Below are 60,108 nucleotides of genomic sequence, written 5' to 3' on the forward strand. Positions count from 1 at the left end.
TTCTATAATGGGTGCATGTCATGCATGTCTCCTCATTCATCTCAAGGTCTCTAGGTACTAATAACTTTCTTATCTTACGGTGACACACGTAAAATATAGGATAGTATTACATTTTTACCCCCACGAAATCAATTTGTCTAACCACTAAATAACTTTGGATGTCCATATAACATCATTTGATTCCTAAATGCAGATTTGGCCGAACAGGAGCCTACAAGGCCTTCATGTTCGGAAGCCCGACAGTCATAGTTACAACACCCGAAACATGCAAGCAAGTTATGATGGATGACAAACAATTTCGACCTGGTTGGCCAAAATCCACTTTAGAATTGATGGGAAGGAAGTCGTTTGCATTCATATCTTACGAAGAACACAAGCGGCTCCGCAAGCTAACAGCTGCCCCATTAAATGGTCATGAAGCGTTATCTGTGTACACTAAGTACATCGAAGACAATGTGGTATCAACATTGGAGAAATGGAGCAATATGGGTGAAATCGAATTCTTAACACAGCTCAGAAAGCTCACATTTAGGATAATTACGTACATTTTTATTGGCTCGGATGGTGACCCTGTAATGGACCCTCTAGAGAGGGAATATTCAATTTTGAATTATGGAATTAGAGCCATGGCTATCAATATTCCTGGTTTTGCTTACTACAAAGCACTCAAGGTGAAGTCTTACTATTATGGTGCCATCTCTTTATTTGATTCTTGATGTTTTTTCGCCAGAATTGAGATGGGTTCTCTTGGTTTTTTAGGCTCGAAAAAAAGTGGTAGCGATTCTTCAATCAGTTCTGAATCAAAGAAGGGAGAGGAGAGCAGGTAATGGATTTCCTGCAAAGAAAGACATGATGGATGCTTTACAGGATGTCAAAGATGAGAATGGTAGAAAGTTAGACGATGAGGAGATCATCGATATTCTAATCATGTATTTGAATGCTGGCCATGAATCTTCTGCCCACATTACCGTGTGGGCGACTGTCTTCTTGCAAGAACACCCTGAATTCTTCCAAAAAGCCAAGGTGAGTACTAAAATCCCTCCACGATCCATTATTGTTTGATCTTGAATTTTAAATTTTGGTAGCTTTCTAGTGAAGATCATAACAAATTCGTTCAAATTGAGTACTAAAATCAAATTTTGTAAAGAAATTGAGCAAATTTTCAATCTTACATTATTAGTTAAGGCCCTTTCTAATGAGTCATTTAACACAAGTCAATGTTTTAGGCCGAGCAAGAGGAGATCGTAAAGAACAGACCTCCAACTCAGAAGGGCTTGACACTCCAGGAAATTAGGCAAATGGACTATCTTTCCAAGGTGTGTATATACCATAAACCTCTAGTTTCAATTGATTCAGTACTTAAGAGATGACAATAAGAGGCCTAGTTTTGGTTTTGAAGGTTATCGATGAAACGCTACGTGTGGTTAATATATCATTTATGGTTTTCCGGGAAGCAACCACCGATGTCAATGTCAATGGTCAGTCTCTATTCTACATTCCTCTCCCTGGCCTCTATTTTGGCGATAAGATGATTTTATTGAAGGAAGATAGAAAATGGTCTGTTTCTCACAGGTTATACCATACCCAAAGGCTGGAAGGTTCAGGTCTGGTTCAGGAATGTTCACTTGGATCCTCAAGTTTACCCAAATCCAAAAGAATTCAATCCATCTAGATGGGATGTAAGATGATATATTTGTTTTTTGTTTGTACTTGTTTTCACAACTTTTTTTTTTTTTTCTTTTGCTTATTGTGGGTAACTCCACCCCTCGGGTGAGACTAATCCCACGGTCACACACACCGCCCCCTTGGGAAGTCCTATGTGCAACTGGTTGACTCGAGAGTCAACCAGACCTTGGAGGGTGGCCTCAAGGAATTCATTACTTCGTGGGGTTTCGAACACTTGACCCATCCTTCCTGAGGAGCTTATCAAGGCTCGGCAGCTTGCCACTAGGAATGTATTTATTTTGGTATGTTGTATGTATTTATGTAGGAATGTATGTATGTATGTATTATCATACATACCATAATATCATCATCATCATAATCATCATCAAAGCCTTACCCCAAAAAGTTGGAAACAATTGAATGAATCTTGTTTCTTCATTCAATTTGGTCAAGCTTGCTACCTCAAACCACATTCTCTTGATTTTTCTCAGTTCTTTAGAACCTTCAACTTGCACATTCTTTCTAGGGTTGTAATCAGCCTTCATTGCACATGACAACCATCTCAATGGACTTTCCGTTAGTTCATCGCTTATGGGCTACTCCTATGTTTTCTCGAATGTATTTCATTTATGATTTTATCTTCCGTGGTTTTCAATCTATGCATAGGTTTCTTGATCACTCAACATTCTGCTCCACAAATTTTAAATGCTTATGTTGTGTCCAGGGATATACACCAAAAGCAGGAACATACCTTCCTTTTGGAGTTGGAAGCAGGTTGTGCCCAGGAAAAGATCTTACAAAGCTAGAGATTTCTATTTTCCTTCACTACTTTCTCCTTAATTATAGGTGAGTTCCATTGCTGCTATTTTCTGTTCTTTTTTCTAATTTCCTCTGGACTAGTCTAGGAAAAACAAAATACCATGAGGTGGTTATGGAACTTTCCTATGAAAGAACTCTTGCATGCTTTTGAGTAAAATAAAATTTTAAAATTTTAAAATTAAAAATTAAAAAAAAAAAAAAAAAAGAAAAAAAAAAAAAAAAAGAATAGAATGAAAACATGATTGAAAAATTCAAATGTTAAGTTATAAACTTTGTACTTAAATCTATCACTTGAAAAAAAACACAATTATTTTTTTAAATTTAAATGAATGTGGTTTTCTTCATTATTACTAGCGAGGGACACAATTGCAAGTGATGTTCAAGTAATAGTATTGTGTATGTTTAAAACAACTACATACAATTTTGTACCTTACTGTAGCTGTAATAAATAAAAACTGGAGTCACACAAATTTAAAATTTTGAAAATGCACATATTTGATAGATAGATAGATAGGTGCAGTTATAATGGGAAAGCTCCCTATTAAGAAATTTGTAATGGGTCCATTTTGTTTCTGCTAACCAACTTACAAACTACAATTGCAGAGCTTTTGTAAAAATATCAGGGGAAAAGATTTTCTTGAATAGATGCCAATGTAGTTTTCAAAAGAAAGTAATAAGAAGCGCCACATGAACTACATTACCCTTTAATATGTTATATAAATCAGTGTCACACATGGTTTATTTGGAAGGTAAAAGTCTCTGACTAACAACAGAACTTCTCTTTTCTGTTTACGTATTAGTATAAAGTACTTATTCTAATATGCTATCTGCAGGCTTGAACGGCTTAATCCAGAATGCTCGACAAGTTACTTGCCCCATCCAAGGCCTAAAGACAAGTGCCTAGCAAGAATCAGAAAAAACAAAGCTCCACCCATGTAAACACCAAAATATTCTTCTTCTTTACAAGCATGAGTTTTAATTCTGCCTTTGATGCCAGTGCTTGCAGTGGAAGGTTATATAAAGGCTGGTTACACAGAAATTCGATTTTCGGTCTTGTATAAATCTGTGACACATATGTACACACCAATATATAGGAATGCAAGTGTTTGATTTGATCCGATCCATGCACTATGTGCGTAGATATCCATGCATGAAGTGGTGACGTTTCTCCTTATAATGTCAAAATAAGAGAGGCCTAAAAGCAGTTAGCCAAATAAAAATTCCAATTCTAATGGGCAGCATCTTCTTCGTCACAGAATTTCCTGTACTCTTTGGGACCCATTAAAGATTCTAATTCCCTTGGGCTACTAGGTTTCACCTTTATCATCCATCCCTCTTCGAACGGGCTTGACTTGATCTAAATTACAGAATGTGAACATTATAGCAATGAGGGGAAAAAAAGATGGGAATTTAAATTTAATCCGATTGGGAGAATTACCAAGCTGGGCGATTCACAAGCTTCAAATTGACCTCGATTATTGTGCCAAGTTGCCGATATGATTGACTTAGACTAAAACCTTGATCCGGTGAAGAATTTTTACAACAAAAAAAAAGAACAAAAATGAAAAGAGATACTTAAGCAAGCCTGAAAATAAAAAATTATGAGTGAGTAAATAGCACAGATCAGGAATATTCAACTAAGATCCATCACACTTTATTTTTCTTTGGTTAATTTCGTTGAATTCATAGACATCAGAACCAAAACCAAACAAATGGCCGAGATGGAGAATACTCCTAGAGATTCTTAAGAAAAAAACATATCGTAGAAAATTTGTATCAATCCTTAGAAAGTTATTACTGATCTCTAGAAAATCCATGTTTAGATGGAGAACCTTAAACATGATCTGGAGTTAGAAAAGTCCACTGGTCTTACTTGGCACAGATGTGCCTGTGATCAAATTTATTACAATAGTTTTGATAGTGATAATAGAACTGTTGGACCTAAAATAGGAATAATTGATTCCAATTCTAATATCAGATATCCTAAGTTGAAAAAAAAAAATGAATAATGATGGTGGCTGATGTGGCAAGGGCACAGAACCGCATACATTTTTCCCGTGTATCCTGGTAAAAAAGATTTATGATTATGTGATCTTGTCACATCAGCCGTGTACCCAACAGAGTTCCAAAACTGTGTGCATTCATCACGACTCAAAAAAAAAAAAGGAAAATAACATTTTCAAAGCAAGTTGATACACTTAGAATTGGTGTGGTTGGCATATCAAACTATCCAAATGTTGTGTAAAATATATTGTATTTTTGTTTGGGTTTGGGTTACAAGAGGCAAAATCAAAGGACGTTTCCAAAGCAATCAATTCGATGATTTAAATTGTCGAGATTGTCAATTAAAATCATTGAGATCAATTAACGTTTGAACCAATCAATCTCAGTTTTACAACCAACAAGATCTACAATTATAAATCATCGACCACAATGTTTAAACATGGATCATTGGTCTCAGTCATTTAATTGTTGAAATTGACCTTTTTACAATCTGTCGATTTCAATGATTTGAACTGTTAATGTCAAGAATTTGAGATCAAGTGAGGAGGCATCAAGAGTGAAATATTTTATTAGTTGTTAAGATGCGGTCCTAGTACTTAGGCTGGATTTAGAAAGACATCCCTATCGCAGGGTCTATTAAATAATTTTTTCTTTCTCAATCTCAATTACAAAATACAAAGAAAACTTGGGTTTGATCTCGATTTTAGGCAACAACAACAAAAAAAAAATGCTCAACTCAAATTGGGTTAGGTTCGGGCATCAGCATCAAGCAACCCGATTTTCTCGAACCTATAATTTAAAATAGTTCTTATATCTCGGTTTCTTTCATATTTATTCATTAAGTGTGTTTTGCATTAAGTACACAATTATTTTTTATTAATGCATTTGTTTTTACAATCCTATACTATCATACAATAATTATATTATAACTTGAAATGTTTATTTTGTTGAAAATTACGATTAATAATAAATAAAGATGGTTACTTTAGTTAATTATCATTTTCTTTAACTTTTTTAAATTTGTATATAATATTATTATATATGTAAATTTTGAAATATATTTTTTAGGTGAATAATTGCAAATTTAAGTTTTTTACATATCACTTAGAGCAACTCCAACCGATCTCTAAAATTCAGACAAACCCTCTAAATCACTATTCACGTCTCTAGATTTGAAGATGAAGTGAAAAAAATAAAATAGAGATGATCTCTATTTCACTACATCTCATACAAATATCAATTTCATCCCAATCATTTTATATAAATGTCATTATTGAATTCTCAATTTTCAATAAAAATATATTATAAATATAATTTTTGTCTCTTATTTATTTTCAATTATTATTAGTATTCAATATTTTAAATTCATTTTATTAAATAGTTATAAAAATATTTTAAAACTCATATTTAATCAATTGTTCAACAAATGTTTGAAGAAAAAAAAAAGTTTGATCTTGAATTAGAACAACCATGAAAACATTATAAAAATTGGGTTACAAATTATTTCTTCAACAAAACAAAGCATTAAACTCCTTCACACAACTTCAATGGTTGTTTCCTAGTGATTAGAATCATAAAAAATATTATATTCAATCAATAAAAATCTAAACAAAATAATAATAATAATTTCTAATTATTTTCATTGGTGGATTATATATATATATATATATGGGGCATGGTCGGCACCCTACTATTTACCTACGTGTTTTGTCCTTATATGGGTTAGAAGTGTTAGAAGTTTTGTAATGAACTATTTTTTTATGGTAAAGAGATCATCCTCACCAAAAATCAGCCTATTCCAAAACTTCGAACACCATAAAAAATGATTTACAAAAGATTGAATGATCCACGATTCTTCAACTTGTAAACATGGAGTTAAAAATTTTGAAATAAGCTGATTTTTGGTGAGGATAATGAAGATAGAAATCATCCTCACAAAAAATCAGCCCATTCCAAACATTTTAATTCATGTAAGACAAAACACGTAAGACAAAATATAGGGTAAATAGTACGGTGCCGAACATTTTCCAATATATATATAATTTGGAGTAATAAACTTTATTATTTATTTTATATTTGACTTGGGGTGTAATAAGTAAAATTGGGTTGTCAATAACAATTTTATTATTTTTAATTATGTGAATAACAAATTAAAGAACGGGAACAATCCGACTTGGCTTGGGTTCGAGTTGAGCATTTCACGTCCGATGTTAGGTTGGATTCGGGTTGATTTCTAACCCGATCGAGCTGCAGCCATAACCAGAATCGGATCTGAGTCGGGTAATTATCTAGCAATTGGGTCAAATTCGTAGGAATCCGCTTGAGCTTTTTCGAGTTGAGTAGGGTTTCTATCAGTGTTCCTTCGTGATCAGGTATACTTTGCGTTACGGTCAAGTTCACAAGAAACGGATTTGGGATTTGGGCTTGGTCCAACACCGTAACCAATCCCAATTATACACTTTCTCCGTCTCCTCTCTTCTCCTGCCTTCTTTTCGAAGAAAAATAGAAGAAAAGAGAAGAACAACAGCAGAGAGAGAGAGAGAGACAGAGAGATTTACTAAGATCTGATTTTAGGCAAAGAAAAAGTTTGTTTTGCTTTAGATTTATTTTTAAAATCAAGTTGAAGAGGTGACAAAATCAAATGGGCTCTAAACCTAACAAGAAAGAAGAAGAAGGGGAAGTGGAGATAAGTCTGAAAACCATAGGACCTGGTCGTCCCTCTCGCCTCAAAGTTCCCTCTTCAATCAAAGTAAGAGTTTTTTATTTTTTTCTATAATTTTAATTATTTGCTTACTTTCTTAAGGCCACATCGATTTTAACTCGTAATTGAGTTTCACAAAGTTTATGATTTTATTTATCTTTTCTGAGACAGCTTTATTTGTGAGAAAAATTAAGAAAAAAAAAAAAAGAATCTGGGATTACTCCGCTATTGCATTAGATAATAAAAATTGCTCCTTTTTCTTTATTTTGAAATTAATGTCTTAATGTATGTTTGATGGGATGGAGAACTCAGCGCATTATGTTATCCTCAGTTCCAAAATGCCCATTTTCTTCTTGCCAAAACTCTTTAAAGGGTGTATTTTTTTTTTTTTTTTTTTATGGTGTCTTGTATAAGCCTTTTCCCTTATTGATAGTCACCGAGGGTCCTGGAATATGTAGGCGGCGACAGGGAATTCGGCAAGTTTGAAAAACTTGAGAGACTATCGAGAAAAAACAGAAAAGGTCGAGCTAAGTTTAGGGCTACGTAATTGTTCCTATTAAGTTGCATTCTCATATTATATCATCAAATCCCATATTAAAATCATCCCTACATCCACAAAAAGAAACTACAGCTCCACAACACATTCAAGGTTTATATTGTTCAAAATATAAAAAATAACAATATTCATGTCTGATCAACAATCATCAGATTCAATGTCATCCTCATTCTCTGACACTTCATTGGTAAAATAGTCACCATCATCTTATCTATGTCATCACTTCCTTCTAGTGCATCTAGGGTTGCAACCTGGCCGGGTTGGAGGGTAGACCAGGCTCAACAAGTGGCAGAGTCCTTAGCCTGAGCTCAACGCAAACCGAGCATCAAGCCTAAGCTTATTAACCCAAGCTTAGCCCGAGCTTCTAAACTTGGGTTGAGCTCAGGTTAGCCCAAACTAGGTAGTTTTGGGTGGGTTGGGCTCATTGTACAAACCTAATGTAGTATAGCAATCGTCTCATAGGCAACAAATAGAAAGATAGGTGATGCTAAAGAAAGATTTTTTTCTCACAGTAAATATACATAACAAGAAATAACTAAAAGAACACTTTAAAAAATAAATAAATATAAAATATTTATATATTATTATATAGCCTCGAGTTCGGGTTGAGCTGGGTTGCTCTAGCTCTCAACCCGATCTAAGGTTGGGTTTACTTATTCTAACCCAGGCTCAACTCATGTTGTACATAACTCCTCCAAGGCTCACCCATCAGTCGGGTTGAAGCCAGGCTATCCCGCTTACATTGGAGGCCAAAGTGCATGGTATGGGAATGCTGAAATTTTATCCAGGCCGACATACCCCAGGTTACTATAAAAAAAATGCAACCTTTTCATTTTTCTTGATTTAATCACAAACTTCGTAAAGTTACTGAATTTGATGACTATGCCATTATCACAAACTTCCGGAAGTGATTACAACATCCTAGGCTTTTTTGGGGGGGTGTAAGTTCTTTAAGGGGTTTGAGGAGGTTTTCTTCTAAGATTTCATGTTTAGGTGGGATTTGATGTCTAAGGTGAGAGGGTTTTGTATTTGGCAGGTCAGCTGACCTCCCTTTTTCTCTTTCTTAATAAAATTTGTAGTTATCAATATATGTACACACATACCTGCAGTTAATTTAGTTGTCTAAATGAATCACATTTTGGAAAAATGTTGGCACATTGTGGATGGTGTAAAGGAACTCTAATCCTTGTAGCTACCTATAGTGTTCTGGATCAAGGGATTCACAGTTAGAACTAGTCTGCAGGAACGTGGATGGTTCAGCTACTTCCTCATTAATTTTGTTCGGAATATCTTCTATGAAGTGCTAACTAGAGATAGGATTAAAGATCATTATCTGGGATTTTATCCTCAAGGAGTTCAAATGGGTCTGTTCTAGAGATCTCATGCGTCAGTGGACAGCAATCCTCGCATAACGCTGGGTTGTAGGGAGGGAAGTCGGCGAGAAAGGTATCCATCCATTTCTCACTAATTAAAGGGTCAATGTAATTGAGAGTAGCTGGGTTTGTTGGAAAGAAGGGGACGAAGGAGTTGATGAGGCGGAATAGGGTAAGAATCACCTGACCATGAAGGCAAGAAGCTTTGTTTCCAGTACCACCTACCTAGCAAAGCTAGAGCGGGAGGGTTAGCAAGAAAGGAGAAGGAAGAGAGTAAAAGCACGAGGGAACAGGGCAGTGCATAACAGAATGATTTGAATTGATCTCAAACAAAATACCCTTAGTCATGATATCAGCAACTTGATCTTGAGAAACAATATATCACAGACATAGATAGCAGCTTACAAATTTTCTTCTTCAATTCCACTGGAAATGGAGTCAATAAGCGCACAATGAGCTCTTTGCGCCATACCACTACTGTGCCGCTTTGGGGGAAGGTTGCCCGAAAGATGCTGCTTTGTTTGTGGTTTCGACCAGAGTTTTTTATCTGCATGATACTTAAAGCCTCTCATTGGGTTTGTGTTTAGTTTGAAGGAAAAATTAAGCTCAATTTTGGCGGTCGCCTACTTGGAAATCCCAAAACTTACTATGAATTTCGGTGGTTGTCCCAAAGGTGCTTCATTTGTGGTTTTGCTAGCTTTTTTAATGATTTGGCTTTATTTTCAATATATGTCATCCTCTTAAAGTAGGAGGTGACTATTCAAATGTGTTGTTATCTTGGGCTACATGATTCACCTTAGTTTCTTCGAGGGTTGCCTACATTCTTGATCACATGAGGGACATAGCAGCAAACTTGAACATTTGGAGTAGACAAACCCTTAACAGCTCAGATGGGCAAGCAGATGCTCTTGGTAAAGAGGAAGCTTTTAGAAAAGCTTTGTGCATTTATAATTACTTAATAAAAAATAAAATAAAAATCAGTCTTCCTTTACATTGTGTTCACTAAATTTCTTTTAGTCACATAAAATAAGTGCAATGACTGTAGTTCAACTTACTAACAGCAAAAAAAATGGAGAAAAGAAAGAAGCAAATGTTGTGCATAATTTATTCACTACCTTCTTTGAATAGAGTATGACTGTTAGATGATTGGCCATTGCAAAACCTTATAATGCACTATGTTTGTTTATGCCATAATCAGGTTCTTGAGTTGAGAGGTTTGATTGCCAAGGATGGCCATTTGCCAATTGAACAGTTGAAGCTTATTTTGCGAGGACAAATATTGCAAGATAGAAAAAATGGAGATGATGTGGACCTTACACTCAGGGATGGAGGTACTTGTACCTTTCATTCCAAAATTTATTTAATTGTTCCAGCCTTGTATATCAGTATTTTCCTTTTGTGGGGTCATTCTTGTTTTGGTTATCATTGTGTAGCTCCAATAAATATCAATTACTGATCTTTGTTACGTGATTAAGAGCATACTTTCGATATGCGTTACTTTCAGTGAAGATCCTTTGAGAAGGATAATCTTGATTAAAAGTGTTTTGAAAGATGTTTGAGGCTTACACATCGAGTTTCACCATGGGGTGTTTTTTTTAAAAAAAATGCCCAACTCCTTGTTTAAAAGTGAAAAATCTCATGTGGCATGCATCTCATCCACCATGGTTTTGATGCTTTTTAAAGGTCAGAGGAGTGAAACTTACGAGAGCATATATTGTTGATGGCTTAAATATTTCAATTTTATTATTTGTAGAGCATATTCTACAACATGGTAATGCACTGTACCATATTAGTGTTGTATCTGGGTAGCATGCATTGTAGTTTCTGTAGATACTTCATATTTGTGTTTTGTTCATCTTTTGAAGAAGGAATGCAAATTTTAGAAATTGGGAATCAGATAATGTAAAATTCATTCCAGATTCTTTAAAAAAGAAGTCCTGGTCTGGTTGTGTCTAATGTTTGGCCTTCGATTTGTAAGCATTCTTGTTGTATTTTCCAGATTCCCTTATAGTAGCTGTGAAACCAAAGCCACCAGCTAAACATATTCGGGATGTCTTTGATGAAGAAGACGATGACAAGGAATTGGTAAGGATAGACTCAGTATTGCCTTGCAATGATTAAAATGCCATTTTGATCGATTGAAGTAATGTTGTTAAATCCTAGGTTTTATGATTCAAATTATAGGATTGAAATCAAATCATATAGAAAAGGAACTCAATCAAGTGCATGAATCAAATTTTACTTGAACTTTTCTTATGTCCTTAATGGAACAGTGCTCTGTCCTTCTACTCCAAAGAAACTCTTCAAAGTTTTACTTTTGTGTTGATTCCCCCCTTCCCTCTAATCTCATCAACTAATACCATGTTATCTGCAAATTACACACACCAAGGGACTTGCTCTTGAACATGAGTAATTATTTCGCTTATAAGTAGAGCAAATAAATATGACAAAAAGCCAATCATTGATGTAAGCCAATTTTTAATTGGGACTTCGTTTGGCTCGATACCATTTTATTCTCACTTCAGTGACAATGCTCTCGTACATATCCTTAATCATGTCAATATATGTTCAGTTAAGATTTATTCTTTCCCAATACCTACTTGTCCATGGCATAAAACAATGCAAAGATCTTTCTTTATTTTTCTAAACTTCCCCGTCATTTTCCTAAGTAAGAATATTAACTTGATGGCTGACCTCCATGGCAAAAACCAAATTGCTTATCCAATATCTTTGTTTTTCTTAATTTTTATGGCATTACCTTTTCCATAATTTCATTGTGTAACACAAAAGTTTGATGCCTTTACACTTGGTGCAGCTTTGTACATATATATAGACATGTACGATACTTTTTTCTCCATTTATCTGACATCTCCTTAGTCTTTTAACATATTATTAAAAACTTTAGGTAGGAAAATCCAATTTTTTCATGTTTTTTCTTTACTTCTATAGGAAATTTCATCTAGTCCTAAAGTCATACGTGTCTTCATCTTTTTTGGAACTACTTTCACTTTTGATACCCTAATTCTATGCAAATATTTATGATGTTTAATCTCCCCTAGGTTTACAAAAATGTTTGTCATGCCTGATCTCCCATGTGTCTTCTCCTAATCCTAAGCCTCCAATGTGGACTAAATAATTTATAGATTTAACCCCTCATCTTAATTCTCATCTCTAATCAAGACACCCTCACATTCATTTTTAATGCATCTAACATGATAAATTTCTCTTCAATCATGAGGGAAATCATTTTCAATCCAACGATGGGAATCCAATCCACTCACTCACGATTTTACAATCCAATTTGATTTTGACAATAGTGAATTTAAGGGAAAAGATTGTTTATCTAGGATTTATATATTCACTTTTTAAATGTTTGTGAGTTGTCCAGTTTCAGATTCCACAATTGACAAGTCAGTGGAAGAGGAGGCTTTTCTCTTTCCTTCATGAAAAATTGAAGTTACCTCGTAAGCATTCACTTGAACTGTAGTTGTTTTGTTATAATTTTTTCTTTTGCAGATCAGATAACAATTTTCTTTTGATCAATATTGATAGATATCCTGTTGATGGCGATTTTCTCTCTCAGTCTAAAGGCTTGGGCTGTTATCATTTTATGGTTTGCATTGGCACCTGTTGCATACAGATGGGACCTAGGACCTTTATATGTGAGTCAACGAATTTCTCTTGATTTTCTGCATTATGAACATAATACCAGTTTATGTTGTAACTGCTTTAGTTTACCATCTTCTTGAAGCGTGGTTTAAATCTCGTTTGAGATGAGATGACTTGCCCGCACCAATGAGCCAGATTTACATGGCTTCTCAGAATTCACATATCTCAAGAGATAAACAATATGACGCAGACAATATTCTGAAAATCTTGCTAAGTCAACTGGGATTTTGCATATTTTAGTTTAAATAATTATTTTTTTAGAATTTTCATATTTAGTATCTAAATAAAATATGAATTTATGACTAGACATCTTCTATAATCTTCCTAATTTCATAAAAATATTTATAATTATTTTTATAGAAATATAGTCAACAGGAGGATATTTGGACCTAGGTAAGCAACTCTAACAGGCTCTTTAGTGTGAAATCTTTCTACTCCCTTCTTGACATAGTTGAGGAGATTCCCTTCCTCGTTGCTTCAGTCTGGTCTCCGATTATCCCTTCAAAATTTGTTTTGTTCTTATGGCTAGTGGGCTTGGATACGATTCTTATGATCAATCATCTCAAAACGAGGGGTGTGGTCATTGCGGAGTTTTGTGTTCTCTGCAAATCTAATGGTGAGTCGGTCAACCATCTTCTTTTCCATTGTAGGGTGGCTCATCATGTTTGGTCTTTCTTTGTTTGTTTGTTTAATCTATCTTGGTGTGCTCCTTGTTCGGTCCGTAGCATACTTGATTGTTGGAGGTTCACAGACTTTGTTGGCAATGAGAAGACTCTTTGGAACGTCATTCCCTCGGCTATCTGTTGGGGTTTGTGGAAAGAAAGGAATGGGTTTATCTTCGAAGGGAATGAGCACTCTACGGAGATCTTTTTTAGCATTGTGGGTCTGGTTTTTTACTGGTGTAAGCAGTTTCAAGAATTTAGGGTTATTGATTTGAGGATTTTTTGTTTAGATGGGAGCTTATTAGTAGAGTATGATTTTATTTGGGTGTGGGGTGTTCCATGTTGTTTTTGTTCTTTTTTGGTTGTTGGCTTTTGTTGTTTCTCTTTTCCTTGTTTGTCCTTCCTAGAGGACGACTTGTCCTCTTTTATAAAAAAATTATGATACAACATTGACTGTGTTTTGTAGTACATAATAATACATGAGGGACTTAATCAGTATTGCCCATTCACTTGTAGAAAAGTGTCTTAAGGTCTGTTACTCATTGTTTGTGACTTTTGATATTTCATACAGATACTTGGGACTGGGTTCGCTATTATTCTCCTAAATCTTGGACAGCGGCAACATGGTGATGTCAGGTATGTGTATTGTTCTGTACCCTATAGTCCATATGGTCATTGAAATATCATTTTGGTTCATATGCCTTTGATTTAATAAAGGACAGCAATTCTACTCCATCACCAAATACTCTACTGTCCATATCTTACCTTCTACAGTTTTTTTCTTCTTCTCTCTTTGTATATATGAATGATCTGAAGGCCTCTTATTCTTCTTGTATTATACAGTGCATATTCGATCTTCAACGAAGATTTTAGAGAACTCCCCGGAACACTTAATGCTGATCGTCTTGACAGAGACATACGGGCAGGCCAGTTTTGAGTCTCCTGCACCACCATTTCAAATAGCCTCTTGAGTTCTAAAATCCTAAATATGGAGCTAATCGGTAACTTCTTCCAAATCAGTTTGCAACGATAAGATGTTGAATGTTCCAAAATCTTTTATTTTTTTTCTTGTTAATAAAATTTCTTAATACTCTTTTTTTTTAAATGTATGTATTTACATGTCCAAATGGATCATAATGGTACTAACGTGTGGAAAGGTTGGAATGATTCAAATCCCATTTTGTCCAGATCGACATCTTTAACCTTTTGTTATTAAAAGAGTGGCATTATCTTACATGCTATATAATAAGGATCTGGCCCGATCTAAAGGCCAGATGAAGACCTGATCAATAAAATTTGGAACCGAATCTAAACCAAATCCATGGTGGGTTAGACCTTTAAAATCTGTACTTCTTGTTTTATAGTGGAATTTACTTCAAGGATTAATCAGGTCTTGGTCTGACCTTAGATCAAGGATCTATTGTTAGGTACGGGTATGGATCTGATGAATTGTCAGGTTAAATCCGCTCCATATCATGACCCATTTGTTGCTGCAACATCATATTTCCTTAGTAAAGATTTTAAGCCTTACTTAGGGTAGTTTTGCTCAAATGGATCACCATATCACCAATCCACCACCACAGCCTTCTAAAGTTCCATCGAAAAAACTTATCCAAAATAAATAAATAAAAAGTTTTAATGTGATCCAAGGTTTTGAAAATGGACGGTTATTAAATTCCCAAACTTCAAATTGAAATTCAACAGTGAAAAATAACAATTTTTTGGAAATTTTTTTCCAAATTTCATAGAATTATGTCCTCTACAACCCTGAAGCATGGTGAGCCAAAGGACCCTTAGTAAGGGTGAAATTCTTACAAACTTATAATGCTGGTTGGACAGTCTTTCTTGGGGTGTAAACAGGCCTGAATTTGAGTTTGTGACTGGATTTTGGGCTTGGGCCTATTCAAAAATTTCAAAAAAACCATTACACTTGTATATTTTCTTATCTTCATTTATGGATATGTACGTACTGGAAATGTGGACTGGACAAGAGATGTGGCCAACCATGGTTGACCTTGTCAGATGTCACGAGTATCAAAGAAGTACTAGCTTCCTTGTGAACCGGGGTATAATCAGTGTACATATGTGGGCCCTCTCTATTTAATGGTTATTTTAGCATATTTGATGGAATAATGCGGAGGGGACCTCAAGTTCGGACCTCACATACCACACCCATTCGTGAAAGTGTATGGGAGTCATAGGTGATTTTTCTCGAGATGAAAAATATAAAAGTATCTAGTGGTGCCTATCCACTTTCACATCAGGGTGTATGATGTGATATCCAATCTTTGGGTCACGGTAGCACGACTCTATTTGATGTCCTTAGTAGGGCCCACTCTGATGGACGAAGCTTAGATCATAAAATGAAAAAGATAGGTCCCACTAATTAAAGACAAATTTAATAGAAGATTATTTACAAGAAAATCTGATTAATCAGACGGTAGGGTTACGATAATTATGTCTTATGTCAATAAATTAAGTGCAATAGAGATGAGGACTTTTGAGATAAAATTAGAAAGGAAGGCACAAAAAAAAACACTCCCGTAGATGAACCAAGATGATCTAGACACGTACAACAAAAGTCGATTGTAGTCCCAATTAGAAGGAATATTTAAGTTGAAGATGTTCGAGAAATTTTTGGATGGATTTAATTTGTACGAAGGTTATTGCATCCAAACACTTACAAATTGTGTTCCATTCCCATTAACACGGCTTTTATCAGGTGATCCCGTATTCTAAAAAAATAATGATTTTCCATCGCCCCTTTAACATATGCCCTCCGATGTGGCATGTGCTAGAATCATAGATTTTCCCTCAAGATACATAATTGCACATATTTGAGTATGCATAATTGTACATCCCGAGAAAATCTATGATTCTCACCCTTGTTAGGGAGCGCATGTTAGAGGGGGTGTAAAAAAATCATGACTCATTCTAAAATCTTCAAATTTGTGAAATTTGAGTTAAGTCAAGTGGGTTTTTTTCTTTTATAAAAAAAAATTAATAATATTTAATATTTTAAAATTTTCTGATCTACATAAAAGTAAGACTTTGCATTTTAAAGAGATTCTATTGCCACACCAACTTTTGCTCTCACCACCCTAGTTCATATGTAAAATCACCAAAGAATTAACCCACATCTTAGGCCGTGTTGGTGTGGCAATAGAAACTCTATTTTTTCAATATCATAATATAGGAAAAAATAAACCTATTTTAAATATTTGACTCACGAGGAATCATCGGCATGGGATGCACTCATGTCACTGTGTACTATAGAAAATATATATATATATATATATATATATATATATATATATATATATATGGGAAATGTTCAGCACCCTAAGTTTTACCACACACTTTAACAAACGTTTTTTGTCCTACATGGGTTAGAAGTTTTGGAATGAGCTGATTTTTGGTGAGGATGATCTCTATGATTAGAAGATCATCCTCCCCAAAAATCAGCCCATTCCGAAATGTTTAGCCCCATGTTTACACGTTGAAAAATCGTGGACCGTCCATTTTTTGTAAATCAATTTTGATGGGGTTAGAAGTTTTGGAATGAGCTGATTTTTGGTGAAGATGATCTCCTCACCATAGAGATCATCCTCACCAAAAATCAGCTCATTCCGAAACTTCTAACCCATGTAAGACAAAACGCGTTTGTTAAAGTGTGTGGTAAAACTTAGGGTGCCGAACGGGACCCTATATATATACATAGTGGGTCCCGTTCGCCACCTTAGTTTTACCACACACTTTAACAAACGCGTTTTGTCTTACATGGGTTAGAAGTTTCGGAATGAGCTGATTTTTGGTGAGGATGATCTCTATGGTGAGGAGATCATCCTCACCAAAAATCAGCTCATTCCAAAACTTCTAACCCCATCAAAATTGATTTACAAAAAATGGACGGTCCACGATTTTTCAACGTGTAAACATGGGGCTAAACATTTCGGAATGGGCTGATTTTTGGGGAGGATGATCTTATAATCATAGAGATCATCCTCACCAAAAATCAGCCCATTCCAACACTTCTAACCCATGTAGGACAAAAAACGTTTGTTAAAGTGTGTGGTAAAACTTAGGGTGCTGAACATTTCCCATACATAGTTAAGACTTAGGGTCTATTCTTTATTTCCAAACAGGCCCTTCCTAGACTATATGATATACGCGTTTTGGTCGTTCCCTCGGGTGGTTCTCCGTACTCTTACACCCTACATAGAATAATCTGTGCTGACTTATACAATATTTTTTTTGGGTGGTGAATTAGTTTGTTTCACTACAGTTTACTGTACGTACCCAACCACTGTGTGCCATGTGGCAGTTAAAAAGGCTTTCTATTAGGTAAACTACCACTCTCACCTGCCTCAGCAGCGGCGTCAATGATACCCATTTACCCGGAATCGAATCCGATTCCGATTTTTTTTTATTGGAATCAATTAGAGTAGATCTAGAATGGAACTGAACCAATAAGAATCGGAACCGCTAAGATCTATCCGATGATGAAACCGATTTCTTTTTCATATTATACATGACTTAAGATTTTTGACATTTTAAAATTAATACATTTTACATAATTTTTTTTTTAATTTTTCATATAAATTATGTATTGGAGCTTAATGTATGTCATCTATTCTAAACGTTAATTAATTGTAGAAATTTTAAATTTAAATTTTTGAAAAAAAAATCATTAACTCATATCGATACATAGAATAAATTTGTAATTAAGTAGATATTTAAAAAATTATATGTTAATTTTATGAAAGAATTTTCTTTTACAATAATTTCAAAATAGTTTTTTTTTTTTATTCTTCATAATTGAAACCGATGGGTACCCATATTTTTTTAAGGTTCCGATTCCAGATCCACTTATTTTATAATCGAATCGGAATCATAAAAAATATAGTGATTCCGATTCTAAATACCTTAGAAACCATTGACACCCGTATACCTCGCCATTGCAAACTTGCATGTCTGAAATCTCAATAATAATCCATCACGTGGAAATTACCCAAGTTTCCAAATGGCGGCCGAGTAGCTAACAACAAAAGTATTTATCAAATCATTATTTTTACTGCTTTGGTAAATATTTATTTATTTTTAAATACTACACCTTTTATACTAAAATATCTAAATACCCTTACCTTAAATTCTCGTCCTCTCTTTAGCTGTTTAAAAAAACAACTTATTTACTAAAATCATTTATTTTTTGGGACATTGTAAATAGTTTGGAAGGTTGTTGTCCCTGTAAATAAGATGATTTCATGACACGAGTAGGTAACTAGCCCAAAAATAAATCTTGATTTATAACCCATATGTATATAATTTATCCCATCTAGAGGCTCATCAATAATCTTGATTCATTACATTTGGCATTTTATTTTATCAAGCCACGTTTGTTCATATCTATTTTCAAGATTTTTTTTTTCTTTTAAATTTGAATGACATTTGAAAGGCTCACCATCACATGTAAGATAAGAGGAAAAACTCAAGTTTCTTAATTTAACATAATTAGTTTTTTTATGGATGACGGTTCAAACTCTTTTAAGAGTCATAATTTTTTCTTTTTATTATTTTCACCCATGTCATTTTCGAGCTTCATTGTTTTTAATGCTGTATTTGGATTGGGAGAAGAGAAAATAAATGAATTTTTATCCATGTCTCCTGTTTGGATTATTAAATTGAAAGAAGAGAAGATAGGAGGAAAAAAAAAAAAAGAAAGATAAATTTTCTTTCTCTCTAAAAATAGAGAGGAGGAGAAAAGGAGAGAAATCATTTTAAAATATTTTATAATGTTAATTCTGCCCTTATATCTATTTTAAGGTATTTTAAAATTTAAAAATTATTTCAAATTCTCTCTATCAACCTAAACATGATGAAGAGAAATTGAATTTCTCTTCTCTTCTCTTCCCTTCCCTTCCCTTCATTTCTCCTTTTTTTTATTGAACTTAAAAAAAAAAAAAAGTTTTCATGTTGACTTGGTGTTATTAATTTTCCTCGCCCATATTCAAACCAATCCAACGTTTTTTCCTTACTTTTCTCTTATTGAAATGATGTCTAAATCTTCTTGGATGTAATAGTATCTAGAAAACTTAGGAAGCCTATATTTGCTGATCCTTGAAAAGGACTTGTGTTCTTCCTTCCATCTTCATAATATGTGTGATGTTCTGCCTCAAACATGATTTAAATTTAGAAAAGTCAAAGTTGATAAGGTGGAAGACTTTTTTGCTCCGATTTCTCAATAATTTACTATCATTTGTCAAACCATACCATAAATTGGGTCACATCAATTGTGATGGAAAAGCTATTAGCTGCCTCAGTTTAAAATTTAAATTTGAATAGTTATTTGGTAGCTATGGCTCCTTATGATGACACACATGCAAGGAGTTGGGCCCACCATTTTATTATCCTTCCTATGATGACACACATGCAATGGCTTGGACCCACCATTGTAATCGAACTCCTTCTGATGGCACACGTGCAACTTTATATTTGGAAAAGCTACACATATGGCCCACTAATTGAATAGATTGATTGATCATGTTTGTGCTGCAGGTTACATATGGATACCACCTTATGTATAGTAGCAAAGGGAGTCCCTATTTTATCTTTTATATGCAAGCATATTGAAAATTGATTATCTCTAACCTCCCAATAAAATAATTTTGTCCGATTTTATTACTTAATGTTAAAGTCCTATTTGAATTGATATAGTTTTGACTATTAGATTGATTCTAATCTTATTTAAAAGGAATATATAAATTGAAGATTCTAAAAGAGAAAAGAACAATCTAAAAGAATAGGGTTGTCAATGGATTGGACCTAGATTGAATCTTATGATCAATAAGGGATCACTCTAATAAAAACCACATCAAACCAAAGAGAATCTGATAAGAATTAGAATGAATATTGTAGATGCAAAAATTTACACTACCTCATAATTCTCACTGATAAAAGAATTTTTGCCTTTCTGTACTCTTGGGTGTGTGTGCAACACCACCTCTCCAATGCTCAAATCATGATTTTTAGCATAAGAAGTATAATATGATCTTTTCAGAGAGAAATTATATATTTTTCAGTACCTTGCATCTCTCTATTTATGGAGGTTTCCTCCCTTAGATTTTCCTAGATTTTCTCCTTAATTTTTGTTTGAACGATTACACCTATTCAGAGATTTGCCTTAATTTCCACGAATATAGTTATGCTTCTTATTTTATGAAATTTTTAACTCTCGTACTTCAAATATATTCTCTCGAAGTTCGATTAAAGGCAAATCCGGCATTTCTTCTCCCTCTTTGTTATTTTGAACGTTCGGCTAATTCTGTTATATCTTCCTATAATTCGGGTGTTCGACTAAGTTTCCTCGAGATTACCATGTATTGTTTTTTTCAAAAATTATCCTCCACAAATTTCCTTTTGGCCAAGATCTTTAAAAAATGTTACATATAAAATCAATCAAATATAAGGAATTAACCACTATTGATATCTCAAGCTGTCTCCCTCAACTCTGTTCACTCGGTCCTTGGTCTTTGGGTTCAAACGCATCATAACAAAGATCAAATTTTTATTTGATCTTAGTATTAGGATCCAAATCTGATTTTATATACCAAAAACAAGCAAACTTCATATATATTTAAACAAGAATTGGAGTATTATTTACATACTTTCTCACATTTTGTCGAATCATGACCCTATTAGATAGGGACATAATTATTATGATAATTTATCAAATCAAATTTTTATTGGAATCTAAATCTTCAATCCACATCCAAAGTTATTAGATAAAAATACAAGTTGGATTTCGTGTTGATCCGATCCATTGACAACCCTACAAAAGAACATAGATCCATGAGACTGAAAATGATTATAAATTTACTTTCGATTCCAGAGATGGATACACGTGAGTTCGGATGGAGCAATAAGGTTGTGTAGGAGACCAAAAATCTATGGGATGAAGCTAGAATGATGATGATTGGATACACAGAAATTGGTTGTCTTAGACGTACATACTGCAAAATTTAATAATTTGGTGGCTTTTTGCAATTATTTTGAATGGTAAATTTTCAGTGTTACCATTAAGTACCTGACAAAGGTGTGCAGTAATTTACCGATGGGCAACCTAAGCTGTTAAGTGTGATTTGCAGTAATTCTAAATGTTTAAATTTGTTACGACGAGAATTTCTCAAAGAAAGAGAGAAAAATTGGAAGTGAGCAATTAACTGATGGATTAATTAAGAGAGATTCTATTGCCACACCAACTTTTGCTAACAGCACCCCAAGAAATCAGATTGTCTCAAATCGAGATGACTCATTCGATCATCTCAATATCGTTCATGAACGAGACATGACCAAAAGCCGAGACAATCTTCTTCTTCTATTGAGAAAAAGCTGTAGTTTCATCCAAGAGAACCATCAATATTATTATGGTCAAGACGAGATGAAAAACAAACAATAAAAGGCATTCAAATTAATGAGTAAAGCCCTTTATCATGTAAAGTCATCAAAGTTATTTTTATAATCCTTTTGAGAGTAGATTTGGAGATGGTTGAGTCCTACGTTCTAAAATGGGTCAACTCGAGAATCGATTAAAGAGTTTGAATTAATTGGTAAGTGGGTGTTAAAACAATCTTTTGAACCAATTAGTAGGGTCGCTTATTAAAAAACTCGACCCAAGTAGTAAGTCGTATTTAATATTATTTTCAATACAAAATAAATATAATAGTAAATTTTAAAATATTATTATTTTTAAATAATTTATACACTTAATATATATTTATTTTGACTTGCCCAAGTTGCCTAACAACGATGGGCATCCGAGGCAAGTTTTCAATCCTAAAACAATTTAAAACATAGCTGATTTAGACATATCCCTCCACTTTTTGGAGAATATTTGAGATGCCCTATATTTTTGAATTGGTAATAATATCTCTTGACCTCAGTCTAGTTTTAAAGACCAATAAAAAGATCTAACTACTACTAACCAAAAACCTTTGATTTTTTTTTTATTATAAAAAATCTCCCACTTCAAGCTCTTCAAGGTTAAATTATTTTCTACTCATCCTTGTCTTTTGTCCATTGTCTTCAAACTCTTGTAGAAATCATTGATCTTTTTCTCAAAAATCTTCATCCTTCCAAAAATTCAAATTTATATCCTGTTCTTGAGGTTTGAATTTGATGAAGACACAATTGTAAGATTGAAGGACAAGATAAAAGATTTTAACCGAGAAGTTGAAGAAGACATTTTTAGTAAAAAATAAATAAATAAAGGGGATTTGGTTAGAGGACGAATACGACGCATTAAGATCATTTTTTTATTGGTCTCTCAAAAAATCCAAGGTAAAAGGTATGTCATCAATTTTAAAACGTCACCAAAATGCATAGGTATATGTCTAAATCCCCCCTTTTAAGATTAGATTGAAGCTCGATTGATCCAAAAAGGAGATGATTTGGTCAAATTAAAAGTCTTTGTAAGAACCCGCCACCTCCTAACATGGATCTTGATAAGATATTTTATTCCACCGATATTGTCACTATTATTAAAATCTTATCCCAAGAATTTAGAGCTGATTAAATGAATTTGGTTTTTCCGTTTCACTCCATCTAATGATATAACACCTAAAATTATATTTAATTTAGCTTATAAGAAAAAAGAAAAAGAAATTATGTGCATGATTTTAAAATCACTTAAACTAAGATGACTTTGGTGTGTCATCTTGATTTCGTTCTTGAATCAGTAACGACGAAATCAGGATTTTGTCTCCGTGGAGATAGTTAACACACTTAAAAATTTTGAAATTTTTTATTTTGGATAATAACGACAATTTTTTTTTCTACCGCTGTTATCTATCGTAATAACTACTAAATCTTTATATTACATGGCGATTGAAAACCATGTAAGTTTAGATTGATCAAGTTCCAATCCTAACCAACTCGATAACTCGTCCCCTTTGGTGTTTGTATTTCGAGTCAACTCGATACATTTTATTACTATGGTTGAAAACATAGGGTTAGGGGGGCACCGTACGTGGCACACGTAGTGCACGTGACACTTACATTCCCTTGTCGTTTTGCTCCTACAATTTCTCGCAACAAACCCCACCAACTCTTTGACTTGCAGTGCTGCCGTCTCCTTCTCTTTTTCCCTCTCTTTTTTCTTGATTTTCTCTTTTTTTTCTTTCTTTATTTAATAAATAATTAATTAAAGGAAAAAGAGGGTTTTGACTTTTGACCAAATAAGAAAGCACACTATGCGACTTCCGAAAATAAAACTTATTTATTTAAATTATTTTATTTTTCGGTGATTTCGCGACAAGCGAAAGGTGAAGAGGATCCGTGCCTCCTTTGACTCTCAGAATCAGTCTTTCAGATCCCTTTTCGTACTGAATTAATACTGACCGTTAGATCATTTAAATTGGGTGATCTTGTCGGCACACGTGGCAAATAAAGTAGATTATTATTATCCGACACGGATCCGTGATAGCCAGAGGGGGTGAAAAGGAGATGACTAGGTGGGCTTGGGCCCAGCTTTGGTAATAGATGCTCATCAGTAACTTTTGTCAAATGACGTAAACACCCTCATGTCACTTCACTTGTTTTTTTTCCTGGAGTAGTCGTTGTAAATCTCTTTCAATGTTACATGGGAAAGAGTGGGAAATAGGAATCAAACTGAATTGGTTGACATTTTGATATTATTCACACTTAAAATACAAAATTTTGTTATAAACTATGGTGCAGCGCCCATATAAATTGAAAAAGAATATTTTAAAATATCTGTTCATGATTTTAAATAGATATACCTCTCTTTTTTATTTTATTTTTTTTAAGAATAAGGTGGATTAGAAAATGTTTAGTATTTCTACTTAGATAATAAATATGTAAATTATTAAAACTAAGTTATTTTTATTAAAAATTTAAAATAATTCAGTTGACTCATTTTATTGATTGTTAATATTTTCACTATATCACATGAATATAGTGGATCTCAGTTGAATCGATGCAAAGGGGGATTTTTTTGTGTAAGTGTCTTGTATTATGTTTGGGGTATGTTGAGTTCTGAGTTGGGACTCGCAGCAGAGGAGTCCACTCACCAAATCAAATTTGTTAGGATTTTGCAAAAGGTATAATTTTTTATCAAGGGTTTTTCTATTATTAAAGGTTTCAATTGTGGGGGATAGATATACGTTTTCTCTACTCCCAATTCTCAAATAGAGATCTATAGGGCTATTAAAGTTGAAAGAAAAGGTTGTTCATGATATAATCTGTGGATGTGGGTAGTAGGCACACTATCGAATCACTGAAATTCTTGTGTTTTTATGTGTTTTGTTCTTATTGTTATTCTATTTTTTTTCACACGATTCACAGTGAAAATATGGCTTGTTCATGGACAATACTAAGATCATTTCAGTCTTAGACTATTTTTCAAAACCATTTATGCAAATGAAACTAGTTGATTGATATTCATGTTGCATCCGTTGTAATGTAATTAGTCTTAAATTATACGTAAAGTTCAATCTTTTTTTTTTCTTTTCTTTTTAAATTCAGCGGTGAAGATGTTAATTAAGCACAAAATATATGACTTCCAGTTAGACAATGACATATATTTTTACATTAGATGTCATCCTGAAGTATCACTCTTTCTTTATGAATACATCATAATGAGAGAGGGGATGAGTATTGTTTACAGTAATTATTATTTTTTTATCCCTCTTGAATATCTTCCCTCCTTAAATAAAGGTGTACATCGGGCGCTGACCTATTTAGACTTGAACTAGACTTCGGCTTGAATCAGGCTGCACTTAGGTTGATTATGGACTAGGTTTCTAGAACTCCTATGCTCACCTCCCTGACTTTGACTCTGGTTTGGATTGTGATTCAGGCACAATATATATATTTTTTTCTAAAATCAAAAGCTCTTTCCCTCCATCTTTTTATTTCCCAAAAGCTCTTGAATATCTTCCCTCCTTAAATAAAGGTGTACATCGGGCGCTGACCTATTTAGACTTGAACTAGACTTTGGCTTGAATCAGGCTGCACTTAGGTTGATTATGGACTAGGTTTCTAGAACTCCTATGCTCACCTCCTTGACTTTGACTCTGGTTTGGATTGTGATTCAGGCACAATATATATTTTTTTTTCTAAAATCAAAAGCTCTTTCCCTCCATCTTTTTATTTCCCAAAAGCTCTTGAATATCTTCCCTCCTTAAATAAAGGTGTACATCGGGCGCTGACCTATTTAGACTTGAACTAGACTTCGGCTTGAATCAGGCTGCACTTAGGTTGATTATGGACTAGGTTTCTAGAACTCCTATGCTCACCTCCCTGACTTTGACTCTAGTTTGGATTGTGATTCAGGCACAATATATATATTTTTTTCTAAAATCAAAAGCTCTTTCCCTCCATCTTTTTATTTCCCATAACTCCCCTCCCTCTAAAGTGGTCTAAATTAATTTACTTTCCCTTTTTTATTGTTAAGGTAAAGATCTTATTTTTTTTTAAACTTCTTTAACATATTGATCTAAAATCTTAACCCTACATATTTCGAAAAAAAAAAAAAAGAAAAGAAAGTATATTTTTCATTGGATTTACTTCATACATTATATATTTTTCAACTTTCAAATCTCAAGAGCAAGATAAGATTGAGGTTTTTTTTTTTTTTTTTGAAGAAACCCAAGAAATATCATTTGCATAATTCTCAAAATTTTCCTCAATTTCTTTTTTCTTGAAAACATTTTCGAGTTTACTTGAATTAACCGAATTGACGCATGCCAACTAATTGTTGAGTCTGAACTCTAAACTTGGTTATTAGTGCATTCTACTAAATTGATTGTAGTAATACAAGTAATGACTTTATTAGGTATAATGGAATGAATGAACACAATTACTGTGGAGGGTATATCTTGGATAAGTGACATGTGGCAATCTCGATGAATCGTAATCGAAGAATCGAATTATGTGATAAGTTAACCGATCATCCGACCAGCATTAAAACTAATTTCCCAAGCTACATTGGTGTGGAGGTCGGAGCAAATCCTGTAAAATATGGGACGTTAGGTGTAACTACTCCCGCAACTGAGAGATTATGTGTAATTGTTCCTGTGGAAATCAAGGCAAATCGCTAAGTAGGTGCAACTACTCATGAGAGAATCATGGAGAAAATTCAGGAAGATCTAAGGATAGAAAACCCTATAAGTACAAGGGGGCAACACGTCAAAAATGTACAAAAAATCTTCTTTGAGAGTACTTTATTGTACTGGCACTAGAAATTCTAACTTGGGTGTCGGAGTGATTTTATTGCAAACCCTCCCCCAAGCACATAAAAAGGAGAAGACTTGCATCAAGGAGGATCTCAAGGTGGAGCAAGTTTTTTGCATCCAAAATTACCCAACCAATCCTAAACTTTTGAGTTAACATTTTGATGATCATGATGATATTTGACTTCGGTCCATTTCAAAAATCCAAAATAATGTAAGGTTTATTGTTCTTATTCCCAGCCCAAAAAATGTTTACAAATTTCATACTGTTTTGTTCAAGATTGATTTTTACAATATACTATTATCTATAAGTATTTTGATCAAAACAGTTTTGATTTTTCTTCTAGTTGATATATCATTTGACGACAATTTTATCATGGGTTATGGTTACTGTGGGGGGAAATTCTCGGATGTAGACATGTGGCTCGAACAATTTTCGGAAGCGTGGACTTGAAGCTCGGATTGAAGGCTTGATGGGTACACTTATCGGAATTTCTCGGACGCACGGATGCTCAGCTCGAGCGTACACCATCAACCCATCAAATAGCTAGGATAAAGTGCTCCGTAGATATCAGAGGTTAGTGTAGATCGGTAAGACGGATCTGACAGATGTGCCATTGATTGACAGCTCTGACAACCCATACCATGTCAGATTAGTTCTAATCACTCCAGGATTGACAGAGTAGTTGCAACTACCCCTGCAACTGACATGTCAGAGAGTAAGCAAACTGCCCTGAGTCACCTCAAAGAGTGACACAGAAAACGATCATAGTAGATGCCTATAAAAGAAAGAGGACCATGTATAAAAAGGAGGTTCTTTTTCTTTTTCTCTTTGAAAATAGATTAAGATTTACAGATTTAATTACCACAGTCTCTAACTTGATCGTCGGAGTGGGCTAATTCGCAGGTCCACCCGAGCAAAGAAAGAAGGAAAAGCGTAGATCGAAAATCAACATCTATAGTTACGATATCATTCGATTCCATGATTTCAAAAATCATTTGATACTAAGCTCGATATCGTTCATGAATGAGATGAAAACCAAATCATCAACATGTTTCTTCTTCTCCTTCTTTCATCTTGGTTCAGAGATGTGGTGAAAAAAATCTCTTGTCTTGGTCGAGATAACCACCGAGTCATCTTGGAATCGGAATGAGAGAATTATTGAGATTCAAAACCATGTTCTATATATTCTTCAACAAAATAGGCGCTGAAGGGCACATCGGTCCATCTAATAATGAAAATTTTAAATACAAACGATGCTTCCGCTCTGACATGGACATTCCACGTGGAAAATATTTTCTTACAGATGACCTGGATCCTTAAATTAAAAAAAAAAAACCAACAAAAATACGAAACACAGAGAAAAGCCTGAAGTCCAGATGTGACCGTCCAAAGAAGAGCAACAGGCAACAGCAGTAGTAGACGAGAAGAAAGCTTTAAAAATATATATAAAAGAAAACCAATCTCTCTCTCTCTCTCTCTGTGTCTGTCTCTTGTAGGCAAAACCGCGTTCAGATTTCTGTATCGGACACTACAATCACTATTCGGAATCAAATGAGATGGGAAGCGGTTTCTCTCGATTCTTCCCATGCGTCAATCAATCATCCAAAGAAAACCACCAATCGGATTTGATCTTCACGGCTACAGAGCCGTTAGACGAAACCCTAGGTCACTCCTTCTGTTACGTCCGCTCTTCAGCTCGCTTTCTCTCTCCTTCTCATTCTGATCGTCTCTCTCCTTCTCAATCCATCCGTCTCTCTCCTTCCCATGAACCCACCTTGAAAACCAGACCTGGTTTTACCGAAACCGCCTTTAAGTCCATCTCTGGTGCTTCTGTTAGCGCCAATACTTCAACTCCCAGAACTGTCCTCGAACATGATCATATTTACGATGATGCCATTGACTGTATTGGGACTGGAACTGGGAGTACCATTAGTGGGTTCGAGAGTACGTCCTCCTTCACTGCTCTTCCATTGCAGCCTATCCCCCGTAGTGATGCGTTGGGTTCGATTGAACGTGGGTTCTTCATGTCTGGACCGATCGAACGAGGGGCTCTCTCTGGACCGCTTGATGGGAATACTGGTCTTGTTGATAATCGAAATCAAATCCATTTCTCAGCTCCGCTTAATGGTGTCTATGTAAAAAAGAAGCGAAAGAAGGGTTTTTCGGGAATTCGGAAAGCTTTTTACAGGAATTTATCGGAAAAGAAACAACCTTGGGTTGTTCCGGTTCTCAATTTCGTTACCCGGAAAGATGGTCCAGGTTCAGGTCCTACCGCGGTTGAGGGAGGCGATGATTCAGAGGCGAAGAACGAGTATAATGTTCAATGGGCTCATGGGAAGGCTGGAGAGGATCGAGTGCATGTTGTTGTTTCAGAAGAACATGGGTGGCTCTTTGTTGGGATTTACGATGGCTTTAATGGCCCCGATGCGCCCGAATTCTTGATGGGTAATCTTTATCGTGCGGTTTTTAATGAGCTTGAAGGGTTGTTTTGGGAGGTTGAGGGTAGGGATGAAATTCAAGATGATGTGAAGGGCAATGAGGGAATTGACCCATCAGTGGAGAACTGCGGTGGAGAGGCGCGGAACGATGGGGTTGTGTTGGAGGATCGAAAAGATTCGAATTTGCCACCTTTGAGTTCAGGGTCAGTGAAGAGAGTGAGGTTCGAGTCGGATCAGATGGAATTAAGAAGAGGGAAGCTTCTTTGGGAATTTCTAGCCGAAGATGACCCAGATGATGGATTAGATCTTTCGGGTTCGGATCGGTTTGCATTTTCGGTTGATGATGCGATTCGTGTAAGTAATGCAGGTTCTGTTGCGAAGAGACGATCGTTACTGTTGTCTAAGATTAAAAATGGGTTCTCCAAGAACAAGGAGGGTCAAGGTCACAGCAGCAGATTTCTTCCATGGAGATATAATTGGGATAATAAAGAGAAAACTGAAGTTGAGAACAGAACTGAAGAGAGATCTTCTCAGAGCTTAAGGAAACGTAGAGTTGGTCCCATTGATCATGAGTTGGTTTTAAGGGCTATATCGCGGGCTCTGGAAGTTACTGAGCTCGCATACCTTGAAATGACTGACAAGGTTCTTGATCAAAACCCAGAGTTGGCTCTGATGGGTTCGTGTTTGTTGGTTGTGCTGATGAGAGACGAGGATGTGTACGTGATGAATTTGGGTGATAGTCGTGCCATTGTTGCGCAATATCAAACACAAGCAATTAATCCTTGTTCGGAGGATGCGGAGAGTATTGTTGAAGAGACCAGTGATGTTTGTGAGGGAGTAGATCCGGTTTTGAACGAAGCTACTGCTCAAACAATGAGGTTGACCGCGTTGCAGCTGTCAACCGATCACAGTACAAGCATTGAAGAAGTAAGTTTCAATTTCAAAAAAACAAACCATAAGTTCATTTATTTTGCGTGTGGAAATTCTTAAGGACGCATGAGCTTGTAATTTGATGCTATATGGAAATCAGTTCTTGCTTCAAAGTGTGCCTTGTCGCTGATCCCACTATAGGTCTTCAATTTATATGCACAAATCAGTAGACTTGACTTTATTTTTTATTACATATTGGGGTCATTTCCATGTCACCTCAAGTTTGCTTCTTATCTTGCATTTCCTATGTTACATTCATTCTATGAGCAATTTTTCTTAGCTGCCCAACAATCAATTCCATAAAGAATGGTTTGTCTCATCACTCTGTTTTTTTTTTATTGATTTGAGAAAAAAAAAAAAAATTCATTTCTGAGATTGCCATGGTAGATAGAAATATAAGCTTTGGGGTAAGTTGAAGTTAGATTATGGAGACTAAGCCTGGGGTCTAATTCATTCTGTTCGGTGAAAATGAAGATGGGATTCTCTAATGACCTTGACATAAAAACCTCTTAAGCCTATATAATCTCTTTATATGTGATTTGTTTCCTTGTCATTTTCGTTACAGTATCACTTCTTTATTTTTATATAAAAAGAGAAAAGGGTAATCCCTGATATTCAAAAGTCTCTTAGCAAAAACAAGGAACTATTATTTTTTGTGGTGCCTGATGTTACTGATCAACAAGGAGTATTGTTCATCATTTAACACAGTGCTCACCAGTCAAGCACTGTGTTATATTTTCGTTATTTCACTAGTATTATGTAAAACCCTATTTATATTTTCTTGTGATATATATTTCTCTTTTCAGTGAAAAGGGTGTAAGCTGTAACTATGAGTTTTATCTGCATAGAGGAATTGGCATGATCCATGGACGTACCTTAATCTCAAGGAAACCACGTAAATCTTTGTGTGATTTGTGTTTGTTTTTTCCGATTTGTTTCTTGGTTTGATTGCCCCTCTTTTCTTATATTATCCATCAAGATAGTTGCCCTGAATTATGGCTTCCCATTTAGATTTGGAGGTTGCAAAATTTATCCTTCAAATTCTTTGAGGATGGCAGACCATATAAATGACATGATCTCAATTTTCTTTTTTACCACTTTAATTTCTTTGTATGTATCTTAATTTTTTTTTTATATGCAATTCCTTTCTTTCCAAGTCCACAACAAAGAGCAAAATGAACCATTGTCCTCAAAATCTGCCAATTAACTTCAATCGGTGGTTGACCACTTTTGAATTCCCTTGTAATCAAAATTTCTTACCAAGGTTTTAAAAAAGAAAACTTATCACTTGTCAATTTTATGGCCTTGCTCTTCAATAAATCTTCATGGTGTTTGACGTTGTTTGGGTGTGGAATTGCTGTTGTTCTGACACATACTTCATTGACTGTGCAAGTCTCTTCTTTAACTTTGCTTCATTTAGTCATCATAGAATCTGATTTTTCAAAGTTAAAGATATCTAGTTGATCTTATTTTTAACCATAGGGTCTGGAGGTATGCTTCTTGATGGTCTCTTAGCTGAGAAATGTTCTTCAAAATTGTGATGGGCTTAGCTTTTCTTTTTTGATACTGGTGTATATCATCTCAGATTTCCTAACTTTTCCCTGTTCAATGTATTAAATGCAGGAAGTTCTCAGAATTAAGCAAGAACACCCAGATGACAATCAATGTATTGTCAATGATAGGGTGAAAGGTCGTCTTAAAGTTACTAGAGCATTTGGGGCTGGATTCCTCAAGCAGGTTTGTCCTCCCCAGTATTCTTCTTCTGATATTTGAAACATTGGCTATAAATCCCAAAAGAGTCTATTAAACTGGATAGTTAAGAGACACCCAATTAGACATAAGAGATTTTGTAGTTAGGCCACACTGATAGGTGAATCAAACATCCACCTCCCTTCCTATATCGCTTGCAAACCAAACAATGCTTTGACCATCTATAATGCCGGCTGGATGAATACTTAGTATTTTGTTTAATAAGTTTTTCACATGTTTTTGTTATCAAGAATATCTGTTTCTATTTGCATGACCTCTTGTATCTGTGTGTTGGTGCAGCCCAAGTTGAATAATGCATTACTGGAAATGTTCAGGAATGAGTATATTGGTACTACCCCATACATATCCTGTTGTCCTTCTCTTCGTCACCATAAACTCGGTCCCGATGACCAGTTTTTAATTCTCTCTTCGGATGGTCTGTATCAATATTTTAGCAATGAAGAAGTGGTTTCTCATGTTGAAAGTTTCATGGAGAAGTTTCCAGAAGGAGACCCTGCACAACACTTAATTGAGGAGCTTCTTTTTCGTGCAGCCAAGAAAGCTGGTAAGATAAATTTCCTAAGCTCACCTTCTGTTGCAATGTTCTATTTTCTTTGGGTTTTTTTGTCTCCATCCCATATGTGCTGTACAATAGTGTGGAAATAAATTTGTATAGTATTCCCAAAAATATGTAAAATAGGTGCATATCCATGCATTTGATTGCTCTATTATCAATTTTGATTATGACATGTAGATCCTTATTATCATCATCATATAGTACCATATGGTTGGTTGTAACTTCACCTAGCTAATAGGTCATCTAGTAAGTCTTAAGCACTCTCTACAAACAGTTGAACACAATTTTCTTTAACTTTTCACTAGAAGAGTGATGTAAAATGCTGGCTAGCTACCAAATTAGGTCAGGATATTACATTGTGAGCTGTCGTCTTTAGGCACTAAATATCCTGAAAGGTGCGATCAAATATTGGAAAGCCTTCTAACGATGTCCCAAGTTGCTTACGTCAGTATCTCATGGTAGCTTTTAGTGCCACCATGATCATCCTCATAGGTTTTCCGAATCCTAGCTGGTTCGGGATCTTCAACGAGCATCCATTGGAATTAAACTTCAGAAGGTAGGACTCCAAGGGCTTTATAACAAGTATAGAACCAAGACAGTACAAGAATACTACTATGGTAATGATTCTGATGGGGAGGAAGGGTTAGTAAAATTTGGTAGCCCAGAAATGCCCGACCATTTCGTTACCTTGTCCATTGTCAATAAGAATGGTGAGATTGGGGAGGATGCTTCCCATAAAATTAGAGCTGGATGGCCACCACCCCTTGGTGAGATGGTCAAGACCATGCCTCAGGAAGCAGAGGTCCTGAGTTTGAATCACTTCACCCCGTGTTGGCCATCACCCTGGTGCTTTGAAAGGCCAGGTACACAAGGCACGTGCTGGAAGTGGTGATGGGCGTATCCATGGGGTTAGTTGGACGAAGCCTGGATACCCATGTATCAAAAATAAAATAAAATTAGAGCTGGATGGTTAAAGTGGATCTGTGCTTTTCGATTGCTATGTGACCTATGCATCCCAATTAAACAAAAGGAAAATTTTATGGATGACACTAAGATTGCGTATGATTTGTGGAGTTTTGAGTGTTGGGCAATTAAGAAAAATGTGCATAGATTGAGGATAGTAGAGATGGATGAGTGAAAAACTGGAAATAAATGTTTTGAGGAAAATGAAGGAGTAACTGCAATAAGTGATAAACTAAGGGAAAGTTGAGTGAGATGGTTCGGTCATTTGCCACCAAGGCCAGTTAGAACCCCAATTGGAAGGAGTGCAATTTGAAGATTTTAAAAGAGCTAGAGGAAGACCAAAAAGAACGTGGATTGTAGGTATTGAGAGTGGAAATTACCACACTATAATTCACCAAAGAAATGGCTTTAGACGCATCCCTGTTTTTTATGAATATCTTATTTACTTATATGTAACAAAAAAAACAAATTTCGACAGGCCTTTAATGATGATGATAAACATCAGTTAGGTTCCTCTGAGGATAGAAAATGCTATTCACCGTGGTTTTCCTTTCGACGATTTCAGGTAGTCTAATCCATGATTTGATGTTCCATTCTAGATCGATTACTTGAATTGAAGCTCTAGCATATCCCCTTACAAACTTCCAGTTCATTAGATGGTGCTCTCCTTCCAAATTTCATGGTAAAATTTATAAGCATTAAAGAGTTGTCCAAAGCACTTTACTCAGCAGAACGGCTAGATGACTACTTTGCTTCAAAAGATCCATATAGGCTTTTATAGATTGGTCAACCCTTTTGAATTATATGATATCAGATATTTCAACCATGGTTTAAAATATCTGAATGCAATGTATAGGTCTATCGGCCCAAACTGATGCAAAACATTTGACCTCGAAACATTGAATGTTTTGGGTTTGCATTGGCCGATGCCGTATCATTTTTTTCATTAATTGAAACATTCAATCGATACGATATTTTAAATCACGATGCCAACATGCTCAGGATACCCATACTAAGAATCTATATTGAAAGTATCCATTACTAGTACTTGTAAGACTTCTGGATTACGATTTTCTTACTTCCTATGTAATTATTTATTATTTTCTTGAATATTCATTTTTTCCTCGTACGGTACCTTTATCTAGTCTCCTTAACATAGACCAGGCAAAAAATGTCTCCACTCATATCTGATGCAACCATTCACATAGAGGCCCTAACTTGGGGGAAGTGATTCCCCGACAACATCATAGTGCTAGTCTCAGTAGTAATATTCACATACACATCATCTTACATTGCTCAACCTAGTAATATCCACATACACATGTCAGGAATCTTATGGCGACCATTTTCAGACATTCCCAACCCTTGGGGCAAGTGAGCCAACTTATTTTTTTTATTGGGCTTAGTCTGACCTTTTTGGTGGGAATTAAGTAATTTGTGACATGGCCTTCATCTCATTTTCATTAAAATCACATGATTTCTGTCACTTTTAAAGCAAATGACCTTTTTTTTCCCCTTCAGGAATGGATTTCCATGAATTGTTGGACATCCCGCAAGGTGACCGTAGAAAGTACCATGACGATGTTACAGTTATGGTGATATCACTTGAAGGAAGAATTTGGAAGTCATCGGGAAAATACTTGTGAACCATTGCACACAATGGACTGCACCATTTTTTTAGTGATTTCTTTTGGATTCAAGTAATTTCAGCAAGTCAGGGATTCATCTCTCAACCCGAGTGGAAATCCCTACTAAGGGAAGTCTAGCTTGACTTGGCAAGGTCTGTTACTGACCCATTTTTCATGGGTCTTACATAGATTCTTTCATCTTATGCATTGGACTTAAACATCAAACAACGGGAAGGGCCAATGGCCACAGCTAATTTTAGATGTTCGCGAAGATTCCTTTGTTATGAAGCAGGGAGCAAAGATCGGTTTCAGGATGAACAATGGAAGTAATGCAAATTGGATTATTGGGAGTAGTTCATTCGGGGTTATGGTTTTTTTATGTTGGGATTTTCTCTAATGAGTGGGGGGAGGGGGTTATTAATAACTGATCTTGAACAATCCCTTTTTTTATTAAAAAAAAAAAAAAAAAAGTGAGCATTTGTAATTATGTAGGTGGTGATTCACCAAAGCGGTTTATAAAAGATGAATTTTTTTACCAGTACTCGTGTGTGTCTATTTTTTAAGGCTGAAAAATGAGCCTTAAAAGCATTCTCTCTCTCTCTCTCTCTCAACAAACAGAAAGAAGTAAAGGTTACTTGAAGCTGAAATGTACATAAAATCAGCTGTACTACTAGGTTAGTTGAAACGTCCTCAACTGTTTCTTTCTGTTATTTATTTATTTATGAAAAACTGAAATTTATTATGATAAAAACAAATTACCTAGTGAAATGATTCTGCTTTCTAGATAATATTAAGATAATGAAGACATTTTTATAGATTAATTACAACAATCATCGGGGTCTCCATGATATAACTTAATACACTAAAAGCATCTAGACAATAAAAATATAGGTCGGTAAATTTCCATGGGTTTGGGATCCATGAAACCGGTGAGAGATTGAATTTTAAACTGCACCCATTATAATCAACACTCCTGAGTGGCCACAATTTGTGCACCTAATTTCTTCCAATGCAATAGTTACTCCCTGAGGGAGAATTTTTGAGTTTCAGCACCCTTTCTTGGCAGAAAAAAAAAAAAAAAAAACTGGGGCCAATGTCTCCGGATGGTCTATGACTTGAAATAGAGTTTTGTTTTTTTTTTTTTTTTGTGTTTTTGCGTTTTGTTAAGCACATATTAAAGTGCAATAAATACACCTTGGGATTAAGCATATGAGGGTATTATGATAATAAAAGATTATTTTTCACATGGCAAGACCTTCACAAACATATACGACTACTGATTTTGATTTATCAACTTCCATGTTGGATTGAACAGGTCGCTCCGCAGTTACACGGTGATAACCTCACTCGAATGTTTGCTTATTGGACGGTAAGTTTGACCTAGATATTATTTTTTGCACTTTTAATCAAGTCTAGTACGTACTACTTATTGTTCAATTTGCATATTAACAGGTAGATGGTGGTAAGACGGGTTGTTTCAATACTCTTTGTTTAGGCTTCGTACAAGTTGATACAAATCATGTCATTGGCGATCCTGTAAAACCATCGTCTACATATGGTGGACCTCAATATTCAGTTTATGTTTTTGTTTTTCAGGTTCGACCGTTATTTAAAAATACCCTTTATTGCAATTTTAAACCATATTTAAATAACTTGCTAATTAATTTTTGTAATCAATTCAGTGCAGGATAATATAACTGGAAATTGGTGGTTGAGAATAAGTCACATAGATGTGGGCTATTGGCCAAAGTCATTACTCCCTCAGTTAGCTAATGGTGCTTCACATGTTGCCTGGGGAGGATTAGTAAAAGGCCCAACTAACAAACCGAGCACACCAATGGGGAATGGACATATTCCAACTTATATAAGTTTGCTACATCCATATGGTTAATGCCTCCAATTATTTGATAAATCCGAGTGAACATCACGTTAAGACATCTTCAAATTGTCCTAAAGGTTACCACCTTCAATATTATGGGTATTTAAACGAATTTTTTGGGCACGCATTCTTGTTTGGTGGACCTGGAGGAACTTGTGGAACATAAGACAATGTTTATCTTCAATGTTGCCCAAAATGCACATGATATGCAATATGAAGTGTTTGAACCAATAATAATCTGAATTTCAGAGCTTCAAGAATGTTGTTTATTGTAATCTTGGTCGTATTGTCTTCGTCGCAAGGAGTTCACTTTCAAGAAAGGAACTTTCCATAAGGGTTCTGGCCTATGAAACCAAACCCTCGACTTGAGGACAAAGATTCGATGGTTTTAAGTTTATCCACCTCAATGTTGGGCACATTCGAAACATCCACTTTTCATTTGAGGCTAAGGATAGGTACATGACTACCCTCAATTCTTCATAAACAAGTATGTATTTGAACAATTTATGAATATCCTTCATAAAAATTTCAAAAATATTCTCTTTAGCTTAGCAAATATCCTGAAAAATTCATCTATTTTGTTCCCTCACACATGATAAATCACAACACAAAAACTAACAATGATGAATGCACGCAGTAAATCATACATACATGGTCTATACGTGACTGATGTGGCAAGGGCACATAACCGCAAATCTTTTTCTCTGTGTATCCCGAAGAAAAAAATTCTCTTGCTTGGAAATTGAAAACCAACCCTCAATTCATTAATCCTTGTATCTAATTTTTTTTCTATATTTTACAGCCACTAATGTCTACATATGGTGGAACCCAATATGCAGTTTATGTTGTTGTGGTTCAGGTTCGAGTGTTATTTAAAAAGTCTTTTATTGCAATTAATTTAAAACTATTTTTAAATAACTTAATTTCTAATTAATTTAAGTAATCATGACAGGATCATATCACTGGAAATTGGAGGTTATATTTTGCTGACTTAAGTGTAACTTACTCCCTCAGTTAGCTAATGGGGCTTCACATGTTGGCTGGGGAGGATTAGTAAAAGGTTCCACTAACAAAAGCGAGCACGCCAATGGGGAATGGCCATTTTCCAGCTTATAACTTTCAAAAGGCATGTTATTTTCTTGCAATAAAAACGGCGAATGCATCTAATAATTTGATAAATCCTAGCGATCATGACACGGTAACATATTCAGACTGTCCTGAAGGTTGCCATGTTCAATATTATGGGTATATAGGCAAATTTTTGGGGCACGCATTCTTGTTAGGTGGACCTGGAGGAACTAATTGTGGAATATAAGACAATGTCTATATATCTTCAATAAAGTTAAAATAAAGAAAAGTAAAAGGAGTCTAGTTATTAGGAAGATATCCAATATGGAGTGTTTCAACTAACAACAATCTTGAATTAATGTTGCTTATCATAATCTTGTTCATCTCATCTTTGTTACAAGGAGACCACGTGCAATAAGAATTCTGGCCTATGAACCAAACCCTCCACGTGAGGGCAAAGATTCGTCCAAAGTTAATTTTAAGACTAATGCTGGAGTGACACAAGGGGGAAAGCATCTGACATGGTGGTTTTTTTACTTGTATCTCGCGGAAAAGCATTTACGGTTATGTGCGCACCACCATGTCAGATGTGATCCCCGTGTGTGACCCAGCACCACTCTATTTTTGACCACCCCATAGTGGGGTGCATTCGAAACATTGACTTTTCATTTTATATTGTTCTATTTTATTATTATAATTATTTTATTTTATAAGAATTTATGTTATATTAATGTAATAAAAAAAAAAAAAAAAAGAGATTTTGAAAACATAAAAATATATCTCTATATATAAGGCTTGGTTCCGTTGATTAAAGAAATAACATAAGAACTTGACTATGTAAATACGAAATCCAATGGTTAAAAATTATCATCGAGAAAAGCATAATTGGAATATGTATTATTAAGATATGCATATCTCAACCGTTAGATTTTGTGTGTAAACGATCAAGATCTTGACATATTTCTTGAGTCAATGGAACCCAACCCATATATATATATATATATATATTATATAGGGTCCCGTTCGGCACCCTAAGTTTTACCACACACTTTAACAAACGCGTTTTGTCTTACATGGGTTAGAAGTTTCGGAATGAGCTGATTTTTGGTGAGGATGATCTCTATGGTGAGGAGATCATCCTCACCAAAAATCAGCTCATTCCAAAACTTCTAACCCCGTCAAAAATGGTTTACAAAAAATGGACGGTCCACAATTTTTCAACGTGTAAACATGGGGCTAAACTTTCGGAATGGGCTGATTTTTGGGGAGGATGATCTTCTAATCATAGAGATCATTCTCACCAAAAATCAGCCCATTCCAAAATTTATAACCCATGTAAGACAAAAAACGTTGTTAAAGTGTGTGGTAAAACTTAGGGTGCTGAACATTTCCCATATATATATATATATATATATATATAGGGTAGCGTTCAATGGCCAACAGTTTGGCAAACACATTTTTCAAAACATGGGTTAGAGGTCTTGGAATGTGCTGATTTTTGGTGAGGATGATCTCTACGGTGAGGAGATCATCATCACCAAAAATCAGCCCATTCCAAAACTTCTAACCCCATCAAAAATGATTTACAAAAAGTGGATGGTTCACGATTTTTCAACTTGTAAACTGGGGCTAGAAGTTTTGGAATGAGCTGATTTTTGGTGAGGATGATCTCCTCACCGTAGTGATCATCCTCACCAAAAATCAGCCCATTCCAAGACCTCTAACCCATGTTTTGAAAAAGTGTTTGGGAGACAATGCTGGGAGACAAAATTTATCATTCCAATAATATCCCACCAGTTTTATTATGTTTCCCCTTTTAACTCCCTTACCAATAATACTACTCTAACTTTAGTATCTTTTCTTTTTTATCCCTCTAACCCCAAAGAGAATGTTCGTGTGGCACGAGCAAATTTTGGTATAAGCAGATATAGATGGATCCATATCCAAGCATATGTGACTCGGGTAAAGGTCATCAAACCATTTTCGGCCAATTTTTATATTCAAAACTACTAAATCTGTCAAATTTGCATTTTAGATATGCTGAAATAGGCTCTTAGCACCCATTGCTTCTATTGGAAACTCATAAACAACGAAATGGGCTCATCCCCAAGAGACTTCTTTTCTTGCAAGACATATAGTGACATACCCCATGCCACCTCATTCTCCCAGCCTCACCCAAAATCTTTCCTCAAAACAGAGAAAGTAATAGCATCAGGCTACAACCCACTTGCACTTCCCCTCTTACACAAACCCAACACCTACTACTTTCCCCCAACTCAGCAAAAACAAAAAAGAATAATGCTGAAGTGACCTCCTTCTGAATCTCATATCGCACTTCTTGACATGAAAGTGTATGGGAACCATAGATACTTTTCATCGAGATACGAGTGAAAAAGCATCTATGATTTCACATCAAGAAGTGTGATATGAGGTTCTAGCTTGAAGTCATTTTAGCATGACTAAATAAAAAATAAAAAATCTAAAATAGCAGAGTAAGTTACCGAAAACTAGACTTGTACTTCTTTCCAAATCTCAGACACTTCGTGGTGACAACTATAAAAGATGGCTTAAAGAGGGAATAAAATATTATAGGTCTTGAGCCAATTGAACAAAAGATGGATTTCCCACCAAGACTTGAATTAAGGGTGTTTAAAAAAAAAAAAAAAAAAATCTTAATGGGCAGTGAGATTTCTTTGAGTGGTGAAAAGCATCAGTTTGGTATGGGGTTCCGATTCATTGAGCTTCTTTCAGCACAGCTGTAGTGTTTGATCTGATTGGGGTTCTGTTAAAGTGGGAGAAATTGCAGAGATTTGATCTGATTAGGGTTTTGTTAAATTAGGAGAAATGAAATTGCAGGGAGTGGGATCTATGTGAAGAATTGGAAAAAAAAAAAAAAAAAATTGTGGATAAGATCCACTGAAATGGGTAAGCCTCAACCGTGTGTCGTATGTAACAGGTACGCTTGAAAATTGTTCCCGACAGGGTCGGGAGATGCCAACAATATCTCATTTCCATTAACACAACTAAAAGTTCTGAAAGAGCTATGTATAAAATAGAAATGTTTTCATTTGCAAGCGATGTGGGACTAAAGATTTCCACCAGTGCATAATAGTTCACCCTGTCACATGGTTATAAATATAATCCAAGACCTAAATGATCCATCTGAATCATCTTGATATCATTTGTGAACGAACAAATATTCGATGTGAATCATTTTGCAAATTAACTTCTTTGAGATCTCATATTAATGGTCGATCGAGTCAGTCATGTTTTTGTATTTTTTTAATAATTTAAAATTTGATTATCTAAATGAAATATAATCCCTGACTAAGAATCTTCTGATAAAAAATAATATAATTATTAGAAAATAAAAATATGTAATTGATAATTCTAAAACAAGTTAAGCGATTTATCTCATTTGAGACGAGATGACTCGGACAAGTCAAATCGATATCAATGAGGGACGAGACGATATGGAATAGTGAGTTATAAGACCATGTGGAAGCACGGCAATATGATATTCCAGACCATCAATCGGCTAACTCGAGGTGGGCCAAGCTAAACTGGCTCTATCCTATAGATGCGGGCGGCACCTTAACCCAATCTTGTGCCTGCGTTGAGCATGAATTGGCCAACCCTTAGCTTGGCTCAAACTGAGTCTGGAATGAGTTTTGGGTTTGTCGAAATTGATTCATAAAATTTTCACTGGGTCTACTATGGACAGGATTTTGGATGTCATATTATGATCATTGACAAAACATAATTGAGAATATTCTAGCATTATTATTCCTATAGAAAAGTTGATATTAAATAATTCCAATTTGTTTACTCTAAATCAATTTTTCGTGAGGCTTCAATGCCTAAGTTAATAATGTATTTAACTTTCAATATTGCAATGGCATAATGGTATGATGAAAAGTTAATTTGTTAGAATTTTACTAAAGAACTCTTTTAATTTTCAATAGTATATTTAGGTAAGGGTCTGATGCAAATTCAAAATCACCCTAGTTAATATTTTAAATAACAAAATTATACTTTCATAATATTTAATTATAAACTAGATTATAAAATTATACTATTTATTTAAATTTTTTAAAATAATAATAATAATTATTATTATTTATGATAGGGGTTTTGGACCCGTAGGCCAGACTACCAGGGGTGAGGCAATTGGCTCTTTAGAGTACCATAACTCACCCAAACCCCCAGATAAATACAAATACCCTACAAACCACACATACTAAGTAAGTAGGGATAAATTCCTGTGATTAACCAACGAGGTAAGATATGTGCAAAAAACAGAGCATGTTCTTATATAACATGAATACAATTTAGGCTTGCAACAATTCCAAGAACTATTTCACACCATGTACTAAGCCACGAGAAAAATAAAATGAGGTTCAAAACTACGCCAAAACCAACTTCACGTCAATAATGCCTAAAAATTGATGCTCAAATACTCAATTGAACCAATCTATGTGTAAATATACCTATTGAATTGGCCATGGTTTAGAGCATATGAATTGAAAAACTCTATCGATGGAGGGAGAGACATATGCTAATTGGGACATAATTTTGAAGGATCGATATGCTAATTGGTTTCATCACCATTCTTGAGTGGTGTGGAAGATGGATGAGCCTAAATGTTATTATATTTAGAACGATTTACAATAACAAATAGGTTAACAATGGAGGGAGGATTAAAGATCTAAATTTCGCAAACGGGCTTTTAGTGGATAAAATATAACAACCCAAGCCCAACCCAAATTTGAAGTTTCTAGTCCAAGCCAAAATGTAGTCTGTTTGAATTGAACCCGCCCAATATATCATGGGGTAGCTTATGTTTTCAGGCCCAAGACCCATAAATATCCAGCCCACCCATTAAAAGACAGACTAAAAATAACCCTGCTTGGTAATTTCAAATCATTTTTTTTCATGCCCATCTGAGTACCCAAGCCCATGAGTTTAAAAAAAAAACGACCTTGAATCCAATACTCACAAGAGTGTCATGTGTCATAGTAAGAGGGAGGGGACAGCAAATCTAAAACTAATTTATTGATTTATATTATTTCTTTTGTGGGAGACAAAGAATAGATTCCATTAATCTCTTTTAAAATGCTCATCATTAGGCATAAAAAGAATCACAAATTGGATTCTATAGAATCGGCACATAATTTGATAAAATTAATTTTATAAGTCTCCACTACTTTCAGCAAAGAAGAAATGATAAGACTGATCAAAATGAACCTTGACATAGTTCCTCATTTCTAAGCAGTGTAAAACTATTATAATGACTGAAATATTCCCATTTGCAATATGGAATTGAAATGTGAAAATTTACATTATTTTCTTAAAAATTTGATAACATTTTTTTTAAATATCGATAAACTTGTTTTGACGAGATATTAGTAATTTGATTACAAAGAGAATTGTACCCTAGGTCTATGATATCTATATCTATATACATAGTTAAGAGTTTAATGATTCAATCATTTTGTTCGGGGTGCCGCTTCCGCTTCCAAATCTTGTTCTGACGTTTTGAGAGTGAATTTAAAAGTATTGTTGAATTACATAATTAATTTGAAATATTCAGAGTTGAAGAAACTTCAACCATTAAAATATATTTGGTCTTGGTTCCATAGTTCGATTTTTTTGACACGTTGCAAAACAACTTTGAGGTCGTGGGTTCAAGTCCAGCTTATCCATAAAAAAATCATTATAATATTATATTATTTATTTAGTCACTAATGATAATGATAATATATGAACCAAGAATTATTTTATTGTCATAATTAATTGGAGGTCGTGAGTAACATAACTACACTAGCTATGTAACCAAGACATGGTTGCAAGGGGAGTTAAAATATAACAACTACGAACCACATGGGGGCATGATTGCATTTCTAATAAATAATTTATTAAATAAAATATATTATTTTCTTAAAAATTATTAATTATAATTTTTTTTTTTTCAAAAAAAAAAAACAATTAATAATGGATTCGTCAAAATAAATAAAGCATATAACAATAAAAATGATACTTTGAGTATATCACATATGACTCAATCCATAATGCTTTAGAAGTGCTCTACACTCTAATATATTTTTGTACTTGACGCTCCCATTCCTTCTCTCGCACCCACTTCACGCTCTGGTCATATATGAAGACTATTACGTCAACATGTTTTTCTTCTCCTTAGCATGCTTTTAAAAATATGAATATTTAGTGATTATAGATTGATCAATATGACAAACTTCAAAAGGCATTGATTTTTAGATGTAATATTTTCACCCATGTTTGTATTAATTATATTTTTATATATAGATTGATAGATAATTTATTTATTAAAATATTTAATATTTTAAATTTGTATCATTGTTTGTATTTTCGTTATCTATAACATATAATTTTTTTTTATAAATATTATTGTTGAATTTGTAACTTGCATAAATATTTGAATTATGTATATAAACGAACCAAATTAACAAATTGAAGTATTGAATTAAGGCAAATTGAGAAATGAATTCTTTCCTCTTTGAACTCATTAAATTTGCTTTAGTGCCGAACCTCTGATTTCATTGACAAACCATGTAACATATGTTTGGGAAATTGGGTGTTAACCTCTTAAACTTTAAAGAAAAAAAAAACCATAATAACCAATCTTACTATAAAGTAAGCATCTGTTAGCATTGTGCAATGCCAACAAATCCTTGCTATTAAAAAATAGTAATGGTGACTAAGTCCCAAAAGACTATTAAAAAATGTCACAATGACATTAAAACCTCTCTCTCTCTCTCTCTCTGAAATGATCGATGACTTTAGATTGGTGCAAAAGTGGTCCTGATAGAAATTATTAGACTTAGATCCAATCCGACCATAATCGGATAAATCATTTTAAGTTTAGACCCAAACAAAAATGATTAAGTATTGTTCTAGATCTAATATATCTCTCTATATATTCGAAAAAACACCATTACTTTCATCCAAATTGAAATGATAGATATATAGGGTGGCGTTCGGGAGTCAACACATTTGTCCTATGTGGCTTAAAAGTTTTTAATTGAGTTGATTTTTGATAAGAATGATCTCTATAGTGAGGAGATCATCCTCATTGAAAATCAGTCGAATCTGAAACTTCTAAATCCATCAAAAGAAGTTTAGAATTGTGAATGGTCGATTTTTTATTGAAAATTTGAAAATCACTTTTGATGAACTTAAAAATTTCAGATTCAACTGATTTTTTGTGAGGATGTTGATCCAAAATTGACCTGATACATTATCAAATTTGATTCTTATCGGATTGAAATGGACCAAGAAATTCTGGTGACACCCTTGATCCAAATCCATATTTATCTTAAGAAGTTTGTTTGTACCAAGTGAAAGTTGCACCTCGCCTTAAAAATAAATTTGTCTTTGAGCCCCCCCCAGACTTAGGTATTTTGTCATAGACTACTAAAAATGACCTAAATAGCCTTTTCTATAATAAAACCCATGAATTTTCACCTCAAAACTAGTCAGCTTCATATTCTTCAACTTTATCTGATAATTATAGTTTGCCCCCCAGTACAAAAATATATATAGGTTCCATCCCTGTCGGAATGGATCGGTTTTGGGGGCTGATCCAACCCATTGACAAGCATATAATTTGTCCAAGGATCTTCCACAATGAAAGTCAGTCCTAAGTTATTGAAGCGTGTTTCATGATCCACAGTAATAACATACATCTTTTAATAATTGGAGGAGACATATGTAATTGAGCTTTTTAGCTTTTTGTGATAGATTAGCGTCCACAAGTTGCTTTTTCCAAATTACCAATTATTAAGCTTCACAATCCAGCTTGGGATGCTGCCAAATGACTTGAAACATTTTTCCGTCACTTGTGGATTGAATATTTTTAAAGTCATCACAAGACTAATCATCAACCGTTGCTTCTTCACAGCTGACATCACACATCACATTTTAACTCGACAAAGTGGACCGAAAGCAAAGACCAAACAGCGACAACTAAAGGGATAAGGTGGTCATCACCAATTCCCCATAAAACAAACAAACACACCCTTATTTTCCCATTTTCACTCATATCGTCCCCCCTCTTTTATCTCATCTCATTCAAACTACACCTCCTATCTTAGCTGACTAAACAGTTTTATTACCATTACCATTACAAAGTTCAAATTCAAATCTCATTACTCTTTTGGGTCACCATTAGAGATCGAGTTGACTCTTTGAAACCATCCCATATTCGACCAATCATATTTTTTACGCTGATTTACCAAACGTGCACTTAAAATTTTGAAATTTCTATTTTTATTCCAGTGTACCAATCGAAAATTTCAAAAATGGTAAATAGCTATTTAATAAATTATTATTATTATTTTTTTGTGCTATATATAGAGGAAAAATTAAGTTAAAATTTAAAATATCCTTCTAAAAAAATGTGTTGTTTAATAATAACTTCTAAGAGGTATTTTAGTAAATTAATTTTTTTTTTTCCTTATTTGATAATCTTTTTTTCATAAATAGTAATCAGTAATTGACCCCTTTGGGAATTAAAATGAATAGCATGCTGAAATGAAAATTTCACAATCTTCTCTACCTTTTCGGTAACTTCTTCAATATTTTATATATAAGCAATTATTATTTTTCTACTACAAAATGAATTCATAAAATTCAATCGTATCATTTTATTTTATATAGATCATAAATATTTATATTATTAAAGATTAATTAATTTTATAAGGAAAAATACTAGAATAACACAGACTGAGACACAAAAGTGAAAAAAATGATGTGGTGGTTCACACATTACCGTAGATGCCTTTTACTCGTATCTCGCGGAAAAAGCATCTACACTAATGTGCGCAACACCCCCAGCACGACTCTTTTATAAAAGCATCAAAATTGGTCAACTTGGCCAAGATTTTCAAAAATGTCAGGCAAGGCACCTTGGATGCCATGATCGTTATTCAATCTAATGATTGATACACATTGACTCATCCGCTTATTTATTACGTTAGAGACCTAGATGTACGGGCTGCAACTTGGGTGGGCCAAACCCGAACCTGATTGGTTCAACCCAGCCTTGGGTCAGGTTTGGGGCACGATGAGCTAGGGTTCAGGCTTGGGGTTGGACAGTATTTTTGTTGACCGATTCAAATCAGATTGGGTTCGGCCAAAGACACATGGATTGTCGAATCCGAATTTAATATGATTATAATTTAAAAATATTTTTATATATCTTTTGACTTTTTCTCAGTAGTAATTCACATTTCAAACTTTAATTACTCACCATCATTTTTTTTAGTATAAATAATTAAAAATTTTATATTTATTTAAATACAACTTATTTTGTATAAGTCATTATTACTACTAAATTATCTAGTACTAATGACGAATGAGCCAACCCAACTTACTGACTTGGGTTGGGCGTTTTATGCTTGAGGTCGGATTGGTATTTGTCAAGTGTGGGTTGATCCCCAACCCATTTGAGTTGCAACCCTACCTAGACGACATGCAAAAGCCTACGCTCTTGGATGAGTTTTCGTCACTTTAGCATTTTTCAAATCTAAAATTGGATGAGTCATCCTAAAACTCGACTCCCTCCTCAAATTGATAAAATTTAGAGGTGACCAGAAATACAAACAAACCCAAATAGAATATATTTATTGACTGAATTTGGAAATGAGTCGTGATGGGGTGACCACAGGATTTACTGTGATTCTCACAATTCTTACGTGAACCGTAGATGGTTTTTACTTGTGTTGCAAGGAAACACATCTATGGTTATGTGCACATTCCACGTCAGACTTATACCCTGTGTCATTCCAGCATTTCCTTTGGAAATTCTTCAAGCAGATTTCATAACTCAGCTTAATTACAAATAATTTTGTATACTTATAGTTATATTTTCTAATGAAATATTTTAGAAAACATCATATAAGTTTGAGTTTGATATTCAAATATTAGTTGTATTATGTTATTGATTTGACTGAGTCAATTCACGAGTCATTTAATTGACCCAAATCAAATGGACATCTCAGTAGAGTCGGGTCCAATATTGCACGTCTAGATCTGATCCAGCTTTGATCCATATCATAGTATCCGAACCTAATCCATGATTCATGTTTTATGTTCTTGAGTTTGGACTTCAACCCGACCCTTGACTTCGATCCATGACTATTCTTACCACTAAAGTTATCTATAATAAGATTCGATTATATCCAACACCCATACTTGTCTCCACAGACCATCTGAATCCAATCTAGATAAGATTTACGTTTGATTTTATCGATTGATCCATTTTTTATGATATCACTTGAAAAATCCAATAAAATAAAACTATGTGGTTATGTATGCCTTACCACTAAGTCCCAATCTCTTCTCACGACACCAATTAGAACCAATTGAAATCATTATTATTTATCTATCCTAGTTCTTATAAGTTCTTAAAAAGGAAACAAAACCAGATAAGAGTTATTGTTATTTTTAATTACTATTATTTGGCTTTATAGCCCTGTTACATACATCAGCCAGTTTAATACTAAAAAATAATTATTTCTCTAGAGCATAGTTAGTAATTCTTTGAATAATTTACAAATTATACTTGAATTTTTCAAATGATATATAAAACAATTAAAACATTCACCCAATTCAATTTCCATTAAAAATTCTTGACTTTTTGAACATTTTCAAATCATTCACGATTTGTTCTTTTCCTGAATTAAACATAGAAAAAATACTTCTTGTAACATGACACATGTTGGTTAAACAAATTCGACCAAATCGCTTCAAAATTCTAGAGGAGTCTTGTAACGTGACACATGACCTTTCGTATTTATTTCAAGCTCTTAATTTTTTGTTAACATTTGGGATACCTTCTTGAAGACACCATGTGTAATCCAAAGGAGAGGGCTCTACCAAAATTTTAAAGCGGATGGCCGCTTGAAAGTTTCTTCTGTTTCTCTTATGTCTAACAGTGAGGACTAAGATGATTAGGGACGAGGCAAGGAGCTTTGGCCCGACTAAGTTGCTTTGAGATCTTGGATTACTTATCTAATCTATGAGCTTAGGTCATGGCTTCCAAGTCTCGCCTTGTAAGAGCTTATCTTTTACACTTACTATTATCAACTTAAAAATATAGTTATTATTTACCTTTTTTAAGGTAATATTTGGTATAATATTCATTACTATAATACCAGTTCCATAACATCTCAAAATGTCTTGATTGAGACTGAAGTAAGATATTGGGGAGTGTTCTAGTCTATTTGATCCAGGCAATCTTGATTTCTCTCTTAATCAAGATAGTGGTTCTAAGATTTTAAATAACAAAAATAATATTTTTCTATTCTTATTAATATGTTACGTGAAAAAATGAAATAACAAAGATAACACAATTACACAAAATGCAATGACTTACATGATTCGACAATATGTCTATGTCTACGAAATAGAACAAGAACAATCATTATTTTTTCATAAGTTTTATAGTTCTAAAAATCTCTATTTATATAATCAAAAGTTATCAAAACGTGTAAAACTCCCCAAAATAAAAAATTCTTAAGAAAATATTATACAATTACCCTTCACCCCCGTTGATTGTGCAATGAGACCCCCAGCATGGATGTTGCCCCTTACACCTTTGTAGCTAAAATATTTTTTAGAATTTTCTAAGATAAATTTTAAAAGTCGTTTAGAATTACTCACAATTGTATCCCTAATCAATGAAAAAAATTTCAAAGTTTCCGTATATAGTCCTAGTATAACATAATTATTTTTTAGTCTTCGAGAATTCTTGAGCTTCTTTGAGAATCAAGGCAAGATCTTCTTCGAGAACAAGTGAAAATGAAAAATGAAGAGAACTTCGGTTATCACGAGATCAACATCTTTACTATTATAAGTCCACAAAACCTAAATCAGAGGTTGGGTCACTCCAAAAAGTTCAAACTCCCTACTCCCTACTCCCTACTCCCTACCATGCATTCTCCAAATCATCCACAAACCCTAAATCATAGGTTGGATCACTCCAAAAAGTTCAAACTCCCTACTCCCTACCATGCATTCGCCTAGAAACGAAAAACAATGGACGAAATAAAGTAAAAAAAAAAAGGTGTACTTGTCCGATTCAGGATGACGTGGAGGAAGCTTAGGTTGGTGGGTCAGGAACAAAGCCACCCCTATTAACGGTAATATTTAATTTGGCGGGAAGCAATAGCAGTGTGTGAACTGGTTTGAGTTTGGTCCCACACCTTTGGAATTTTGGGTTCGTTTCAGACAAGCAAACTCACACCTTTCGGTGTTCTCTTGGACTGCCGCGTCACCCCAACCCACTATATATAATTCACTCCACTCCCTCTCTTCTTCTCCACTACTCATCTTCATTTTCTTCTTCAACACTAACATAATTTCCATCAAAATTACTCTTTGGGTCTTACTTCTAACAATCACCCATTCAAATTTTTAGAGATTTTGAATGGTTTTGGCTTCAGGGTATTGCAAAAGATTCCAATTTTGGAAGTTTTAAAGAGTTTTTGTTCTGTTTTTGGTTTGTATCTTTGAATTAGTAACTGTTTTTAAAAATTTTGAACGTTTTTATTTATGGGTTTCTGAAAAAATAAATATAATTTTTAATTTTGGGAGAGTGGGAGGGGGTTTTAATTATAAGAACAAAACTTGAATTCAAGAAGAATGGTTCTATTATACAACGGTTGCATCCTTTGGAAGTTCTATTCCGTTTTAGACAAAAAATTCTGTGTCGCCGAGAGCTTTTATTTTTGGATCTTTCAAATCTTTAACAGGTACAGCTTGGGTACTTAATTGCAAATTGAAATCTAGTTTAGCTTCAACCACCACTTCTTTCTTCTTTCTTTGCTTTTTTGATACTTTTGGAGATACAAATAGTTGGGAGGAGTAGGAAATGGGAGGAGCATCGCTGCCACCTGGTTTTCGGTTCCACCCAACAGATGAAGAATTGGTGGGCTATTACTTAAAGAGGAAAGTTGATGGATTGAAGATTGAACTTGAAGTAATACCAGAGATCGATCTGTATAAGTATGATCCATGGGAGTTGCCAGGTACATTTTTAAACCAAGCAATTTAATTCAAGAAGCAAAATATTACATTATTTGCACAAAAAAATAAAAATAAAAATTGTACCGCATTTCAGTTTTTAGTATTCGATTAAGTTGAATTTGCAACTTAAGTTGCAAAATGGCTCCAACAAAAACAACCTGACTAGGCCAAGAATTGTTCTTTTATTGACCCTACATTTGATCTTAAAATTAGTAATATTCAGCACCAATTATTCCTCAGAAGATACATGTTTTGGTATGATTTAGCGTAATCGAATATCAATGGGGGGATTGGAGGTTTTCCAAGTGTTACATGTGGGGGGCTTTTGTTCTTCTCTACAAGCTAAAAAGTTGAGGATATTTTCTTTTCGTTGTTGGGCATCTTACTTTATCTTTTAAAAGCCGATTCAACCGGAACTTCCTTCCCATTTTCCAAAAAGAAAATTCCATTACTAAAACCAAGAAAAGGATCAACATCACGTCTTTTCTGCTTTTGGCTTATTCTTGATGGAATTAGAGTGAACTCTGAATTTCATAATATGTGTTATTGCAGACAGGTCCTTCCTCCCGAAACGAGATATGGAATGGTTCTTCTTCTGTCCCAGGGATCGTAAATACCCAAACGGCTCACGCACAAATAGAGCCACGAAAGTTGGCTATTGGAAAGCCACCGGAAAAGACCGAAAAGTAGTTTGTCAATCCGACATCACTGGCTTTAGAAAGACTTTGGTTTTCTATCGTGGACGGGCTCCCTTAGGTGATCGAACAGATTGGGTAATGCACGAATATCGTCTCTGCGATGATCTTTCTCAAGGACCATCTAATTTTCAGGTACATTTGAAAATTTCATAAATTGGGTTAACTTTAGTGTACCCAACCTTCTATAATTAAAATTCTGACATTATATTTGGCTATTGAAATTCTTCCATTCCAGGGAGGTTTTGCATTGTGTCATGTAATTAAGAAGAAGAATGATCAAAGTGAATCCAAATCCAAGAGGGTGGGAAGCTCTTCTTCTTCTGGGGACTTGACTACCCCTAGACAATACTCAAGCGATCACTTAAGCACCCACATTGAAAACCCCTTTCAAGCTAATAACCCATACCATGGAAGTAATTATTCGAGCCCTGTCACTTCCCCTTATGAAATGAGGGAACTTGAGCCAACTTTGAGTGGGACCCATCATACGAGCCCTTGGGTCTCCCCTGATCTAATTCTCGACACATCAAAGGTATTAGAACTAATATTCATAGTTATTAATATTAACTAAATTGGGTCTTGGGACTCATTTTCTTAAACATATCCATTACTTATTGCAGGTTTACGAGCAGGGACAAAATGTTGTTTCAGGCTTGCCGAACTACGAGTTTTCTAACTCAATGTCTTCTTGGCAACAATGTAATTCAATGGAATTCTCTCCCAATCCATATTACACAAACTTCATTCCGGAAGTTGATCGAAGTGATGAATTTGGTCAAGTAGGCTGCATGTCTCCTTACTCGGGACCTGTAAACTACATGGATTTGTGTGGAGATGAGGATCCAACGTATCAAAGACTTGAATGGACTGAGAATCCGTCGATCAATGGTGCGACAATATATTCAACATTTTCTAATGGGAATAACTTATAAAGATCTTTGAAGCTCATTTGTGGTTTAAAATGCAGGGTTGGGTGCTTGGAACCCAGCGGCATCTCCTCAAATTAGCAGACAAACTAGTGGAGATGGGAGTCTAGGGGATCTGACCAATCTATGGTTGAGAGAAGACAACTTGGTGATTGTAATGTGACGAGTTGAGAATGAATAAAGTTTGGCCTTATAACATCGTGGGCTTGTCGATGTAGTAGTATTCAAGAGTAGGATCTCTGAGACAACACCTTTTAACGATTGCTCTTGGAGTAGAAACTTAAAAGTATCACTATGTCTAGTAGGCAAATAAGAAAGATCTCCTTGTGTTAATCACTTTTAACGATTCACACTAGGAGAGGTTTCATACTGAAGTGTCATAGCTTCTTATGTATGTTATTATGTAAGATTCGCATTGCTTTCCTTCATAGAAGTTGTCATCTTTGTTAAGAATTTTCTTGATATCTATTTGATTTCGTTGGTAGGTATGCTTGTTTGTCCTTAATTCTGACAAATTTTAGTTGGAGAAGAAGAAAAAACATTGTTAAGCTACATTAGGATGTCTATGGGCTCCATAGTTCGATATTTAACATGTTGAAGTGCTTGGAGATTTTCATAATTGCAAAAAGCACTTCATGCGAGTCAAATGGACCCTTTTAAACTATGTTTTTGTTTCTGAAAATGTAACCAACCCCGAACTCAAGATTTAATTAATATTCAAAAATAGCACAATAGATCACAACAAAATCAAGTTGTCGAGCATCGATGAAGGAATAAATCATAGCTTCAACCGCAGTTAAGGATTCTAGTTAAGGAAGGAATATGGGAAGCACCACCTTTGTTCCAACCTCCATTCTTTTTCCATCCTATACTTTTATAAGAATCTAAGTAAAGAGACTCTGCACTCAAAGACCTTTAAGCATTTTGTTTAAACATCAACCTCAGGTTTCCTCTTCCCGCTCTGATATTATATAATTTGCGGCGAAAGTATGCTCAAATAAATGCTGCCACCCCACTACCCTAACCCTCCCACAAGCCACCCACACTAAAAAGTTTGAAAAACTATGGACAGCCACACAAAAGTATGTTCTTTTTGGGCACGTAAACTGGGATTAAACCCACAAACTCAAGATTGGAATCCAGAACGCCGTCCAACTTATCTTGCTATCAATTGAAAGATTGAAAGAGAGAGGACTGAATTAAGAAATGCAGACATACATGGGAAGATATATGTACGTGTGTGCATACATGTACGTATGTCTTGAATCTAGTTGTTGATTGATCTCCAGAGGTGTACTTTACGATTATACCCAAATTGGGTGTCACAGGGTTATGTGGACATAGGCACTGCCGAACCACATAAATGTTCTTGTGTTATATGTGTGCTCCTTTATTTTTATGGGGACTTTAATTTGTACTTGCATCGGATGTATGGACACAATGTTTTTGCTTCTAGTGAATGAAACTTGTAATGTCTTACAAGCATTCAAGATTACCGATCTGTTGGGGAAATAAATAAAGATAGATCCGTATGTAGTTTCAGGGTAAATGACAGATTTTATCAATCGTTTAGAAATGACAGCCTTGGGCAGTCGTTGTTCGCGCCATTTCAGGGTCTCAATAAAGTGTTTTTGACGTAGTGTCTAGTGAGTTGAGAATTTTTATTTTGATTGACATGTCACCCCCACGTTGTGCACGATATTGTTCAAAAGGGAGATGACACGATGGGTAAAGTCATGCACGTTAAGTATTTTCCTAAGAGACCAGTGATGCTATTTTCCTGAGAGACCAGTGACACTCATTAGCATAATTAACATTAAAAAAATTAGGATAGCCCTTTACATGATCTCGATATTGTTTAAAAGGGAGACGACGCGATGGGTAAAGTCATGCACGTTAAGTATTTTCCTAAGAGACCAGTGATGCTAGTTTCCTGAGAGACCAGTGACACTCATTAGCATAATTAACTTTAAAAAAATTAGGATAGCCCTTGCATATTTTCAGTTACAAGTCCACATAATCAAATTTCAAATAAATAATGATATAAAGTATTATTATTTTATATTTTAACAAAATAGAAATAATTTGCATTTGAATAATTGAAAGTTTCTACAATAAATAACTATTTTATATTTACTATAAAAATATAACCAAATATTATTTTTTCAATAACTTCATTTGTATAATATTATTTATAAATCAATTAAACTCAACTCAAGAGATTTTATTTGCATCTATCTTTATTTTGTATTTGAATTCATTTCTAGGTATTCCAATTATATTGCACACTAGTAGTAACAAAGAAATAGAAGCAAAGAAAAATGAGCTTAATAAAAAAAATATGGCTTAGATAGCAAAAACATTAAAAAAAAAAAAAAAAAAAGAAGTCAGGTTTAAAGAAAGGAATAAGAAGTTAGAGGAACAATTGCATTATTTTATATATATATATATTAATGTGAGGTGTATGACTCGGCAAAAAGGCGTATGTCTTTGACATGCCTCATGGTTTGAGGCGTAAACCTCAAGGGCATTTTTAAAGAGCCTGGTCCTGAGGCAGGCCTCGAGGCATAAGTCTCACATGCGTCTTACCGGAATGAAGAAACAAGATTTGTTCAGTTAAGACCTAACATGATTGAGATAAGGCCTTAATGGTGATGGTGACGACAATGACAGGTGAAGAAGATGAAGATAAAAGTGCAAGCAAACACATAATGGTAATGAAGTGGGTTACGAGAAGTGGATTCAAGTCAAAACCAGGGGTTCCATTTCAATTTATGAATAAAAGTTTAATCTTAAATGCTTGTAGACATAACAAGTTCCATTCACTAGAAGCAAAAAAAAAAATGTATCTATACATCCAATGCAAGTACAAAATCAAAGAAAACTGTAATTTTCTATTAGTTTTTTAACACTGCTTTAAAAATAAATCCCAGACCCCAAATGTATAATAAGTTATAAAGAATAAACAAATATGTGTAGTAAAGCATACCTTATGTTATTTATTTTGCCAAGACTACCCATTCCAAACAAATCATGTAGCTGTTAACAACAAAACATAAATGGTCAATTTAATTTCAATTGACTGTTTAAATAAATTATAAGTAATTAAAAAAAAATTAAATCATGTATTAAATCTTTTTTTTAATACATGTACATTTGCTCGTGCCACCTACCGACCTTTATATAAATAAAATTAATATTCGTGGTGCACCCTATATATATATATATACCTCATTACCTTCAATACAATGCCGCTTCAATGACTCATTTAACTATATAGAGGATTGGGGAAAGATTAAAGCAGTTAAAAAGATCAATCAAAATTACTTGTAACAAAGCTTCTTGTACAAGGTTGGAACTGGTAGGTCCACCTCATCAAATTAATGGGAGAGGTATCCGGCCATTAGAAAGAAAGAAAGAAGAAAAAACAACAACAAAAGTGGTGTGTATAGGTGCAGCTGAGTTGGTAGGGAGAAAAAAGCCCAGCTGAGCTTAATTAGTAAATCAAATAGTCAAATCAGTTGAAGCTATAGAGTCTATTTCATTATAATAGGAGATTCCAGCTATAGTGAAAGGTGAATGAATATATGAGTGCGAAGGGAAACTCTTACCCATACTGAAGTAGTTCCAAAATCCCCCAAGAAATGTGCGGCACCCTTCCTTACTGCATAGCAAAGCAATCAACACAAAATGAAGTTCAAGGATAACATGTCTTGTTATTTAAGCTACAATTACAAAATAAGATTTGAGTCTTATATATATATATGGATACTAAATAACAAATTGAAAATCTCAGATAGAGGACAACATATAGTGAAGATCATAAAGTGATAGATAGAGGACAATCCTCTGCTACAAAGCTAAAACCAATCCTCAAATCTCCACTCTTGTATATCCGAAAACCCTAACTTCAACGATCTCTAAGAAAGAGAGAAGCGACAAAGGCGAGAAATGCTGATGATCTATTATTGCTGGCGGGTTTGTCCAGTGTTTCTTTTCCAACACTAATCTCTTCGGAATTCAGATAATTGGTTTGATGATTATAACTGGTGGTTATATAGGACTAGGAGTGGTTAGGTAGGAGTGATTAGAGCATCTCCATTGGAGATGTTAAAAGGGCAAATTATAAATAAATAAATAAATAAAACAAATTAAAATATTAATTATCAAAAAAGTACAAATTTTTTATAATTTACCAGGTTTTTTAATTTAATATTAAAATGTATAAAACCGCAAATTTCGTTTTTATTTAAAAAAATAAAAACCGGCACTTCAATTGCAATAAATGTATATATATATATATATGGATCAGGTTCAAACGACAACCATTTCAACACACATATAGACAATGTGTTTTGTCTTATATGGGCAAAAATGTTTGGAATGGGCTGATTTTTTGTGAGGATGATCTCTGTGGTGAGGAGATCATCCTTGCCAAAAATCAGCTCATTCCAAAACTTCTAGACCGTCCAATTTTTATTGAAAAATTATAGACCGTCCAATTTTTGTAAATCAATTTTGATGGGGTTACAAGTTTTGGAATGGGATGATTTTTTGCCAGGATGATCCCCTCATCACAGAGATCATCCTCACAAAAAATCAGCTCATTCCAAACATTTTTGCCCATATAAGACAAACACGTTGTCTATATGTGTGTCGTAATGTGTGTTGCAGGAACCCGACCCTATATATATATATGGGTCCCGTTCAGCACCCTAAGCTTCACCACACATTTTAACAAACGTGTTTTGTCTTACATGGGTTAGAAGTTTTGGAATGGGCTGATTTTTGGTGATGATGATCTCTATGGTGAGGAGATCATCCTCACCAAAAATCAGCCCATTCCAAAACTTCTAACCTCTATGGTGAGGAGATCATCCTCACCAAAAATCAGCTCATTCCAAAACTTCTAACCTCATCAAAAATGGTTTACAAAAAATGGACGGTCCACGATTTTTCAACGTGTAAATATGGGGTTAAACATTTCAGAATGGGCTGATTTTTGGGGAGGATGATCTTCTAATCATAGAGATCATCCTCACCAAAAATCAGCCCATTCCAAAACTTCTAACCCATGTAGGACAAAAAAACGTTTGTTAAAGTGTGTGGTAAAACTTAGGGTGCTGAACATTTCCCTATATATATATAGGGTCAGGTTCAAACGACAACCATTTCAACACACATATAGACAACGTGTTTTGTCTTATATGGGCAAAAATTTTTGGAATGGGCTGATTTTTTGTGAGGATGATCTCTGTGGTGAGGAGATCATCCTTGCCAAAAATCAGCTCAATATGAAACTTTTAGACCATCCAATTTTTGTTGAAAAATTATAGACCGTCCAATTTTTGTAAATCAATTTTGATGGGGTTACAAGTTTTGGAATGGGATGATTTTTTGCCAGGATGATTCCCTCATCACAGAGATCATCCTCACAAAAAATCAGCCCATTCCAAACATTTTTGTCCATATAAGACAAACACGTTGTCTATATGTGTGTCGCAATGTGTGTTGCAGGAACCGACCCATATATATATATATATATATATATATATATATAGGGTCCCTATCCGTGGCCAACAGTTTGGCAAACATTTTGGCAAACACTTTTTCAAAACATGGGTTAGAGGTCTTGGAATGGGCTGATTTTTGGTGAGGATGATCTCTACGGTGAGGAGATCATCCTCACCAAAAATCAGCTCATTCCAAAACTTCTAGCCCCATTTTACAAGTTGAAAAATCGTGAACCGTCCATTTTTTGTAAACCATTTTTGATAAGGTTAGAAGTTTTGGAATGGGCTGATTTTTGGTGATGATGATCTCCTCACCATAGAGATCATCCTCACCAAAAATCAGCCCATTCCAAGACCTCTAACCCATGTTTTGAAAAATGTGTTTGCCAAAATGTTTGCCAAACTGTTGGCCATTGAACACTACTCATATATATATATATATATATATATATATATATATAATATATATATATATATAATATATATATATATATATATATGGGTCCCTATCCGTGGCCAACAGTTTGGCAAACATTTTGGCAAACACTTTTTCAAAACATGGGTTAGAGGTCTTGGAATGGGCTGATTTTTGGTGAGAATGATCTCTACGGTGAGGAGATCATCCTCACCAAAAATCAGCTCATTCCAAAACTTCTAGCCCCATTTTACAAGTTGAAAAATCATGAACCGTCCATTGTTTGTAAACCATTTTTGATGAGGTTAGAAGTTTTGGAATGGGCTGATTTTTGGTGATGATGATCTCCTCACTGTAGAGATCATCCTCACCAAAAATCATCTCATTCCAAAACTTCTAACTCATGTTTTGAAAAATGTGTTTGCCAAAATGTTGGCCATTGAACGCTACTCTCTCTCTCTCTCTCTCTCTATATATATATATATATATATATACATAGGGTCACGTTCAAAGGCCAACTTTTTGGCAAAACATTTTTCAAAACATGAGTTAGAAGTTTTGGAATGAGATGATTTTTGGTGAGGATGATCTCTACGGTGAGGAGATCATTCTCACCAAAAATCAGCCCATTCCAAAACTTCTAACTCATGTTTACAAGTTGAAAAATCGTGGACCATCCATTTTTTGTAAACCATTTTTGATGGAGTTAGAAGTTTTGGAATGGGCTGATTTTTGGTGAGGATGATCTCCTCACCATAGAGATTATACTCACCAAAAATCAGCCCATTCCAAAACTTCGAACTCATGTTTTGAAAAATATTTTGCCAAAAACTTGGCCATTGAATGCCACCCATATATATATTATTTTTTGAATTTTGATAATATGATGCGTTTTTGGCTAACGCCCTTCTCTCTCTCTCTCTCCCATAGCAAAAAACAAAAAAACCTTTTTCACCTGGTCACCTTGTGACATTCAAAAACATCATTTGATGCAAAAGAATTATAGAGTACAAAATTATATAAATTAAAAAAAAAAATTAAATAATGTTATCTTTTATCATTAAATTTTATTTTTAAATTTGAGTGCTCGCTACCGTCCATTTTAAATATCTTGAATCAAGCTTGAAAATTAATATTTTTTTAATATAAATATTTTTATGAAATTTAAAGGGCTGAGTTGTTGCATTGTAAATGTGATAATCAACATGGTTCCAACGACCTTTTTTAAGATTTGAAATTAAAAAAAATAAATATGTGGGCAGTTGGTAAGAGAGAGAGACTGTGAGTATACATGTCAATTAGCATCAAGGACGTCTGCCAAAATCGGGTCATATTATCAACACTCTTTTTTAAAGTTCTCTAGCACTTCAAGGATCTAAGATTTGCTGTTGCGAAAATTAGGTGATAAACTACTTAACCAATTGTGTAACACCATATGTATTAAATAACAAGTGAGTGGAATGGGAGTAGGGATCCAATATGGTGTGTCGTATCCAAACAAGGTCAGCTGGCACCCCATTTTATGCCACATGTGTTCGTTTGGGACCTATGGA

At 34.5% G+C, this 60,108-nt stretch overlaps 4 protein-coding genes and 1 non-coding gene across 8 annotated transcripts in view; 4 read left to right on the top strand and 1 right to left on the bottom strand.

The window, feature by feature from the left end:
* Window positions 1–3,652, top strand: part of LOC147408230 (ent-kaurenoic acid oxidase 1-like) — a 13,390-nt gene extending 9,738 nt beyond the window's left edge. For all 4 annotated transcript variants that reach the window (XM_086437140.1, XM_086437141.1, XM_086437139.1 and 1 more), the window contains 7 exons: window positions 194–671; window positions 760–1,023; window positions 1,227–1,316; window positions 1,400–1,478; window positions 1,573–1,679; window positions 2,390–2,511; window positions 3,318–3,652. In XM_086437140.1, coding sequence (XP_086293266.1) covers window positions 225–671; window positions 760–1,023; window positions 1,227–1,316; window positions 1,400–1,478; window positions 1,573–1,679; window positions 2,390–2,511; window positions 3,318–3,423 — 1,215 coding nt within the window. In that variant the 5' untranslated portion in view covers window positions 194–224 and the 3' untranslated portion in view covers window positions 3,424–3,652. The remainder of the gene's footprint in view (window positions 1–193; window positions 672–759; window positions 1,024–1,226; window positions 1,317–1,399; window positions 1,479–1,572; window positions 1,680–2,389; window positions 2,512–3,317) is intronic.
* A 3,258-nt stretch (window positions 3,653–6,910) lies between these two features.
* On the top strand, window positions 6,911–14,683 carry LOC147408231 (ubiquitin family protein). Its single transcript, XM_086437142.1, has 7 exons — window positions 6,911–7,237; window positions 10,317–10,449; window positions 11,118–11,203; window positions 12,507–12,582; window positions 12,671–12,780; window positions 14,021–14,085; window positions 14,293–14,683. Exons 1-7 carry the CDS (start codon window positions 7,130–7,132, stop codon window positions 14,384–14,386), a joined length of 672 nt encoding a protein of 223 aa, XP_086293268.1. The 5' UTR covers window positions 6,911–7,129; the 3' UTR covers window positions 14,387–14,683.
* Window positions 14,684–28,056: 13,373 nt separating this feature from the next.
* Window positions 28,057–35,509, top strand: PLL1 (poltergeist like 1). Its single transcript, XM_086437144.1, has 4 exons — window positions 28,057–30,068; window positions 31,695–31,808; window positions 32,121–32,385; window positions 34,882–35,509. The coding sequence occupies exons 1-4, from the start codon at window positions 28,260–28,262 to the stop codon at window positions 35,004–35,006; spliced, it is 2,313 nt and encodes a 770-aa protein (XP_086293270.1). The 5' UTR covers window positions 28,057–28,259; the 3' UTR covers window positions 35,007–35,509.
* A 5,320-nt stretch (window positions 35,510–40,829) lies between these two features.
* LOC147408233 (U6atac minor spliceosomal RNA) lies at window positions 40,830–40,956 on the bottom strand. The gene has a single exon (XR_015177137.1). It is a non-coding gene; the product is annotated as a U6atac minor spliceosomal RNA (small nuclear RNA).
* Window positions 40,957–50,312: 9,356 nt separating this feature from the next.
* LOC147408234 (NAC domain-containing protein 71-like) lies at window positions 50,313–53,115 on the top strand. Its single transcript, XM_086437145.1, has 5 exons — window positions 50,313–51,005; window positions 51,556–51,833; window positions 51,937–52,233; window positions 52,322–52,589; window positions 52,669–53,115. The coding sequence occupies exons 1-5, from the start codon at window positions 50,849–50,851 to the stop codon at window positions 52,788–52,790; spliced, it is 1,122 nt and encodes a 373-aa protein (XP_086293271.1). The 5' UTR covers window positions 50,313–50,848; the 3' UTR covers window positions 52,791–53,115.
* Window positions 53,116–60,108: the final 6,993 nt, after the last annotated feature.

The sequence above is a fragment of the Akebia trifoliata genome, chromosome 3 (genome assembly GCF_017979445.1).
Source record: "Akebia trifoliata isolate Shusen 1 chromosome 3, ASM1797944v1, whole genome shotgun sequence".
Taxonomy (NCBI): domain Eukaryota; kingdom Viridiplantae; phylum Streptophyta; class Magnoliopsida; order Ranunculales; family Lardizabalaceae; genus Akebia; species Akebia trifoliata.

Coding starts and splice junctions, on each gene's coding strand:
- LOC147408234 (XM_086437145.1), top strand. CDS start 50,849: ATGGGAGGAGCATCGCTGCCACCTGGTTTTCGGTTCCACCCAACAGAT. Junction 51,834..51,936: donor AAGGACCATCTAATTTTCAG/GTACATTTGAAA, acceptor CTTCCATTCCAG/GGAGGTTTTGCATTGTGTCA. Junction 52,590..52,668: donor TGAGAATCCGTCGATCAATG/GTGCGACAATAT, acceptor TTTAAAATGCAG/GGTTGGGTGCTTGGAACCCA.
- PLL1 (XM_086437144.1), top strand. CDS start 28,260: ATGGGAAGCGGTTTCTCTCGATTCTTCCCATGCGTCAATCAATCATCC. Junction 30,069..31,694: donor ACAGTACAAGCATTGAAGAA/GTAAGTTTCAAT, acceptor TATTAAATGCAG/GAAGTTCTCAGAATTAAGCA. Junction 31,809..32,120: donor GGGCTGGATTCCTCAAGCAG/GTTTGTCCTCCC, acceptor GTGTTGGTGCAG/CCCAAGTTGAATAATGCATT.
- LOC147408231 (XM_086437142.1), top strand. CDS start 7,130: ATGGGCTCTAAACCTAACAAGAAAGAAGAAGAAGGGGAAGTGGAGATA. Junction 11,204..12,506: donor AAGACGATGACAAGGAATTG/GTAAGGATAGAC, acceptor TGAGTTGTCCAG/TTTCAGATTCCACAATTGAC. Junction 12,781..14,020: donor GGGACCTAGGACCTTTATAT/GTGAGTCAACGA, acceptor TATTTCATACAG/ATACTTGGGACTGGGTTCGC.